The 71512-nt window shown below is 42.1% G+C and overlaps 3 protein-coding genes and 1 pseudogene across 7 annotated transcripts; 3 read left to right on the plus strand and 1 right to left on the minus strand.

Annotated features, from left to right (window-relative positions):
* Positions 1–3353: 3353 nt before the first annotated feature.
* On the plus strand, positions 3354–13056 carry LOC311150517 (3-keto-steroid reductase/17-beta-hydroxysteroid dehydrogenase 7-like; annotated as a pseudogene). The gene is made up of 8 exons: positions 3354–3358; positions 4060–4151; positions 4936–5039; positions 9616–9810; positions 10429–10527; positions 10646–10702; positions 12549–12623; positions 12922–13056. The product of its transcript is annotated as a 3-keto-steroid reductase/17-beta-hydroxysteroid dehydrogenase 7-like (transcript).
* An 8319-nt stretch (positions 13057–21375) lies between these two features.
* Positions 21376–28670, plus strand: LOC311098799 (SERPINE1 mRNA-binding protein 1-like). Its single transcript, XM_084139373.1, has 9 exons — positions 21376–21729; positions 23112–23298; positions 23498–23638; positions 23754–23822; positions 23987–24064; positions 24455–24656; positions 25169–25225; positions 25426–25626; positions 26611–28670. The coding sequence occupies exons 1-9, from the start codon at positions 21474–21476 to the stop codon at positions 26668–26670; spliced, it is 1251 nt and encodes a 416-aa protein (XP_083995499.1). The 5' UTR covers positions 21376–21473; the 3' UTR covers positions 26671–28670.
* Positions 28671–31123: 2453 nt separating this feature from the next.
* LOC311098800 (nucleotide sugar transporter SLC35D2-like) lies at positions 31124–43604 on the plus strand. Of its 2 annotated transcripts, XM_084139375.1 has the most exons (13): positions 31124–31346; positions 31785–31818; positions 31959–32045; positions 34047–34114; positions 35799–35870; positions 35971–36039; positions 37861–37963; positions 38312–38404; positions 38552–38619; positions 41972–42050; positions 42163–42245; positions 42421–42473; positions 42864–43604. In XM_084139375.1, the coding sequence occupies exons 1-13, from the start codon at positions 31150–31152 to the stop codon at positions 42872–42874; spliced, it is 1017 nt and encodes a 338-aa protein (XP_083995501.1). In that variant the 5' UTR covers positions 31124–31149; the 3' UTR covers positions 42875–43604. The 2 variants fall into 2 exon arrangements, with proteins under 2 accessions (XP_083995501.1, XP_083995500.1); XM_084139374.1 differs by having other exon boundaries at positions 42421–43226.
* A 71-nt stretch (positions 43605–43675) lies between these two features.
* Positions 43676–58892, minus strand: LOC311098797 (mesoderm induction early response protein 1-like). 3 transcript variants are annotated; one of them, XM_084139371.1, is made up of 13 exons: positions 58867–58892; positions 57938–57962; positions 54530–54669; positions 53998–54189; positions 52217–52349; positions 51230–51291; positions 51020–51092; positions 50721–50872; positions 50410–50491; positions 50054–50148; positions 49553–49599; positions 45880–46010; positions 43676–45741 (listed from the first exon to the last, which is right to left on the minus strand). In XM_084139371.1, exons 1-13 carry the CDS (start codon positions 58873–58875, stop codon positions 45383–45385), a joined length of 1500 nt encoding a protein of 499 aa, XP_083995497.1. In that variant the 5' UTR covers positions 58876–58892; the 3' UTR covers positions 43676–45382. The 3 variants fall into 3 exon arrangements, with proteins under 3 accessions (XP_083995497.1, XP_083995495.1, XP_083995496.1); XM_084139369.1 differs by having other exon boundaries at positions 49553–49680; XM_084139370.1 differs by having other exon boundaries at positions 49553–49680; positions 50054–50145; positions 58867–58882.
* Positions 58893–71512: the final 12620 nt, after the last annotated feature.

The following is a 71512-nucleotide window of genomic DNA, read 5'->3' on the forward strand; positions in this document are numbered from 1 at the left end:
ATTATTCATTGTGTCTGTAGCTCAATTGGTAGAGCATGGCGCTTGTAATGCCAAGGTAGTGGGTTCGAACCCCGGGACCACCCATACGTACAAATGTATGCACACATGACTGTAAGTCGCTTTGGATAAAAGTGTCTGCTAAATGGCATATTTATGATGAAATGTAGGAATGCTGTGTCAGAGAGTGCACACCAGGAAATGTAATGTTGTTTATAATATTAAATGATTATGTTATGAAGATAATAATGTGTAGAAAGTCTCCTTTTGGACTGTTTGCTAGGTTTTTCTTTATTCAGTTGATGTTGTGAAATGTGTTGTATTTTGTCAAAGATAATTAGTCCTTTGAGTTAAATTTGTGCCTTGAAATAGTGCAACTTCATACTTAAAACCTGCATTTATATTGTTTGTGCAAGTTTTATACTCTAATTAGACAGTAGGCCTACTTATGGTTTCAATGAATTTACTGAACCTTCTTCAATGTTCAAAACAATTTTAAAAAACAACAATAAAATGTTAAAATCAAAAAAGATGATGCAGATTGTTCCTCTTTTCCTCAGCAACTCAGTGAGCCTGAAAAAGAAAGACAAAAACAGAAGTAGGAAAAAAAACGGTAATTCACAACTTCTTATTTTCAATATTCTGTATTGACAGGATGTATTGCTACAATATTTTATCAATAAAATACAGAGTAAAAGTACAACAGAGTGCTTAGTAATGCTTAAAGGCTTCTTCTACTTTCCTCTGCCCCCTCTCTGTGCTCTCCAGAGTCCCTGGAAGTCCTGTAGTCTTCTTCCTCCAACCTATAGCAGTGGAAAGGCTAGTGGAGGTCAGCACCTCATCACTGATAGGAATCTGTAGTTTAACAGGGGCTTCAGCCAGCAGTGTGCAATCCTGAGGGGCCACAGAGCTCACTGGCAGCTCTCCAGGGGAGATGGAGGGAACCCCAGATGATGCTATCTTTGCGTTGGGGAGGTTTAACTCCTCTAAAATAATTTGCATGGCTGCTTTGTCGAGTACCTGGCCAATGATCTGGTTAGCCAGACAGATGAGGGAGTCATGTGAAGCCCAGTATGATAGTATTGAGGCTGCTTATTGAAGTGAAGATTCCACTGAGTGATGATGACAGGGAGGACAGGGAGCTATTGATGTCATATGCGGCATACTCATCATCCATGATCTTACTGGTGAGAGAGAAGATGGCGCCACGTTGGGCTCCAGATTATACATGTACCTCTGTTTTAGGGAGGTCCATGGCCGCCAGTTTCAGTTGCATTTTGAGAAGTTGGTTCCCAAGTGAAACTCATCAAGGTAAGAAACCTTCCAGTTGGTTCACCGGAGCGAGTCTCAGGTGAGATTCAGTCTGAAAGAAACGGCATGGCAACACATAAATAAAAATCTAGATAAGAGAAATGATTTTGGCATTATAAATGGGGTTATTCTCATTTATGGCATGATTTGTTTTACTATCAGATATTATCAACTGAAAAAAGTGTTGAAATATATCAAGGCTATAACAGCAAATGTAAAATGCAGTGGTATAGTTAACAGCAAACAAACACAGCCAAAAGTTTCCTGGACCAAATTGTTCCACACGTTGACGTGTTAGATATCCTCTTTCTAGGCCTACTCAAAATGTTATTTTCTAATAAATTATAATATTTTATTTTTTAGATAGAATTCAAATTCAAATGTTCTCACCTGTCATGAAATCATTCTCCATATTTGTCTTCATTGTGTTAGTGTAGAGTTATTTAGACTGTTCTTTACTTAAATGATTTCATTCCTGATTGTCACAGTCATTGTCATATAATTCTGACCAGAGCCACTGAGTGTACAAAACATTAGGAACACCTGCTCTTTCCGTGACATAGACTGACCAGGTGAATCCAGGTGAAAGCTATGATCCCTTATTGATGTCTCCTCCACTTCAATCAGTGTAGATGAAAGGGGGAGACAGGTTAAATAAGGATTTTTAAGCCTTGAGACAATTGAGACATGGATTGCGTATGTGTGCCATTCAGAGGGTGAATGGGCAAGACAAAAGATTGTGCCTTTGAACGTGGCTACTTGATGTGATAGGATAACGTCGGGCCCCTACAACGACCGCGTTATTAATGCGACACAATGTCGCAAATCACTGCCTGTCAGGGAATGAATTTGTTTGAAAAAAGTTAGTGTAAGCATTTGCAACAATGTTTCAAATGAAGAACCACTTGACGCAATATGGCGTTGTAACGTCACATTGTGGCAAGTGTAGGCCACATTTTGACAAAGTTGCTGTTAGTGGCAATACTGCCAAGTTACATTCACATGTCTCACTTGTAGTGCAGTTATAGCACTAGTAGCTTAGTTACTGTCTACTCTATCTCAAGCCGCTTCCTTATATAGCTTGTTGTCATTTAGTCTGACTAATCCATAAACTGACAATGATGCACTGACTGTCCACTGACTGTGTAATAACAGCAGACCTATGGAATTAAAATAAGCTTGTGTGTGCGGCAGCACATGTGTGTACATGACAGTGAATTTCAGAAAATGTAAACTGTGAAACATTTAAAAAGTTATCCTTTTTAGATAAAACTATACAAAATATATTCACGTCACCAAATAACTGATTAAAACACACTTGTTTTGCAGTGGTCTACAGTAGCCTCAACAGCACTCTCTGGGGTAGCACCATAGTATAGCAGAAGGACAGCTATTTTCCATCCTCTGAGTACATTGACTAAAATATAAAACATTGGCGGCTCATGGTTCTCACCCTCTTCCCTAGACCTACACAGTAATTATGACGGCTTCCGGAGGACGTCCTATCAGAGCTCTTGCAGAATGAACTGACATGTTGTCCACCCAATCAAAGGATCAGAGAATGAATTTAGTACTGAAAGCATAAGCTACAGCTAGCTAGCAGTGCAGTGCATAACATGTGGTGAGTAGTTGACTCAAAGACAGGGAAAGACAATAGTTGAAAAGTTTTAAACAAATTAATTTCTTCAGAAATTAAGGAGAGAGAGAGAGAGAGAGGGGGGGGGGAGAGCGAGAGATATTTTGTTGTATTTTTTCCACTTTCACTTACTTAGCTAGCTAATGCAGCTAGCTAATTTAGCTTACTCAAACACTCAGCTCAAACAGAGAGGAATGCTATTTATGTTAGCTAGCTGGCTAAGGCTATCCAACACTGGAACCCTTCCAAGTCAAGGTAAGCTTTCGGTTTTATTAATTTATTGCCACGGGGCCCACAGGTGTAACCGCTAAACTGCTTGCTGTACACTGTACTGCATGATTGTAGCTGGTTTACTAACGTGTTAGTTCTAGTAGCTATGTTGACTATGACGTTAGCTAATATAGTGGCAATGACGTAGGCTGTGTGTAGCGGTTATGGTATGAAGGTTTGGCTTGGAAAGGTTTTTTCGCCTAGTTACAGACAGCTGTTGTGTTGCACTGAAGTCCACAAGTGAAGGGTAAAGGTGAGAGGAGAGCACGTTGAAATACATTTTTTAAATGGAAGCAAACAGAACGAAAAGGGGATAAATCTACCTGAAAATTCTAGATCAGCTAGATGCAGGCAAAAGTGTGCAAGACGGTATTGAATGTGTCACTGTCTGTCACCTTGATTACTGCAATTTGTCTCTCGACCTGTGCACCTACATTATAAACTTTCATTCGTAGGCTAGGTTGTAGCAACCTCATGATGGGTATAGGGAAAATTCAAGTATCATGTAGTAGCCTAAACCTATCGATGTTACATTGAGCTGGGTGAATGGAATATGAATGACAGTCATCCAATGTGCTTTAATAGAAAGAAGACAATGCTCATACATTTTTTAAATAATAATAATAAACAGCACTGACCACTGACACACACATATGGTACACACACACCTGGATGTGGGCTCTGTCCGCTAGGTGGTCTGTGCTGCCACACTGTAGGAGTAATAGTAATTACCCTGTTAACCCCTCACACACACACGTATAGACACACACACACAAATGCATACGTACTTTACATCCTTTTCGATGTGACATCAATAAATTATTTTACTAATACACATTCCACAGGTACAACAGACTGGACTACCTATACCTTAATGCCGGGATCATGCCTAATCCACAGATTGACATCAAGCCTTTTTCAAGGGCCTATTTTCTAGGTAAGGTAATAGCCTTCAAGCCACACTCTACTCAAACAACACACACCATTTCATTTCTCAAGGAACCCCTGCCATTTCTAGTCAATGGTTCATATTTGCACCTTCGGTTATTTGAGGGGTTCTTGGAGTAACTTTTAATGGTCCTATGTAGCAACGGGTTCCTGGAGGAACCCTGGGGTGGAGGCGTGGCTTAGTAGGGGCTTGGCTTTAAGATAGATCTTTTTTTGGAAACCTGTTAGAGTAAATGTCTACTGTTAATCTGTTCTGTTGTATTGTCATCACATGTTAAGGTTGAACACTGACAGTTTTGTAGCTTCAATGAGGCTAACAGTGGTGTAATATGTAATCTGCATAAATATTCAAGGAACGTTTAAATTTGCAGTGTACAAAAAGCCACACATCCAATAAGCCACACTTCCAATAAGCCACGCCTCCAATCTGATAGGCTGCCGTCTCTACAATGTTTTATTAAAAAGGTTCAAAATTGAACCCCTCCCATCACAAAAAGGTTCTGGTTTGAACCTTCACACAAGGGTTCCTCGAATACCCTTTTCAGAGGGGTTCCTCAAGGAACCTTTTTGAACTGGAAAGGTTCCACCAGTGTGGCAACCCATAAGGTTCTTCCAGGCAGCTTTACTTCTCTCACAACTAGACTCCAAGTACAAATCAGTTTCCATTTGACCCCCTGAAAAAGTTTGAACATATAACCCTTCTTCAGATATTATGTCTAGTAAGTGTTTAGTATTTTCCTGTGCTCTGATGTGATGTCATCTTTGTGCTGCAGCAACGTCGTCAAAATGTTTGCCACAGCAGAGGGCCTCCTGACCCAGCAGGACCGTGTCAACAAAGGAAGTGTTCGCCACAAACCTCTTTGGACACTTTATGCTGGTACTTCATCTATCTTATTTTATCCTCTCTTACCGTAACATTTCTCAACACAGAGAGGTTTGACTCAAATGGAAACAGAGCCTGGAAATTAAAACATAAGCTGGTTAGGGCCAGATGTTTTTCCTAACCTACGTAACCTGACTAGGGCCCCTGTTACAACTAAGGCATAGGGACTGGCGTTTTCCTTGGTCAGGTCTCATGGTCACATGGTGAGGAAAAACGTAAAGGGGGGCTGAACTGATTTCGCCTCACTTTTCCACGTCCTTATTAAGAAATGATAGAAGCCATAATGAGAGTTGTCTTGAGGCTGTGGTATGATGTGGGTGTGTTATGTTCGTTGTGTGTTCCGCTTTACTCACCATAGTTGAAATATCCCATACAGCCACCTTACTTTCAACAAGGGATTGCGTGATTAATGGCTTTGCAAACGCCGGGTCACGTGCTGCTGTACTCCTAATCAATGCTTTTTTGGGTGCTGCCTACCGTACCAGGTAGCGGTCCCGTAGCGGAAACACGTTCTCTGAAGGGATGAATCAGCTTCACCATCTGCCAGTCCGACGGACGAATCTGGGTTTGGCGGATGCCAGGAGAACGCTACCTGCCCGAATTCATAGTGGCAACTGTAAAGTTTGGTGGAGGAGGAATAATGGTTCATGGTTCGATCTAGGCCACTTAGTTCCAGTGACGGTCAAATCTTAATGCTACAGCATACAATGACATTCTAGAAGATTTTGTGCTTCCAACTTTGTGGCAACAGTTTGGGGAAGGCCCTTTCCTGTGTCAGCATGACAATTCCCCCATGCACAAAGCGAGGTCCATACAGAAATGGTTTGTTGATTGGTGTGGAAAAACTTGACTGGCCTGCACAGAGCCCTGACCTCAACCCCATCGAACACATTTGGGATGAATTGGAACGCCGACTGCAAGCCAGGCCTAATCGCCCAACATCAGTGACCTCACTAATGCTCTTGTGGCTGAATGGAAGCAAGTCCCTGCAGCAATGTTCCAACATCTAGTGGAGGCTGTTATAGCAGCAAAGGGGGGACCAACTCCATATTAATGCCCATGATTTTGGAATGATACGTTCGATGAGCAGGTGTCCACATACTTTTGGTCATGTAGTGTAGCTAAATAAAATTGAAAGGATGTTTACCCCAAACGATTTCCGAGGGAATGCACACATGCGGCTATTCTGTGTTGGTTAGCAAAGAAACAGGTCCTCTTATATGCTTTATTTAGTTATTTATAAAACTTTATTTATGATACAAATGTTAGGCTATATGTTTAGATTTTCTATACATTCTAAGGCTGCATGATGCGACTCTAATGGTGAGAGGCATGAGCTCTGCTCTATTTCTTGCGCAGGCTGCACAGACTTCATCAGTCTCTCATTCACAATTTGACAAGCACTTGATAATATTCTCACCTATCAGACTATTCTCAATCTTTAATCTGGTCTTTACATATAGCCTACTAATATATGTGTGATTTAGAATGGCCCACAAAAACAATATGTGCGGTTACGTTTTTTAATATGCAAGCATAGGCAGTGCGTCCACAAGGCTAGGGGAAGCTAAGCTTTCCCTAAAGTAAATTGAATTAAATTGCCAAAATTATATAGCCTAATTAGCCTACTCCTGTTTATACATAAATAAATGAAATCATTCAAAATAGGCTACTAAAACATGATTTGGTCACAGAGGATCATTACCTTATTTTTAAAAAAATAAGTTGTGGATTGTTTTAAATCGTATTGGCAGAATTTGGTCAAGTTATTGTTTAGTTGTGACTGTCTGTGAAAAGTAGCGAAGCCAAGCCAGGCATATCACAATATCTCAAAATACAATCGAGAGAAAACATAGTTTGGAAAGACTAATCTGTGTTTCAGTTATCAAAAGTCTCAATTTATCTTATTGGCACCAGCGTAGAGCATCGGCCATATCCCCGGTGAGTGTGCACTGCGCATATTCACTATTTATCATTGTTGGGTCAGTGCTAATTAAGTTTATTTTTGGACAATAATTTCCTCCTCCAGTTTAGATGGACATCAAATTTTATTTATTTGTGTCTGACCTTCTCGTAGGCCTATTATATGGACAACGTCGTTTTTATTGATCCGTTTGTCAGTGTCAGCAGAGCAGGCTACCCTGTAATTTGTCGTATTAAAAAAGATTCTGCTAATGTCTCCAGTCATATAAAATGTAGTAGAATTGCATGAAATGTGTTTATAAAAGGCCACATTTTTCCCATGCAAAGAAAGAAGAAACGTATCTGAAATCACCTAGGTCTACGCTGAACGTTTTTTTTTGCAAACAGTGATTGAGTTATATTATCAGCCTAAATTATGACTATCCAATCTACTCATCACATTATGAATAGAGATACATAAGTCTGCAAATGCAATGATGCATGGAATGCTTTATTATAATAGTGAAAATGTGCTTCCCCAAACTTGAAACTCACGTGCAGCCCATATGTATGCCAGGTAGGCTACACAGGTTGTAAAGTGGATTCATGTGTTTAATTTTAAGAATTGACCAATGAATATAGCAGCATGAGAAAGCTGGGATCCTTTTTTAAATAGTGCCCAGTCAAAACTCGGCATTAGCGACAGGCAGTTAGCAAGTTTGGTAGGCTACTAATGACCATCAGCGGCAGCCGAGCGAAGTTTTAGAGAAGCCTAGTTACCGTGACTAAACGGTCAGGTCATGACTCGTGACCGCCGGTGTGGCGGTAATACAGTCACCGTAACAGCCCTAGATGGTACTCAAGAAATATGTTGTTTCATCATCTTTTCATGTTTTCAACCGAATCCAGTGATTGTCATGCATTTTGGGTTGACAATTAGGCTATTGTTGTTATATTTTACTGTTAAAATAGGGCTCCAGAATTTTCATCAATAGAGATTAATTTGCCTTCATCTTTATGTGCACTAATATCATAGGATAATTTATTTGAGGGTAATTCACCACCTGAGTAAGTGGAAACCCAAAACACATTAGCTAGATGTTATGATGAGTTTCTAGGGTATCAAGTGATTACGAATGTAAGAATGTACTTAGACACTTTTGATGGGGAGTTCATATTAGTATTTAATATGTACCATGGTTAGTTATAACAGAATGACAGAGCTTTGCCTTTACCATCTCCCTAACTCCAGAACAAAGATCCACTCTCTCTATATATACACTCTGTTACAAGTCTCTCCACGAACATCTGTTAATCATCATGGGCACTCCCATTCTTTGATGTTATTACTCTTTACCCCAAGTCAGTATATCCTGTCCATCAATCATGCTATCCTAAACATCAGTAATCTCCTTTGACATAACGGAATGTAGACTCCGTGGCACCAAGCCAATTATCTACTAACTCTAACCTGGTCCCCACTATACTATGACATGACATCAAAACACTTTAAAAACCTCATATCACTAGATTGCTAACTCTAAATATATGAACTGCCTTGATTAACTAGCGCTTGTATTTTGTCTCGCCACGCTAGCTATGCCCTCGTGTGGGTGCTAGCAAGCAAGCTAGGTAGTTCTAGGTATCAACAGCCAATCCAGTAGGGGCTGGAAGCTATAGTGAACTTTGATTGTTCAATAGTGCCGTGATATCGCAGAGTATTTGCATGAAGTTAAGCTTTCCCCAACTTAGATTCCGCCCTGTTCACACTCCCTTGCCCTATGGTAATATTTTAGCCCATGCTCACATCGCCTAATGGTCCCCTGCCCACTACACTTCTCTCTCATTGAAAATAAATGGCTTCCGTTCTTTCATCGCCCCCTATCAGAACCGGTTAACACGAGGCGTAACAATACATTTTACGTCCAAAAAAACGTTGCAGTTGTAGCCTACCACTCAATTTTAAAAAATGTATTTAACTAGGCAAGTCAGTTAAGAACAAATTCTTATTTACAATGACAGCCTACACCGACCAAACCCGGACGACTCTGGGCCAATTGTGCACCGCCCTATGGGACTCCCAATCACGGCTGGTTGTGATACAGCCTGGAATCGAACCAGTGGGTCTGTAGTGCCTTAGACCGCTGCGCCACTCGGGAGGTCAATGAGGCCTATGCAATCACTATGACCAATGTGCTTTTCGCGCACTCCGTATCTCAAAGCCTTGGTTGTAAAATAGTTTATATTGATATTGCGCTAAAAACTGAGAGTTGAGAAATACAAATTATAACTACAAAACAGCTGAGAACCTTTGTTCCACTGTGACAACTGGCTGTGTTTTCCCCGCAATTGGATTTTTAAATGTTAGACAATCAGAACACTTTTGTTCTTCTCCTGAGCATTTTTTACCCCGGGAAAGTAGTGGAGAATTTACTGTTTGACCAAATCATAGTTTTAGCCTCCTAAAAAATAGGACGTTTTGAGTGAGGTGAGCATGTACAATGTGCAGCTCGCACCAATGCGACCAATTAAAAATATTTACTCGCACAGCCAAGTCAAAGGGTCGCAAAATGCGACTAAATGGTCGCAGTCTGGAGCCCTGCTGTCTCTTTGGTCCAGGTTATCTGTCCCTTCAAACATTGTCATACTTTACATCTCTATGTTCCAGGTCAGGGAGCTAGACTCTATCCTTTGCCAGGCTGGTCAGACCTCCCGGGTAGTGTGGACTTCGTCCAGCAATGCCAGACGCTCGGCCTTCAGTCAAGACGATGTCCAGCACAGACTGGGGACCGAGCCCTACGCGTCCTCCAAGTGTGCCTCCGACCTCGTTAGCCTGGCCCTCAACAGACACAACAACAGCCAGGTGAGCCAAAATGTTCACTCAGTTACACATGGCAGCATTGGGCTATGAGCCACTGGAGGGTTGTGGCAGATCCATTTTGGATCCTTGCAAGAGATGTGGACTACGTGAGGTACACACTCATTCAGTTGCACATGGCTGTGTTTGTCTAAAGGATTTATCATATTCCAAATTTTGCACACGTATGCACAGCAGTGTTCTAGAATATTGGACCGTGGATTTCATACTTTTCACATTCTCAGTGCAACTCAAACAATTTCTCCAACTGTCAACACATTCAAATGAATAGAGGGGCGTACCGGAGGTTGGATGGTGGTCTCAAGAGAAGCATAGCTATGTCACAATGGGACGCCGGACTATCGCGTCTCAGCGTCTGTGGACTATGGTTTACCCTTAATCATAGGTCAGGAGCAACTGGTGGGTTGTGGTGGGTCCATTCTGGGTCCTGGCCTGGTGAGAGACTGGATTGTCTATGCTAGATCCTAATGGAGTGCTACCCTCTCTCATTGTTCATAGTGTCAAGTTGCATGACATTTTATATTTAGTAAAACTCTACCTCAAAAGTCAGTACATGTATCGGATAATCAATAATTAGACCTTTTTTTTTTACACGGTTGACAGGGGCTGTCAGTGATTTGTCCAGGGCTGGTGATGACCAATCTTACCTATGGCATCCTCCCCACCTTCTTCTGGACCCTCATCATGCCTATCACGTATCTCGTAAGTTGGTTTTACTCTTTAGTCTTCTTTGTCACTTGTTGTGGTCTTGTGATTTCATCAGAAAAACAGATTCATATAGACTTGTATTGTTACTTAACATGTTTGTCTTTATGAACAGATAAGGATCTTCACCAACACGTTCACACTGACACCGTACAATGGAGCTGGAGCATTGGTATGTCTCTCAGAAACTCATCTAAACAGTTCAGATATGTATTATTTACATCTAATATTATATATATTTATTGGCTGGTTTCCCAGACACAGATTAAAAGCTTAGTCCTGGACTAAAAAGCATACACAATACATTTTTAGTCATTTAGCAGACGCTCTTATGCAGAGCGACTTACAGTTAGTGAATACATTTTTTTTTTTTATACTGGCCCACCGTGGGAATCAAACCCACAACCATGGCGTTGCAAACGCCATGCTCTATCAACTCAGCTAAATCCCTGCCGGCCATTCCCTCCCCTACCCTGGGCCAATTGTGCGCCGCCCATGAGTCTCCCGGTCGCGGCCGGCTGCGACAGAGCCTGGATTTGAACCAGGATCTCTAGTGGCACAGTTAGCACTGCGATGCAGTGCCTCAGACCACTGCGCCACTCAGGAGAATGGAGAATCTACTTTGACAGTGCTTTTTAGCCCAGGACCAGGCTTAATCTGTGTCCAGCAAACCGGATGTATATTGTATTTTTTATGTAATGTTACCATCAATTAACTTGTTTTTACATTCTGCATCTTTGATCTATTTTGGCAATTATTAGATATTTTACAGCATAAGAATATTTAAATATGAAATTACTGTGTTTTCTTAGTATTTTACAGTTAATTACCACTGCAAACGCCACTGGATATTCATAGGATTACTGCATTATCACTCTAACTATGCTTATCTGATGGGTTTTGTGTGTTTATCTGGAAGATGCTTTTACGGTTGAAAACGTCACTCAACAGCTTGAAATGTTGCTTTAGCAGTATGCTTAAGGTCATTGTCCTGCTGGAAGGTGAACCTCCGTCCCAGTCTCAAATCTCTGGATGGTGTTCTCGGGGTGATGAGAGGTGTTGGGTTTGCACCAGACATAGCGTTTTCCTTGATGGCCAAAAAGCTAAATTTTAGTCTCATCTGACCAGAGTACCTTCTTCCATATGTTTGGGGAGTCTCCCACATGCCTTTTGGCGAACACCAAATGTGTTTGCTTATTTTTTTCTTTAAGCAATGGCTTTTTTTCTGACCACTCTTCCGTTAAAGCCCAGCTCTGTGGAGTGTACGGCTTAAAGTGGTCCTATGGACAGATACTCCAATCTCCGCTGTGGAGCTTTGCAGCTCCTTCAGGGTTATCTTTGGTCTCTTTGTTGCCTCTCTGATTAATGCCCTCCTTGCCTGGTCCATGAGTTTTGGTGGGCGGCCCTCTCTTGGCAGGTTTGTTGTGGTGCCATATTCTTTCAATTTTTTTATAATGGATTTAATGGTGCTCCGTGGGACGTTCAAAGTTTCTGATATTTTTTTATAACACAACCCTGATCTGTACTTCTCCACAACTTTGTTCCTGACCTGTTTGGAGAGCTCCATGGTCTTCATGGTGCCCCTTGCTTAGTGGTGTTGCAGACTCTGGGGCCTTTCGGAACAGGTGTATATATAGTGAGATCATGTGACAGATCATGTGACACCTAGATTGCACACAGGTGGACTTTATTTAAATAATTATGCGACTTCTGAAAGTAATTGGTTGCACCAGATGTTATTTAGGGGCTTCATAGCAAAGTGGGTGAATACATATGGACGCACCACTTCTCCGTTTATATATTTTTTAGAATTTCTTGAAACAAGTTATTTGTTTCATTTCACTTCAACAATTTGGACAATTTTTTGTATGTCCATTACATGAAATCCAAATAAAAATCAATTTAAATTACAGGTTGTAATGCAACAAAATAGGAAAAAAACGCCTAGGAGGATGAATACTTTTGCAAGGCACTTGAGTCATTTTTCATAATCTGATATGTCATCCTGTCTTTAACAGCACTCCCTGGATCCGAGAGCAAAGTACGACAGTTTGACGACATGCATGGGGAGCAACTACACGCAGCCTCGACAAGTGAGTGTGTCTTTCACGGTCCTATTTTAATCAAAGGCCCCCCCCCCCCCCAAAAAAAAAAATATATCATATTTAATAGACAGTAAGCAAACATTATAGAAAGCTTTTGGAAAGCTAGGCCCCAAGATAAACATCTGTAATATTAAAGTTGTGAACAGATTCTATATTACTGTTTCGGTCTGATAGGGTTGTTCTAGCTTTAGGTTTAAAAGGGGTTCTAAGTCAATGTTATTTGATAGAAAAAAAGTATTGTTATCTAGCCTTTTTCTCATGGCTTTGGTGTTTTCTGTTTTTTAAGATGGACATGGATGACGACATGTCAGAGGCCCTGTATGTGAAACTGCTGGAAAATGAAAAAGCTGCTCGTAAGAGATTGAAAGAGGAGGATGACAATAAACAAGCCTACAAAAAGTACCTCAACCAGACAGAGTAGTCTTTTGTACGGCTATTCTCCTTGACTGACTAGTTTAGGCCTAATCACTCAACTTTTATTCTATAACATATCACCTACAGTGCCTTCGGAAAGTACTCAGACCCCTTGACTTTTTCCACATTTTGTTACGTTACAGCCTTATTCTAAAATGGATTCAATAAAAACAATTCCTCAGCAATATACACACAATACCCCATAATGACGATGCGAAAACAGGTTTTTAGACATTTTTGCAAATGTATTACAAATTTAAAACAGAAATACCTTATTTACATAAGTATTCAGACCCTTTGCTATGAGACTCGAAATTGAGCTCAGGTGCATCCTGTTTCCATTGATCATCCTTGAGATGTTTCCACAACTTGATTGGAGTCCACCTGTGGTAAATTCAATTGATTTGGAAAGGCACACACCTGTCTGTATAAGGTTCCACAGTTGACAGTGCATGTCAGAGCAAAAACCAAGCCATGAGGTCGAATGAATTGACCGTAGCGCTCCAAGACAGGGTTGTGTTGAGGCACAGATATGGGGAAGGGTACCAAAAAATGTCTGCAGCATTGAAGGTCCCCAAGAACACCGTGGCCTCCATCATTCTTCAGTGGAAGAAGTTTGGAACCACCAAGTCTCTTCCTAGAGCTGGCCACCCTGCCAAACTGAGCAATCGGGGGAGAAGGGCCTTGGGTCAGGGAGGTGACCAAGAACCCGATGGTCACTCTGAGAGAGCTCCAGAATTCGTCTGTGGAGATGGGAGAACCTTCCAGAAGGACAACCATCTCTGCAGCACTCCACCAATCAGGCCTTTATAGTAGAGTGGCCAGACGGAAGCCACTCCTCAGTAAAAGGCACATGACAGCACGCTTGGAGTTTGCCAAAAGGCACCTAAAGACACTCAGACCATGAGAAACAAGGTTCTCTGGTCTGATGAAACCAAGATTGAAGTCTGGCATGAATGCCAAGCGTCACTTCTGGAGGAAATCTGGCACCATCCCTACGGTGAAGCATGGTGGTGGCAGCATCATGATGTGGGGATGTTTTTCAGCGGCAGGGACTGGGAGACTAGTCAGGATTGAGGCGAAGATGAACGGAGCAAAGTACAGAGAGATCCTTGATGAAAACCTGCTCCAGAGCGCTCAGGACCTCAGACTGTGGCGAAGGTTCACCTTCCAACAGGACAACGACCCTAAGCACACAGCCAAGACAACGCAGGAGTGGCTTTGGGATAAGTCTGAATGTCCTTGAGTGGCACAGCCAGAGCCCGGACTTCAACCCGATCTAACATCTCTGGAGAGACCTGAAAATAGCTGTGCAGCAACGCTCCCCATCCAACCTGACAGTGCTTGAGAGGCTCTGCAGAGAAGAATGGGAGAAACTCCCCAAATACAGGTGTGCCAATCTTGTAGCGTCATACCCAAGAAGACTCAAAGCTGTAATCACTGCCAAAGGTGCTTCAACAAAATACTGAGTAAAGGGTCTAAATACTTATGTAAATGTTCTTATGTAAATGTACTTTTTAATTTTTTATTTTTTTATAAATTAGCAAAACTTTCTAAACTGTTTTTGCTTTGTCATTATGGGGTATTGTGTGTAGATTGATGAGGGGGGAAAAAAACAATTGAATCAATTTTAGAATAAGGCTGTAACGTAACAAAATGTGGAAAGTCAAGGGGTCTGAATACTTTCCGAAGGCACTGTATATGAACAAAACTGTTTCATTCAGTGTGTTTTACTCCGTGTGAATGGAAAGAAATGGTATGCTCTGTATAAGTTGACCATAGCCATGAGGGACTAGTAGTGGTTTGAATAATGTCGCTCTATTTGAGTGAATACTCTATAGCATGGGGTGTCAAACGTCCGGCCCGCGGGCCGGATCAGGCCCGCAAACGGGTTTAATCCGGCCCGCGAGATGATTTAAAAAAAAAAAAAAAAATAATAATAATAATATTTTTGTAAAGTATAAAAATGCGCTGCAATTTTTCAATAAAATAAACTGCTGTTCCAATTGCGTCCACTGGATGGCGCAATAGCAATTGTGTTAAGCAAGCAAACTGTTTATACCGGGGCAGAGCAAGTAGGTCAAGCACGTGCAGCCAATGAGCTACTTTGTTTTGCCCGCGATATTTATTACGGCTTCTACTTTTAACATTATGTGCTTTGGCACCCTCATTGCCCCAATATGTCTCTGTCAAAAAAGAGAAAAGTGGACGCAGAGTGCAGAGTGTTCCAAGAAAAATGGTCATCCTATTTATTCACGGAATTGAATGGGAAAGCTGTATGTTTGGTGTGTTCAGAGCATGTTGCAGTGCTGAAAGAATATAACCTTCGTCGCCACTATGTGAGTCTTCATGCCGACAAATATGACAACTTTCAAGGACAGCGGAGATGAGAGAAGGTGAATGAACTGTTGGCGGGTCTGAAGAAACAGCAGTCTGTGTTTACTCACAGCCGAGACATCAGTGACGCTGCAGTGAAAGCTAGCTACCTCATTGCTAATGAAATCGCAGTGGCTTCAAAACCATTTAGTGAGGGTGAATTTGTAAAAACATGCATGATGAAGGCAGCGGAGATTGTGTGCCCTGAAAAGCGGCAGGCTTTTGCAAATATCAGCCTGACAAGAAACACAGTTGCAGACAGGATTTCCGATCTTTCAGTGGATTTGGACAGCCAGTTGAAGCAAAAAGTAAAGTCATTTATTGCGTTTTCGGTTGCAATTGATGAAAGCACGGACATTACAGATGTTGCACAACTGGCCATTTTCATCCGCGGAGTTGATGACACATTGACCGTCACCGAGGAGTTCGTGGAGTTGGTGCCGATGACAGATACAACGACAGCAGCTGATATTTTTACCGCACTCGTCGGCGCGCTGGACAGGGTCGGAGTGGACTGGTCCCGCGCTGTCAGCCTGGCTACAGATGGTGCACCCTCAATGATCGGGAAAAAAGCAGGCGTTGTGACAAAGTTCAGAGAGAAAGTGCAATCTGCAATTGGAGGACGTGATTTTTTGACTTTTCACTGTATTTTGCACCAGGAGGCTTTGTGTTGCAAGTCATTAAAGATGGATAACGTCATGAAGGTGGTCATCCAAACTGTTAATTTCATCCGATCCAGAAGCCTGAATCACCGTCAGTTTGACAGCCTTCTCAGAGAGAAAGACCACATCTATGGCCTGCCATACCACACTGAGGTAAGATGGTTAAGCCGAGGTGCTGTGCTGAGGCGTTTCTTTGATTTACGAGAAGAAATTGAACAGTTCATGGAAGAAAAGGGCAAACCAGTGTTAGAATTTCATTCCGCAGAATGGATGCAGGACCTTGCATTTATGGTGGATGTTACAGAGCACCTGAATAACTTGAACAAACAGCTGCAAGGGCGCAACAAAGTTGTCACGCAGTATTATGACAGCATACGTTCTTTCAAGTTGAAGCTGTCATTGTGGGAGACGCAACTTGCCGGTGGTGATGCAGCTAACTTCCCCTGTCTGAAAAATGTGTGCGCGACCCAACATGTGGCAGACATGAAGCGGTTCAAAGATAAAATAACGGGACTGTTACGGGAGTTTGAGCAACGCTTTCAGATTTATGTTTATATGTTTTTATGTTGATGTGCTATTGTTTTTAATTGATTTTATTTTATTTGTATATTTAACCTATTCTTGACTCTGTGGTTCTTGCACTTGTTTGGGGAACAGGATTTCATTATTTTTATCTACATTTCTGCCTGAGAAATGACACCCTGATATAGTTCTGTGATCTGTGATATACTTCTGTGAATCACTGAGGCATTGTGTGTTTGTGTGTTCTTTGTCCTCAGAACTTTCAAATAACTTGAGGTGTTTTATGATTAATAGTGATGTTGTGCTTTTGGACACTGTCCTCAGGCTCCAGCTTTATGTTTATATGTTTTTATGTTGATGTGCTATTGTTTTTAATTGATTTTATTTTATTTGTATATTTAACCTATTCTTGACTCTGTGGTTCTTGCACTTGTTTGGGGAACAGGATTTCATTATTTTTATCTACATTTCTGCCTGAGAAATGACACCCTGATATAGTTCTGTGATCTGTGATATACTTCTGTGAATCACTGAGGCATTGTGTGTTTGTGTGTTCTTTGTCCTCAGAACTTTCAAATAACTTGAGGTGTTTTATGATTAATAGTGATGTTGTGCTTTTGGACACTGTCCTCAGGCTCCAGCTTTATGTTTATATGTTTTTATGTTGATGTGCTATTGTTTTTAATTGATTTTATTTTATTTGTATATTTAACCTATTCTTGACTCTGTGGTTCTTGCACTTGTTTGGGGAACAGGATTTCATTATTTTTATCTACATTTCTGCCTGAGAAATGACACCCTGATATAGTTCTGTGATCTGTGAAACAGTTCTGTTAATCACTGAGGCATTGTGTGTTTGTGTGTTCTTTTTCTTTAGAATTTTCAAATAAACTTGACGTGTTTTATGATTAATAGTGATGTTGTGCTTGTACTATTTTGGACACACTGTCCTCAGGCTCCAGCTTTATGTTGTATGTTGATCGTATTAAAACAAAGAAAACAATCTGAAGTTGTTGTTTTTAAGTTATATATACCATGATTTTTCCGGTCCGGCCCACTTGGGAATAGATTTTCCTCCATGTGGCCCCTGAGCTAAAATGAGTTTGACACCCCTGCTCTATAGAATCAGCTGTAGGCATTGACTTTTTATCAGCCACCATTTTCAATAGCCTCCCAGTTGAGGTTTCCCATTTACAAGCACTTTATAATTTGATCTTGGTTAGTGTACGCTAGCTAGGCTACATGAGTGCAGTTCCTTGTGTGACTATGACAGGAATATGTACAGTAGGCACTCGAGAAGATTAAATCAAATATGGTTTAAAAAATATATTGAACGGAGGCTGCAACTTAAATATTGAAAGCCACTGAAAATACTGGAATACTGAAATCAAATGCTAAAATTGAAACCGATACACCTGAAATGGTTAAGGGACATTTGTTAATGTCTCAGAAAGGGACCATGCAGCCTGTACATTCCTGCTGCTAACTCAAGGAGCTAAATGTGGTAGACTGTCAAGAGCTTTTGTGAATTATCAAGCACACATAGCAATAACTGACCAGAACTAGGCAAATTATGTCAAAGCATTCCTTTGCGTTTGGTTCACAGTGCTGCCTTATGGTAAGATGAAGAGTTGTGAGCTGTTTAACTTTTTTTAAATGAAAGTTTAAAATGAAAGATTTATTTGCATTATTTATGTGTAGCTTGTTTGAATGAAAGTGTATCTATGCCACCATTCTTCAAGCTAATGTGGACTTTGGCTCAATTTCTGATGTGTTCTTATCTGCAGTGCCTTCAGAAACCTTTTCCACATTTTGTTGTTTTACAGCCTGAATTTAAAAATGATTAAATTGAGACATTGTGTCATACACAATACCCCATAATGTCAAAGCAGAATTATGTTTTTTGAAATGTTTACAAATTAATTAAAAATGAAAAGCTGGAATATCTTGAGTCAATATGTATTCAACCCCTTTGTTAAGGCAAGCCTAAATAAGTTTGGAGTAAATATTTGCTTAACAAGTCACATAATAAGTTGCATGGACTCACTCTGTGTGCAATAATAGTGTTTAAAATGATTATTTTTTTTATGACTTCCTCATCTCTGTACCCCACACATTCAGTCGAGCAGTGAATTTCTAACACAGATTCAACCACAAAGACCAGGGAGGTTTTCCAATGCCACGCAAAGAAGGGCACCTATTGGTAGATGGGTAAAAAAAAAAAAAGCAGACATTGAATATCCCTTTGAGCATGGTAAAGTTGTTAATTATACTTTGGATGGTGTATTAATACACCCAGTCACCACAAAGATACAGGCGTCCTTCCTAACTCAGTTGCCGGAGAGGAAGGAAACCGCTCAGGGATTTCACCATGAGGCCAATGGTGACTTTAAAACAGTTACAGAGTTTAATGGCTGTGATAGGAGACAACTGAGGATGGATCAGCAGCGTTGTAGTTACTCCACAATACTAACCTAATTGACAGAATGAAAAGAAGGAAGGCTGTATAGAATACAAATATTCCATAACATGCATCCTGTTTGCAACAAGGCACTAAAGTAATAGTGCAAAAAATGTGTCAAAGCAATAAACTCTTTGTCCTGCATACAAAGTGTTGTGTTTGGGGGAAATCAAATACAACACATTACTGAGTCCCACTCAACATTTTCAAGCATAATGGTGGCTGATCATGTTATGGGTATGCTTGTAATCGTTAAGGACTGGGGAGTTTTTCAGAAAATAAATGGAATGGAGCTAAGCACAGGCAAAATCCTAGAGGAAAACCTGGTTCAGTCTGCTTTCCACCAGACACTGGGAGATGAATTCACCTCTCAGCAGGACAATAACCAAAAACTCAAGGACAAATCTACACTGGAGTTGCTTACCAAGAAGACCGTGAATCTTCCTGTGTGGCTGAGTTACAGTTTTGACATAAATCTACTTGGAAATCTATGGCAAGACCTGAAAATGGTTGTCTAGCAATGATCAACAACCAATTTGACAGTGCTTGAAGAATCTTGAAACTAATAATGGCAAATGTTGCACAGTCAGGTGTGGAAAGCTCTTAGAAACTTACCCAGAAAGAATCACAGCTGTAATCGCAACCAAAAGGTGATCCTACAAAGTATTGACTCAGGAGTGTGAATACTTATGTAAATGAGATATTTCTGTATTTCATTTGAAAGAAATTTGCAAAAAAATCTAAAAACATGGCTTCTCTTTGTCCTTATGGGGTATTGTGTGTAGATGGGTGAGAGAGAAAAAAATAGATTTGATACATATTGAGTTCAGGCTGTAACACAACAAAATGTGGAATAAGTCAAGAGTATGAATACTTTTTGAAGGCACTGTCTAACCATTGCCAATTGTATTTCAGTCTAAAATCAACATTGCCAAATTAGAATGTGTTCAAATTGATATTTCATAGGTTGAATTGTTCAACAACAGGGCAGCAGCAGTTGGTCTTGTCTGTATTGCCGAGCATGTGAGCTGTGTACGCCTAGTTTACTGGTGTAACAAAGACACCACCCTGTTTTTACCTGATAGCTTTATCATGTTACACACACACAGCCTGCTGTGGTGTGGTGTAGCCTTACAAACCATGATTAGGGTTATTTGGGTGGTGTGGTTTTCCTTAGGCCCACACCAATTATCTCGAGCCAGTTATATGTGTTCATTTTGTTGTGTCACTTCATTCATAAAAGATGATGTGGTGATGGTGTCACTCACACCAACTGTAACAGTATTTTGAACAATTAGGTTAATCAATGAATAATATTCCACTGCTAAAATGGGACTCAGGTGAAATGTGAGACATACTGTACTGTAGGTCTAAAGAGAAATACAGTAGCACATGCAGTTCCAACCCGTGTAGCTCAGTTGGTAGAGCATGGCGTTTGCAACGCCAGGGTTGTGGATTCGTTTCCCACGAGGGACCAGAATGAAAAAAAAAAACAAACATGTATGCACTCACTAACTGTAAGTCGCTCTGAATAAGAGCGTCTGCTAAATGACTAAAATGTAAAATGTAATGACATGGATACTTCCAATAAGTTTATTGGTGTTAGATGCTTATAATGTCACTGATATCGTACATGGCACAAATTTAATTGACACCACTTTAGGGCATTATGAGGAGAGGCATTTGCTTGTCAAATTGCTTTGTCACAGTTGAGTCATGTGAGTGTCTTGCCCATGCATTGTTAAGACTCTGTAGTAGACTTATGTACAAACAAATAATATGATTCCTTCTACAGGGGCTAAACTATTACAAAGATATTGTATTCATAGAATAGAAAATTATAAAAGCAAAATTAACTTGGCATCCAATATGTGACCTTGTCTCCAACAGCTGTGTATGGCTGGATGGTTTAGTTCCCAAACTTCCCATTCTGATAGGTTACAGAGAAGTGACTAGTCAGATCAAATAAAATAAAATGGTATTGGTCACATACACATATTTAGCATTTATTATTATGTTCTAAACAATAAGGCAATAAAGGTTTTTATTGGTCATCAGTATATTTCTTGATACAGACCTACAGTGCATAGTCATTTATTTATTTTTGTCAATGAACGTGGCAAATATATTTCATGGCTAATGAGATTTAGGAATAATCCAACAGTCATCACCTTCTGACACGCGAGAAACTGTGCATGTGTTTACAAACAGCATATTTTGACACCCTGCTTGGCAAGACAACTACATGCCCCATATCATATGGCGCTCTACTGAATGTCCCGGATATTCCTCGCGCCGGAAGAGAAGAGGTATATTTCCCAGCCATCTTGTGGCAGTATTTAGGGAATTGTTCGCACCCAGTCTCTTAGAATCGGAGGTCAATCCCGCTGAAGGGGCGCCATCATGCCCGGACAACTGCAAGAAGGCTTCGGCTGCGTCGTAACGAATCGGTTTGACCAGCTATTGGACGATGAATCAGATCCGTTCGAGGTGTTAAAGGCTGCGGAGAATAAGAAGAAAGAGGCGGCCGCAGCTGGTATCACCAAGTCTGCAGCCCAAGCCGCCAAGCAGCCCAAGAAAGAGTCACAGAAGGACAGGAAGAATCCGCTCCTTGACAAGAAAGATGAAACTCAGGCTCCAGTACCTCCGAAGAAAGAAGGTAAGGTTCACTCTCACAAATTGGTAATGCGTTTTTTTTTTTTTTCAAAACCTGCAAAAACCTAGCCTGCTTGGTAATAACAGCATGATGAGGGTCAACATGGTTCCTGTCCTGTTGTGATGAATTTAGACGGCAACAGAACCCACTGCAAACATACACATATCCAATGCATGATTATTGGACAGGTTCATCATGCATTGGATATGCACTGTATGTCATCTACCTGTGCACTCAGGCTAACCTGTCGCAGAAATTAATTCCACCTGCAGGATGTGGATAGTTTGTAAATGATGCTCCAGTGGTAGTTGCGCAGTATAATGTGTTTGTCATGAAACAGCTCGAGCTTGGTGGGCATATATTAATTAGATAAGTAGTTATCAACTTATTTCTTAACTGAGTAAAAAGGTAGCTGGCTCGTCTAAGGATTCGCAGGGCATGCTTGCTACGCAGTTAACTAACATTATCTATTCTTCAAAACAACACTGATGCGACTAAATTGTAAAAAATCTCGAGCTTAACTTCAAGGCCCGTGCGTTATCCTGCAAGTGCATAATTAGGTACCTAGCCAACTAATGTCCCATGCTGGTTGTTGTTCCAGCATTTTGGTAGAAACTGGACAACACAAATAAAGCAGTGCAAGTTTGCCATCCTATCTATCTATCTAGTTATTGCATAGTTAGCACTGTTGTTTTCATGTAGCCTATTCAAACGGTTTATGCAGTAAAGCGTTATGACTGTCATTGACAGAGCGTGCAGGCGTTTGTCATCTTTGCAGAAGCTTTTCCATATAAATCATTTTAGCTACTTTTGCTAGCTAGCTAGCTTGCTGAATTAGTAGCTACTAGGATTTCGTCGACATGCATGCCCAGTATTTTTGTAAACAAGTGATCTGGCAAGATGTCCTCAACTACACAAGTATAAATACCATGTCTTAATGCGTTGAAAGAAGGCGTGTCTGCCTTGAGTCAAGAGTGCATGCTGTCAAGGTAATAAACATTAACAAGGCATAGCTAACACTCCACACCAATGAGATGGCTAACCAGCTACTTCTGGCATAACACATTTGCTGACAACTGACCCATATTTCATGTTAAATGCTTAGTTGAAGTTCCTCATGCAATTCGTCTTTAGTCTAGACACCGGTGCATTATAACACTCTTGGTGTTTATTATACTTTTTGGTTACAACATGATGATTTGGCTCCAACACCTTTTATCAGGCCAAAACATGTTTTAATCAAAGGGTATTATTGATTGAAAGAGTGGTGTATGTTCATGGGATTTTTTGCTGCACAGCCCTTTACATTTGTCTCTGTAGTCATCTCTGGCCAGTGCTGAGTGAGTGTCCACCTCTAAAGCCTCCATGTGTTGTTGTGGTGGCAGTTATCAGGCGAGTGGGCCGGAGGCCGGACCAGCAGGGCCAGCCTGGCACCCAGGGCGGGCAGGGGGAAGGGCGGCCCACCGGCGACAGGAGGCCGGACAACAGGAGACCCCCACGCGAGCGTCGCTTCGACAAACCCCTCGAGGACAAACCCGATGGCGGAGAGAGAGGAGAGTTCTCTGCAGACAAGTGAGTAGTTGCTGTAGGAAATAACAATAGTCAGCAATTTTAAAAATTTGTTAATGTAAAGCAAAAAAAAAGGAGTCCAAATTTTAATCACACCTATCCTTGCATGTTTTTTTAAAACTTTCAATAAAGTAGGATTCATAGTCCTGAGCTGCTCATATCTGCCCTCCTTGATACGGAGTCTGTGTGTGTCCCTCCTCAGGCCTCTAGGAGACCGGCCCCCCAGAGGGCGTGGTGGCACCCGTGGTGGGCGTGGGGGACGGGGACGGGGCATGGGCCGGGGCGACGGCTTCGACTCCCGCGGCAAACGGGACTTCGACAGACACAGTGGCGGCGACAAACCGTGAGTCATTTCTGCTCCAAGTCCTCAAAATGTTTTTTTGGGGAAGGGATTTGAGCTTCAGATGCTCTGTGACTAGTGATGGTGGCGCATTTTGGTTTCATGTTTGTCTCAACAGTCAGAAATCTGAGGAGAAGCGCGGCGGGAGTGGCACTCACAACCGGGGGAACCCCAAGGACGAAACGAGGTGGGTGTTCAAAAAATCATAACCTATTCCCTTAAATGGAGAGAGAGATCAGACTCATTACATGTATGCAAGGTCATACACAGAGGATGTCCTGGCTTTGTTGATATTGACTGGTTTCTGCTTTTGCCCCTGAGGGGATAAATAAATTGAATTTCTGTTCCCAGTGGTGATGCTGAACAGACTACTGCCCCTGAGGAAACCCCTGAGGGTGAGGAACACCCTCCTGCTGACTCTGAGAATAAGTGAGTACCCTCCTGGACTTGTCCAGTTAACCTCCCCACACACCTCAGTGCAAAACACCCCAGGACTGCTGCTCTGACTGAAACGGGACGACCAACTCCACAACCAACTTTCATTTAATCTTTATTTATACAGGTTAAATCAAATGTTTGCAGTGGAGACCTATTCTTGGAGTTAACATCACTGTACCGGTTCACTATGGTGCTCCATTCATGCTGCTTCATGCTGCTTCATTCAGTCTGATCTCAACGTTCAATTCATCACATGGTCCACAACGCAAGCAGCACTACAGTCAATCTAGAAGAAATCTAAAACAACAAACCCAATTTGGAAGCTAACAGAGAATGGCTGGTAATAGCTTGCAGTAACAGATGCGTCTCTGTCTCTTCCAGGGAGAACGAAGTAGAGGAACCTAAGGAGGAGGGCCCCAAGGAGATGACCCTGGACGAATGGAAGGCCATGCAGGACAAGGAGCGTGCCAAGGTGGAGTTCAACATCCGCAAGCCCAATGAGGGCGCCGACAGCAAGTGGAACAAGGGCTACGTGCTGCACAAGTCCAAGAGCGAAGATGTCAGCGACGAAAAGCCTAAAGATGTAAGTGACACGAACTGAGCCAAATGTTTTAAAATTGTTGCTGCTCTATTGCTGTGCAGTGCGCTGTCATGTATATTTTGATGTTTTGCCATTTTATTATTTTCTTTAACCTGTATTAGAGCAACGTATGTGTTATCTAGATTGAGGATGTGACTGAATCGATTAAATATTTTGTTTTCGTTTAAAATCTATTTGAAGTCAACATTTACAGATATACTCTACACAAGAAATATTGGTGAATGTTCAGGAAGTGTAGGATTTGCTGTACTGTCGCTTTTCAAGTTTGGAAAGAAATTCCAATTAGAAAAGTTTGATTCCTATCCACTGATCAATGCTAAAGAAGTATGCACATCTTTTTAAGGTATTGATTAATTGTTGGTCTGTATTTGCTAACAAACGGGCTGATTATAAACCAGATTGTAATGCATACCTGCTAAAAACCCTCCCCATGAGGCTATGTCATTACAAAAGTGCTTGGTCTTATTGTTGGTCCTTTCTCTTGGATGTTGCAGAGACCAGCTGTGATTGATACTCCAGAGATTGAAGCAGACATGACCCCCCTGTTCAAGGTACCCGTTTCATATATTCAACCATATACAATTCTGATAAAACAAGCCTTTATCTACACATTGGCATAGTAGTTAAATTATGTCAAACTGTAGTTAGCATTTTGGCTATTTGAGTTGTCATGGTTGCATGAGTGGACTCTGTCTAAATGTACAACTCTAGCTCTGACTAAATGTAAACATGGTCAAATCTCCTCCATCAGGGAAACCCTGATGAAATCGGGCCGGACCACCACTTCCGCAAGCCCGCCAACGACATCACGGCCCAGCTGGAAATCAACTTTGGAGACCTGTGCCGCCCTGGGCGTGGGCGCGGGGGAGCCCGTGGAGGAAGGGGAGGCCGCGGTGGAGGAGGAGGCCGATCCGACCGTCCGGCTCGGGCCGGGGGAGTTCGACCCGAAAAGGTAACGCTGTTGTAACTGACCACAAATAGTTGTAAATAATGATCACAGAAGGCTATGGTTACTAGGGCCCTATAAAATCTGTTTTTATTTTTTGCCTGATTCAGTTTTTATTTTTTCCCAAGTTCTGTTTTCCAGGTTTCTGTTTTTCCCAGTTTTTCAGTTTTCCGCTCTCAAAATCACACGTTTTTATTTTAATGTAATGTTTTATTGGATGTTCTGTCCACAACAATGCTTAAACCACATCAAGAGACCACCTTTGAGGTCTGGGAAAAATATAATAAATGTAGGTTTTTGGGTGTAGTTAAACTTAATGCATGTGAGCACCAGCAAGAGACCGTTGTTTGGTTAGTGATCTTTCTGTAGTGCTCCTGTGATTTCAGAGTTTGCAAAACAAATGGCCACTAGATTGACGCAAATAATCATATCATTCTGCCAAGTAGGCATAGGGTACTTTGTAGTTAACATTTAATTGAGACGGTTTTTGGGAAAGCCTTTTCATCTCTTCCAGAAGGTTATCATAAGCATCATCGCTAACGGCTACACAAAGTGTAGACATACGTGCACAACGCACACACAGACAGGAGCATTCCTGTGCTGTTTCAAAGTTGCAGGAAAATACGAATCACTAACGCATTTTGTTCATGTCTTATGATTAACTTGGGCAAATGTAATGCATTTCTGAATAAGTTGAATACATTTAGTTGATTTCCTACTAAATTCATTACATTTCTGAATATCGTTTTCCGTTTTAATGTCTGGATTCCGTCCACGTTCTCCGCAACGCGGCTTTTATAGGGCCCTAGGTTACTGACCACAGAAAGCTGTTTTTCACTGACCACAAAGTCAAATTATGTGCTGAAGTTGACTGTAATTATTGTTTTGAGCTGTCTCCCAACTGTAAAACATTTTCTCCCTACTGAACATGACCCAGTATTCTCTGAGCTCTTATAAATTCATTATTTTTCTCTCTGTCTTGGTCCCCAGCCGGGTGGATTGTCTGTTCCCAACGTTGACGACCCAGAGGCTTTCCCGGCCCTGGCCTAAGACTTCAGCACCGCCACTAGCCCGCCCCGTCAGCGCCTCTGGCCACTCTGAGGCTTGCATGCTTACAACTTCTTCAAGTATATGAGAGAAAAAAAAGAAAACGATTTTAACGACGAAAAGAAGACAGTCATCCATACCATTCACATCTGAGGACTGAAATTTTAACCTGTTTTGAAAGGACTGATAAAAAGACCAAAAAAAAGAGGAAAAATGACTTCTCTTGTTACACTGAAGCAAGTTATTGGTAGAAGTTTTGTATTTAGAGACATGATAGCAGGGATGTTTTCATACATTATTTGTTTTTTTTCAGAGAATATGCATATATACTTCATGGATATTTTTTTGTATTGCTGCTTGAATATATGCATTTCCAAGATAGAGGTTGAAGAGTGTGTGTGCGTGTGTGTCTATTTCCCCCGCGAGGCTCTGGCTGGCTTTCCTCAAGACTTTACCTGAATATTTTGGGGTAATCTTAGACAAGCTTTTATTTTGAAGGGGTGACTTAAGTCATGCATTACTCAGATGTTAAACTTACAATACATTTTAGTACCTTTGTACTAAATCTATGAACTGTGTTTTTAAAAGTCTAGTGACTCCTTACGCTTAATATGTTTCTGCTTGTCATGCAGTGAAAGTTGATGCCTCCGGTTTCCTTTTTGGTTTCCTTTTATTTTCCTATTGATAGCTTGGCTCTTATGTTTCTGGTGGACCAGTGGTTGGTGTGCTTTATCCCTGGTCCAGATGTTACTACCTGTGTCTTTAGGGCAGCCATGGCCCAAATGTGTTTCTAGGCTGGTCCTTGTAGGTCGTACAGGCTATACTATTAGTAACCTTAGGACCACTATGCGAATATATTGTATTTTTGTGTGTGTGTGTGAGTGATTGGGTTGAGTGTGAATGTGAACAATAGTTACTTAAACACTTGAAGGACTCCCCTGCCACGAACTTGACATTCTCCAGGAACTTGACCACAAGTTCAAAGCAGCTCAGTTTGGCCTGAGGTAGTTTTTATTTCTGAGAACATATTTGTTTCTATCTAGGTAAGATAGTGGACTGTGGACATATCTTGCACTTGGAGTATTTGATAAATGTAGTATTCATAGTCCTAGCTTTTAGAGTTTGGAAAGAACATGTTCCTATCTGCACCAGAACTCTGAAGTGAAGCGTGTTAGTTTTTTCCCCTCTTGTGATCGTATTTGCTGTTATTTTTGTGTTATTTTGTTATTACTACAGCAGCACTACTGCATAATTTGTCTGAATGAAGTGGGCCGTTCAATGTGGAGCAATCGAGTGCTACAGAATCTATGACTGCTAATCATGCTTATAGTCATCTGTGTCTTGCATTTCCAGGAAAGGTTTTATTGCCCCGTGTAGCTCAGTTGGTAGAGTATGGCGTTTGCAACGCCAGGGTTGTGGGTTCGATTCCCACGGGGGGCCAGGATGAAAAATGTATGCACTCACCAACTGTAAGTCGCTCTGGATAAGAGCGTCTGCTAAATGACTAAAATGTAAATGTAAAATGTACCGAAGTAGGTATACTTCACACATTGGGTTTGGGGAAGGGGTAAATTAAATATTTTAAGTGACTGAAAGCTTTATATTCCAATGCTCTGGAAAGACTTGCTGGTAATACAGGGACACAGGTGACTGGAGCAAACCTTTTGTAGGACTGTTTGAGCCACTTGACGGTAGACTTTTCTGCAAACATCCCTGTTCTAATAAATTGCTTAGAAGTGTTAAATGTATTCTGCCCCCGGCAGTGAGTTGTGTGAGATCATTACTGTGACTTTAAAAAAGAAAAAAGAACTGACTCTTTTAAAAAAAATTGCTTTTCTATATGCAAGCTGTGTGATTTTTTTTTTTTTGGGGGGGGTGTTATTTCAATGTGATGTCGTCAGATTGATAGGACTGCTGATGTCAGCAGATTACATTGTCAACACTGAGAAGTTGTGTTTTAGGTTATATCCAGATAAGACATTTTAAAGGCCCAGTGCAGTCAATGTGATTTTCCTGTGTTTTTATTACTTCACACTGAGGTTGGAATAATACTGTGAAGTTGTGAAAATGATGATAATGCCCTTTTAGTGTAAGAGCTGTTTCAAAAGACAACTGACATTTCTGCCTGTTTTGGTGGGATGGAGTTTTGGCCTGCCTGGTGACATCACCAGGCGGTAAATTAGTTTAGACCAATAAGAAAGAGTTCCAAACCTCTCTGCCAATAACAGCTAGTTTTCAGTTTTCCCCTCCCAGCTCAGACCACTCCCAGACAGTACTAACAAAATTCTTGCTTGAGAAATTGCTCTTTGCTAAGAAGCTATTTTTGTTTCTTTTTAACAATTTTAGTTAAACAATCACAGTAAGGTACTTAATTGTTACCCAGTAATGATTTGATATTGAGATAAAACGGCTGCATTGGACCTTTAAAATTTGATAAAGGATTCAGGTGTTATACTAATACTATTGGAAATCCACAACACACACAAGATGATGCCAACCATAGATTAAATAAATGTTCAATTTCTTATGCCAGACAGGCTTTCCTTATAACATGGGATATTGATATGAAAACCTGGTTTTAATGTCTATGATGAAAATATGGGTGTGGGCGCGTTCGAGCTGATCACTTTTGTCAAGTCGTCGACCATTGTTGGTCACCGCTTTTCAAAGTGTGTCGCATTATGGTTATAAAAATTGTCCAACTTGCGACTACATGTCAACTGCATCAACTTTACAAAAATCATGTGATCAGCCCCCCCGTGCACGTTTTGGTTTTTGCCCTAGGCCTACACAGCTAACTCAAATAATCAAAGCTTGATGATGAGTTGGTTATTTGAATCAGCTGTGTAGTGCTAGGGCAAAAACAAAAATGTGCACCCGGGGGGAGTTTGAGAAACTCTGCTCTAACCAATGAATTGTACACACATTTCCAGTTTGTGAGTGTGATATGGGGGGTATACATTTTTTTATTTATACAGACAAACATTTATAAACATTAGCAGCTATGTTGACACTGCCATGTTGATCTGAGCCTTGCTGTTGGAAAACCACTACAGTGTCGGGACTTTCGGCTGTTGCAGATGCACGTCCACCGACTTCACTCCTCGACTTTCGTCTCCAGTCGGTTGCTTTCGCCTTACCACTCAAACGCGCCCACTGTATTAATCTACATTCTGGCTATCTAGGTTTCTCAACTCCACAATTTTTACATCTAGGTGGAGTTGGGTTGCGAAGACTGTGGGCGGGTGGAGTGTACCTCCGACTACATCGAGTCACTGTCAGTCGATTTGAGATAACAGTCGGTGGTTGTATTTAAGGAAAGTTTTATAAAAAATTGTTGATTTCAGCAAACAGAAAGGCATGCAGCTACAGAGGACAAACATAGGTACACTTAACGGTTTAAGAATTTACATTTACAAGTATCAACTAACAGCTACTCAATGTTCAGTCCTCCCACAGTCATCTCTGCTCAACTCCATTGATGTGAAGTACATTTTGGAGTTGAGAACAATTTGGGTACATTCTGGCATGATACATTGTAGCAATGGGCACATTCGAGCGGATTACTTTTGACAAGTCATTGACCATTGTTGGTCACCGCCCTTCAAAGTGTGTTGCATTATGGTTGTAAAAATTGTCCGACTTGCAACCATGTCAACTGCATGAACTTTACAAAAATCATGTGATCAGAGGTCATGCAGTTGTTGATGAAGTCGCCTTCTAGTCGCTGCAGTTGCTTCTCACCAACTGCACTATGCAGCTGTAACCGGTGTGAAATGGCTAGCTAGTTAGCGGTGCGCGCTAGTAGTGTTTCAATCGGTGACGTCACTCGCTCTGAGACCTTGAAGGAGTTGTTTCCCTTTCTATGCAAGGGCTGCTGCTTTTGTGGATCGATGGGTAATGGTGCTTAGAGGGTGACTGTTGCCGATGTGTGCAGATGGTCCCTGGTTCAAGTCCAGGTAGGGGCGAGGAGAGGGATGGAAGTAACACTGTTATGCAGTTATCACCTGCATTGTGGGAGGCCCTATTTGTCAACCAATTTATTTTTATTTATTTTTTGGACCGACATGAATGTGTCCAAATACGTGACTGAAACAGGAACTAATTTTGTTCAATTCTAAAGCTACAGGGGATACAAATGAAAAGTGATATTTGAGACCTCTCTCTAACCAATGATTTGTACACACATTGTTTCCAGTTTGTGAATGTGTGATATGGGGTTATAGAAAAGTTTATTTTGACATTTATACAGACATACTTTTATAAACAATAGCAGCTATGTTAACAGTGGCATGTTGATCTGTGCCTTGCTGTTGGAAAACAACTACAGTTTCCGACTTCAGCTGTCGCAGATGCTTCTCGGTCGACTTTCGTCTACTGTCGGTTGCTCTCGCCTTACCACTCAAACGAGCCCAATGTTTATCACCCAGGCACTGGAAGACAACCCCTCTGAAATCATCATGACGTAGCATTTAGTGAATTATGGCGAAAGTTAGGAAACGTCAACATGTGCAAGTTGAAGGGAAAACCTCGGATAAAAGCTCAGTATCCAAGAATGACAGTAAAGGGATGACGAGCGGGAGATCAGACGTGTTTCTGAAGCTTTTCGCTGCCGGATTTTACGGGCTGAGCTCGTTTCTAATCGTTGTTGTGAACAAAAGCGTCCTCACCAGTTACAGGTATGCCTACAGTAGTCTATGCATGGGCAGTTCGTTGGACTTTGGACACTAATGACAGTGCTAAACACAGAGTGGGGTTGTTTGGTTACTCGGTCTCGGGGTACCAACATCAATGTAGCTGAATGTGGTGTGGCATAAAGCTGTTTTACACACACTTTAATCGTATTAAACATTATCTAAATGTTTTTGCTGACCACAGATTTATGTAGAAAAACACTGACTGCTTTGAATGTCAAACTTGTCATTGTGATTACAGCTTTTTTATTCAGGGTAAAATAAGAATGTTTTATTGCCAAATTACTGCCTTTATTCCTACATGGTATTATAAGTCTATGGGAATTTTCACTGATACTGGCCATAATAGTTATGATAGGAGCCTACTTTGTCATACTGTATGCATTTGCTGAAGTCACATCATTTAATAACTTTTGTTTGCAGATTCCCCTCATCAACATGTGTTGGGATCGGTCAAGTAAGAATGCTCTTCATGAGTTACATCAATTGAAGAGTTGCTTATAAAAGAGCCATTTTATATATATATATATATATATATATATATATATATAAATAATATAACATTTATTACAATATATATATATTTTTTTTTTTCAGATGCTGGCTACAATACTAGTACTAGGAGCTGCAAAGGCAATAGGTGTTATCAAATTTCCAGGTTTGGACAGGAGCATCCCAAACAAGGTTACACAATGATTCCTTTCTATATCCGCAGCATACTATTATAATCTATTGTACATCATCTATGTACATTTTGTTGCTAAGTTTCCAAATGCAACATAATTCAATGACACATCATTCAAGCTGAAGGGAGCTCAATTTCACAGTTTAAATGGCCCTTCTGTTGCTTTAAATTACATACAACCTAATGTACAAAACAGTAATTGGTGGAAATGAAAGTGGGCGGTACATAGCCTCAAGCTGTATTTTGTTTTCCTCACAGAGACCCTCTCAGAAACAGATAAACAATGGTTTCTCTCAGAGTGGAATGTACAGTGGGGAAAAAAGTATTTAGTCAGCCACCAAATGTGCAAGTTCTCCCACTTAAAAAGATGAGAGAGGCATGTCATTTTCATCATAGGTACACGTCAACTATGACAGACAAATTGAGAAAAAAAAATCCAGAAAATCACATTGTAGGATTTTTTATGAATTTATTTGCAAATTATGGTGGAAAATAAGTATTTGGTCACCTACAAACAAGCAAGATTTCTGGCTCTCACAGACCTGTAACTTCTTCTTTAAGAGGCTCCTCTGTCCTCCACTCGTTACCTGTATTAATGGCACCTGTTTGAACTTGTTATCAGTATAAAAGACACCTGTCCACAACCTCAAACAGTCACACTCCAAACTCCACTATGGCCAAGACCAAAGAGCTGTCAAAGGACACCAGAAACAAAATTGTAGACCTGCACCAGGCTGGGAAGACTGAATCTGCAATAGGTAAGCAGCTTGGTTTGAAGAAATCAACTGTGGGAGCAATTATTAGGAAATGGAAGACATACAAGACCACTGATAATCTCCCTCGATCTGGGGCTCCACGCAAGATCTCACCCCGTGGGGTCAAAATGATCACAAGAACGGTGAGCAAAAATCCCAGAACCACACGGGGGGACCTAGTGAATGACCTGCAGAGAGCTGGGACCAAAGTAACAAAGCCTACCATCAGTAACACACTACGCCGCCAGGGACTCAAATCCTGCAGTGCCAGACGTGTCCCCCTGCTTAAGCCAGTACATGTCCAGGCCCGTCTGAAGTTTGCTAGAGTGCATTTGGATGATCCAGAAGAGGATTGGGAGAATGTCAGATGAAACCAAAATATAACTTTTTGGTAAAAACTCAACTCGCCGTGTTTGGAGGACAAAGAATGCTGAGTTGCATCCAAAGAACACCATACCTACTGTGAAGGATGGGGGTGGAAACATCATGCTTTGGGGCTGTTTTTCTGCAAAGGGACCAGGACGACTGATCCGTGTAAAGGAAAGAATGAATGGGGCCATGTATCGTGAGATTTTTAGTGAAAACCTCCTTCCATCAGCAAGGGCATTGAAGATGAAACGTGGCTGGGTCTTTCAGCATGACAATGATCCCAAACACACCGCCCGGGCAACGAAGGAGTGGCTTCGTAAGAAGCATTTCAAGGTCCTGGAGTGGCCTAGCCAGTCTCCAGATCTCAACCCCATAGAAAATCTTTGGAGGGAGTTGAAAGTCCGTGTTGCCCAGCGACAGCCCCAAAACATCACTGCTCTAGAGGAGATCTGCATGGAGGAATGGGCCAAAATACCAGCAACAGTGTGTGAAAACCTTGTGAAGACTTACAGAAAACGTTTGACCTGTGTCATTGCCAACAAAGGGTATATAACAAAGTATTGAGAAACTTTTGTTATTGACCAAATACTTATTTTCCACCATAATTTGCAAATAAATTCATTAAAAATCCTACAATGTGATTTTCTGGATATTTTTTTCTCATTTTGTCTGTACCTATTTTTTTCTCATAGTTGATGTGTACCTATGATGAAAATTACAGGCCTCTCTCATCTTTTTAAGTGGGAGAACTTGCACAGTTGGTGGCTGACTAAATACTTTTTTGTCTTGCATCAGACAATGGAAACAGTGTTCCTGTTCCTGTTTCAACCTGATGAACTACTGTGTCTATAGTAGACTTTTATTCTGTCTTTGCAGATGTTTCCCCTACCTCTTCTGTATGTTGGGAATCAGGTATCAGGACTTCTAGGAACCAAAAGACTCAAGTATGACCTCTTTCTTCTTCATTGACCCTGATAGAATATTCACCACTTTATTTCTATGATATGAAGCATAAGAGTGATTCCTCACGAAATCAGGATAAAAAAGGCCATGATTTGGGGGATTTTTACGACATTGAATCCATAGAATAGTCCTTGTTGACATATATTTGACATTTGTATCTAAAAGCATATTTGAGAAGTAATTAATCAAAGTTGGCATACAGTATTTATTACATTTTGGCCTTACCCAGGCCTCCTGTAAGACTCCATAATGTTTCATCTGTAGGTGCTACATTTACATTACATTTTTAGTCATTTAGCAGACGCTCTTATCCAGAGTGACTAACAGTTAGTGAATGCATACATTTTTTTTATTTTTTTCATACTGGCCCCCCGTGGGAAACGAACCCACATCCCTGCCGGCCAAACCCTCCCCTACCTTCGACGACGCTGGACCAATTGTGCACCGCCCATGGATCTCCCGGTTGCGGCCGGCTGCGACAGAGCCTGGACTCGAACCGGGATCTCTAGTGGCACAGCTAGCACTGCGATGCAGTGCCTTAGACCACTACGCCACTCGGTTTCATATTAAGCTTTTTCCACTTGCTCTATTTAATGAGTAGTATTTTTGATTTCAATAGCATTTTTTTACATTAATTTACGAATATAAAAATATAAACATGAATATTGAAAAAACAGTTTTGGATTTGGCATATTTTTCAATATATTGTTGAACATAATAAACTCTATGGGCATATCACAGTTCCAGAGTGGGATCTCTGCTAGTTTTAAAGTTGTGGCCCATTTTATACAGAGAAATTGTCATAGTAGGCAATGTAACCAATCACAGCCCTCCTTTTACTTGTATCATTGCACATCCTGCAAATCACCAGCAGAGGATGACCGTTTTGAATCCATTTTCACATTCACTCTGTGGGTAATGCTTACAAATTGGATCATATGAAGAAAAAAAAAATGTATGCACTCGGGTCTTCGCCAGGTTCCGCTCACATAGGCTACACAAAGCGGAATAGCGAGAGATAACCGTTTTAGAGCGCTGGAGGTGGGATGAATAGAGCAGCCATTTGTGCATAGTGGCTCCCAGCATAATCTCGACAGACCGACCGAATGAGAGAGGCGTAGCCCCGACAGCCTAGTTTAAGCCTGTTTCAGTGGTCGGTCGCCCCATATTGAGGCTCGTTGCCATAAACTAGCCTACCAAAATTGTACAATGCACCAAAGAGATTTAATAGCCTAATGATAAAGTACGCCCTGGGCACTCACTAACTGTAAGTCGCTCTGGATAAGAGCGTCTGCTAAATGACTAAAATGTTTTTTTTAAATGTAAATAACTCTAAAAGTAGCTCTGGAACTTTGATATGCCATATTACAGAGCAGGTGCCAATGTTTGCTTTGTAGCACCTACATATTAGTGTCTTAAAGGAGGCCTGGGTAAGACCAAAATGTAATAAATATGCCAACTTTGATCAATTATTTCTCAATTATGCCGTTAGATACAAATGTCAAATATATCATATGTCAACAATACTTCCTCCAAATGACCATTCTATGGATTTAAATGAGTGAAAATCCCAATAATCATGGTCTTTTTCTGTCCTGGTTTCATGAGGAATCACTCATAAAGAACACAGTGGTATGATTGTATATATCCTTTTTTCCCTTCCAGTCTACCCATGTTTACGGTTTTAAGAAGATTCTCTATTTTGTTAACCATGTTGGCTGAGGGAATCCTACTGAAGTAAGTTCTCTTCAAATATTAGAAACCCAATATTTGAAATTTCAAAATAAGATTACATTAGATTTTTCATTGGGTGAATAACGTGTTTCATTCCCCACAGAAAGACATTCTCTGGGCCTATCAAGGCAACAGTGTTTGCCATGATCTTTGGAGCCTTTGTAGCTGCAAGGTAATAATTTTACTTGCTTGCTTGCTTGCTCATAGGGTGTCTAGGCCAGGTTGCTTTAAGCAGATGTCTCGCCCGGCAGGTTCAGTTTGTTACCATTGCAAAGTCTAGTACAGTGAGGGAAAAAAGTATTTGATCCCCTGCTGATTTTGTATGTTTGCCCACTGACAAAGATATGATCAGTCTATAATTTTAATGGTAGGTTTATTTGAACAGTGAGAGACAGAATAACAACAACAAAATCCAGAAAAACGCATGTCAAAAATGTTATAAATTGATTTGCATTTTAATGAGGGAAATAAGTATTTGACCCCTCTGCAAAATATGACTTAGTACTTGGTGGCAAAACCCTTGTTGGCAATCACAGAGGTCAGATGTTTCTTGTAGTTGGCCACCAGGTTTGCACACATCTCAGGAGGGATTTTGTCCCACTCCTCTTTGCAGATCTTCTCCAAGTCATTAAGGTTTCGAGCCTGACGTTTGGCAACTCGAACCTTCAGCTCCCTCCACAGATTTTCTATGGGATTAAGGTCTGGAGACTGGCTAGGCCACTCCAGGACCTTAATATGCTTCTTCTTGAGCCACTCCTTTGTTGCCTTGGCCGTGTGTTTTGGGTCATTGTCATGCTGGAATACCCATCCACGACCCATTTTCAATGTCCTGGCTGAGGGAAGGAGGTTCTCACCCAAGATTTGACGGTACATGGCCCTGTCCATCGTCCCTTTGATGCGGTGAAGTTGTCCTGTCCCCTTAGCAGAAAAACACCCCCAAAGCATAATGTTTCCACCTCCATGTTTGACGGTGGGGATGGTGTTCTTGGGGTCATAGGCAGCATTCCTCCTCCAAACACGGCGAGTTGAGTTGATGCCAAAGAGCTCAATTTTGGTCTCATCTGACCACAACACTTTCACCCAGTTCTCCTCTGAATCATTCAGATGTTCATTGGCAAACTTCAGACGGCCCTGTATATGTGCTTTCTTGAGCAGGGGGACCTTGCGGGCGCTGCAGGATTTCAGTCCTTCACGGCGTGCTACCAATGTGCTACCAATTTTCTTCTTGGTGACTATGGTCCCAGCTGCCTTGAGATCATTGACAAGATCCTCCCGTGTAGTTCTGGGCTGATTCCTCACCGTTTTCATGATCATTGCAACTCCACGAGGTGAGATCTTGCATGGAGCCCCAGGCCGAGGGAGATTGACCGTTCTTTTGTGTTTCTTCCATTTGCGAATAATCGCACCAACTGTTGTCACCTTCTCACCAAGCTGCTTGGCGATGGTCTTGTAGCCCATTCCAGCCTTGTGTAGGTCTACAATCTTGTCCCTGACATCCTTGGAGAGCTCTTTGGTCTTGGCCATGGTGGAGAGTTTGGAATCTGATTGATTGATTGCTTCTGTGGACAGGTGTCTTTTATACAGGTAACAAGATGAGATTAGGAGCACTCCCTTTAAGAGTGTGCTCCTAATCTCAGCTCGTTACCTGTATAAAAGACACCTGGGAGCCAGAAATCTTTCTGATTGAAAGGGGGTCAAATACTTAGTTCCCTCATTAAAATGCAAATCAATTTATAACATTTTTGACATGCGTTTTTCTGGATTTTGTTGTTGTTATTCTGTCTCTCACTGTTCAAATAAACCTACCATTAAAATTATAGACTGATCATTTCTTTGTCAGTGGGCAAACGTACAAAATCAGCAGGGGATCAAATACTTTTTTCCCTCACTGTATATAGTTAAACTGTTGAAAAGGGAATTGGCCCCATTAGTGTGGAAATACATGACAAAAAAAAAACATCTCTCACTTGGTAAAAATCTCTGTCTGTTACAGCACTGATTTGGCCTTTGATCTTCAAGGTTATTTTTTCATAATGCTCAACAATGTTCTGACTGCAGCCAATGGGGCCTATGTGAAGCAGAAACTTGACTCCAAGGTAAGTGGATATGTGCCAACAGTTTTTTCCTGTGTATTTGTATTACAGCATAATAAAAGACAGGGAGAGGCCACCTCACTATATATTTACAATACAGTACAGGTACTCATGTTACATGATGTTTTATGTTATGTGTGCACCCGATTGAGACAATGCATGACTTCTGTACTGTATATCTATAAACAATGTGGTCCAGTGTGTCCACACACATATTGATATAAAAACAGACTTGGACAACACATTCCGTATCGATTTGATACCCTCAGCCCCTTTGGGTCTCACCATTGAAGTATTGCCATTGTGTGTTGTGTTAATGTTTTTTCCCTACCTGTATCTATGTATTCATAGGAGCTCGGCAAATATGGGCTGTTGTACTACAACGCTTTATTTATGATCATCCCTACAGTGGCATATGCACATTTCGCCGGGGATCTACAAATGGTAAGAGGTCGTTGTGGGTGTTTGTGTGCGTTGCACACCATGTTTGTGCATAACTGTTATGTGCTGTGAAAAACATCTACTGGCTATTGTTGTCACCATTTAACTGAACCCACGTTTGTGGTGTTGCTTCTCCTGTTTCTATCCAAGGCATTGGAGTTTGAAGGGTGGTCGGACATGCTGTTTTTGTTCCAGTTTGTGCTTTCCTGTGTTCTGGGGTGAGGGTATTGATATTTTCATCATATCATGTTTCATATACTGTAGACAAATGTGCTGAGAATGTTAGTATCTTTGACAATGTATACCTGGTATAAGATTTCACTCCGATAATGAATAATGGTCTGGGACAAGTGATTCGTTGTACAATCGTTTTAATATTGTGCAATGTATTCCTTGCATAAGCATTTACAGTACCAGTCAAAAGTTTGGACACCTACTCATTCCGGGGTTTTTCTTTATTTTTACTATTTTCTACATTGTAGAATAATAGTGAAGACTTCAAAACTATGATATAACACATATGGAATCATGTAGTAACCAAAAAAGTGTTAAACAAATAAAAATATATTTTATATTTGAGATTCTTCAAAGTAGCCACCTTTTGCCTTGATGACAGCTTTGCACACTCTTGGCATTCTCTCAACCAGCTTTATGAGGTAGTCAACTGGAATGCATTTTCAATTAACAGGTGTGCCTTGTTATTATTTTTTTTTATTTTTATTTTTTTTGTCATTTAGCAGACGCTCTTATCCAGAGCGACTTACAGGAGCAATTAGGGTTAAGTGCCTTGCTCAAGGGCACATCGACAGATTTTTCACCTAGTCGGCTCGGGGATTAGAACCAGCGACCTTTCGGTTACTGGCACAACGCTCTTACCCACTAAGCTACCTGCCGTTATAAGTTAATTTGTGGAATTTCTTTCCTTCTTAATGCGTTTGAGCCAATCAGTTGTGTTGTGACAAGGTAGGGGTGGTATACAGAAGATAGTCCTATTTGGTAAAAGACCAAGTTCATATTATGGCAAGAACAGCTCAAATAAGCAAAGAGAAACGACAGTCCATTATTACTTTAAGATATGAAGGTCAGTCGATCCGGAAAATGTCAAGAACTTTGAAAGTTTCTTCAAGTGGAGTCGCAAAAACCATCAAGCGCTATGATGAAACTGCCTCATGAGGACCGCCACAGGAAAGGAAGACCCAGAGAAACCTCTGCTGCAGAGGATAAATTCATTAGAGTTAACTGCACCTCAGATTGCAGCCCAAATAAATGTTTAACAGAGTTCAAGTAACAGACACATCTCAACATCAACTGTTCAGAGGAGACTGCGTGAATCAGGCCTTCATGGTCGAATTGCTGCAAAGAAACCTACTACTAAAGGACACCAATAAGAAGAAGAGACTTGCTTGGGCCAAGAAACATTAGACCGTTGGAAATCTGTCCTTTGGTCTGATGAGTCCAAATTTGAGATTTTTGGTTCCAACCGCTGTGTCTTTGTGAGACGCAGAGTAGATAAGATCTGGTGCAACCAATTACCTTCAGAAGTCACATAATTAGTTAAATAAAGTCCACCTGTGTGCAATCTAAGTGTCACATGATCTGTCACATGATCTCAGTATATATACACCTGTTCTGAAAGGCCCCAGAGTCTGCAACACCACTAAGCAAGGGGCACCACCAAGCAAGCGGCACCATGAAGACCAAGGAGCTCTCCAAACAGATCAGGGACAAAGTTGTGGAGCAGTACAGATAAGGGTTGGGTTATAAAAAAATATCCGAAACTTTGAACATCCCACGGAGCACCATTAAATCCATTATTAAGAAATTGAAAGAATATGGCACCACAACAAACTTGCCAAGAGAGGGCCGCCCACCAAAACTCACAGACCAGGCAAGGAGGGCATTAATCAGAGAGGCAACAAAGAGACCAAAGATAACCCTGAAGGAGCTGCAAAGCTCCACAGCGGAGATTGGAGTATCTGTCCATAGGACCACATTAAGCCGTACACTCCACAGAGCTGGGCTTTACGGAACAGTGGCCAGAAAAAAATAAGCAAACACGTTTGGTGTTCGCCAAAAGCCATGTGGGAGACTCCCCAAACATATGGAAGAAGGCTAAAATTGAGCTTTCTGGCCATCAAGGAGAACGCTATGTCTGGCGCAAACCCAACACCTCTCATCACCCCGAGAACACCATCCCAACAGTGAAGCATGGTGGTGGCAACATCATGCTGTGGGGATGTTTTTCATCAGCAGGGACTGGGTAACTGGTCAGAATTGAAGGAATGATGGATGGCGCTAAATAAAGGGAAATTCTTGAGGGAAACCTGTTTCAGTCTTCCAGAGATTTGAGTCTGGGACGGAGGTTCACCTTCCAACAGGACAATGACCCTAAGCATACTGCTAAAGCAACAATTGAGTGGTTTATGGGGAAACATTTAAATGTCTTGGAATGGCCTAGTCAAAGCCCAGACCTCAATCCAATTGAGAATCTGTGGTATGACTTAAAGATTGCTGTACACCAGCGGAACCCATCCAACTTGAAGGAGCTGGAGCAGTTTTGCCTTGAAGAATGGGCAAAAATCCCAGTGGCTAGATATGCCAAGCTTATAGAGACCTACCCCAAGAGATTGCAGCTGTAATTGCTGCAAAAGGTGGCTCTACAAAGTATTGACTTTGTTTCACATGAAAAAATATTTTGCATATTCAAAGTGGTAGGCATGTTGTGTGAATCAAATTATACAAACCCCCCAAAAATCAATTTTAATTCCAGGTTGAAAGGCAACAAAATAGGAAAAATGCCAAGGGGGGTGAATACTTTTGCAAGCCACTGTATTTAGAATTCAAGGCACACTTAACCAGCATGGCTACCACAGCATTCTGCAGCGATACGCCATCCCATCTGGTTTGCGCTTAGTGGGACTATCATTTGTTTTTCAACAGGACAATGACCCAAAACACCTCCAGGCTGTGTAAGGGCTATTTGACCAAGAAGGAGAGTGATGGAGTGCATCAGATGACCTGGCCTCCACAGTCCCCCGACCTCAACCCAATTGAGATGGTTTGGGATGAATTGGACCGCAGAGTGAAGGAAAAGCAGCCAACAAGTGCTCAGCATATGTGGGAACACCTTCAAGACTGTTGGAAAAGCATTCCTCATGAAGTTGGTTGAGAGAATGCCAAGAGTGTGCAAAGCTGTCATCAAGGCAAAGTGGCTTCTTTGAAGAATCTCAAATATAACATATTTTGATTTGTTAAACACTTTTTTGGTTACTACATGATTCCATATGTTTTATTTCAGAGTTTTGATCTCTTCACTATTATTCTACAATGCAGAAAATAGTAAAAATAAAGAAAAACTCTCGAATGAGTAGGTGTGTCCAAACCTTTGACTGGTACTGTAGGTGGACAATTTGGTTGTCATAGAAGAGTTTCTAGAAGCCTCACAACAACATTGTCAACCACAATTAGTGTCAACATTTCTTCTGAATCAAATGTAGTCAAATGATTGTTTAATAAGATATCATATATGGATGATTAATTCCTAACATCTTTTGTTCTCTGTTTTGGCAGCTTTGTTTTAATGTACTCCATTGTGCTTTGCACTCAGCACAACTCGGCATTGACCACCACCATAGTGGGCTGTATTAAAGTAAGCCATCACTAAGTCGTTTTTATCATTGCAACCCAAACACTTACAGCATTTACATTGTTATACACTGTCGTGACTAAAGTATTGACCGCTGTTTTACTTCCTTCCACAGAATATTTTAGTCACGTACCTTGGAATGGTCTTTGGCGGAGACTATATTTTCACCTGGGCCAACTTCATTGGATTAAACATCAGGTAAATGAATATTCTTCATTCACCTTAATTCTGAAAGTACGGACATTCTCTTTTCTACTTCCGACTATTTCTACGCCCTATTTACTGAAGTGTGCTGGGGTTTTTCCTTATGTCATTGACTGAAGAGATGCCGTGAGAGTTTAATTTGAGCATCCTTCTCTTATTGTCTCCCTAGCATTGCTGGCAGTCTGGTGTACTCCTACATCACGTTCACAGATGAACAATCAAGTAAGCAAAGTGAAAAGATTAGCCAGGAAAATGAGATTACAAATCCTACGTGCCATTGTGTGAGAGTTGGTGAAAACAAATGAGATTTTTATTGTTTTTCATTTCTAACAGATTTGTTTTATTTTCCTCTCCAAATGGTACTGTTATGTAAAGTATGTTCAATAAAAACAGCTGCTCAACTTTCCCATTGGCTGATACTTGGCATCGCAAAAAACAGGCAGTAAAAAGGACTGTGTGCTTGAAATCCTAGATTTGGTCCATAGTTAATGCTATTTTATATTATTCTTATTCTATTTATATAGCCATAGTAATATTAATATATTTTATGTTTCTACTCATTTCACTTTATGGACAATACATTTCTGAAATGTTTACTTGTCATTTCAACAGAAAAGCCGTAAATGTGGGTGCCACTGGAAGGTTGGAGGTGGAGATGGACTCTTTGTAAGACATGTACTGTATGTGTATGTAAAACATTTTGAGGACTTGGGTGTTTCGATCCATGAACATTTATTTACCTTTGGCCACTATTTCAGGATTTTCTAATAATCATATCTAATAATTATACTATCATGAGACTGAATCAAGTGTTCTAGACGATTTGTGCCTAATCAAGTAAATACAGTAACTATGGCCGGAATTCAATAAAAGACACGTTGTAGCACTGTAAACATATTTTCCGCTTGAGCCAACATCTGCAGCTTTTACCATGAATGAGATCTCCACAAACATCTGGGAAATTGACTTTTAATTGTCGGTTCTGCAATGCACTTGTCGACAATGCGCCTCTGATTCTCGGCCTGTTTATTCACATTGCCATTGAATTATTTGATTATGCAATGAGCCATTTTATACTTTTGTTTATTCAAAAAAGTTTTACATGTACAAAAAAAAGTGTTATATTTTGTGAACCTAATTTCTAAGCAAAGCGCTTTACATTTTTTACTAGTATGTTCAACATTGTCAACCTCGGAAATGTAAGTTGCTATGTTGGTTACATGCATATTTCAAATGTTGAAATATGGCTAGGTTTCATTTCCTGTCACACTGATGAAAAATGTATGAAAACTCCCCCACTTTTACCTTGTCCAAATCATAATTAAAATCAATTTTCCTACCCTCTAAAATCATTAGATTTTATCATTGATAAAGTGCCTAATTTGCAGTTAGGGCACAGTAAAAACATGAAATAAAACAACAGGTCACCAGTCTGAATACATTTATTAAATATAGCCACCGTTATTCCATTCACAGCCAGTCTTGGTATACACTTCACTTTAATTCATGTTGTCATTGAGGAAAACTTACAGCACATTTGTTAAAGAAAAAAAAAGAAAAATACTTGAATCAACAATTTGAGGCTAACACTTTAAACAAAAAACAGCTTTTTTAAAACCATTTGTGAATGTAGACCAAAGCAGGGGTAGCCTACAAAGTAAAATGTTGAGAACGTCAAAAAGGCTGTAACAAAATCAAGTTCTCAAAACAATGTCTTGTTATTAAGAAGCCTCCACTGGAACTAAATGGAGGTTCTTCACATTGAAGCTTACAGTCAAGGTCTTTAATTACAATTCGTAATAATAAGAGCTTGCTTAGAGGCCATCATGAAACTTTGCAGGTAATGGCAAGTGAGAAAATAAACGTTACTGGTACCCAGTCTCCAATTTCAAAAGGCGTCACTGCACCGCATCTCTCTCTTTTACATGGAGTCATTATCAAACATATTTTTGCTGCAAATACATTTCCAAATGCACTAGGTGAAAAAATGGGACTGGGAAATGCTGAGAAATAGGAATGACTACTTAGAACAGCTCTGCTCGGAGCAACAAGGAGAGAAGTCTTACAAGAAAGCTTACGAGAAAGACCATAAAATACAGACAGATTAAAAGACATGATTATCAAAAAGTGTAACAACTGTACAACATAAGAAAATCTATTCAAACTTCACACGTAAAATCACTGAAGTACTTACTGTCTAAAAACAACAGACAAACAAAACAATAGGAAAGCCTGACAATTTTTTATATATACAGCGTTCTACAGGACATCACTGATGTCAGACGCTTTACACAAACAAACCTCGGGGGACAGACACTCCCATTGGTTCATTTCTTGCAATTAAACAACATTTCCATGGTTACGGCATATGGGGGATCATGTTTCAAATAAGCAATGATGTCATTCAGCAGTGTTGCTTTAACCACTATCAACAAAGAAAGAAAAAGGATGAAAGTGCAACTTAGTGTGACGGCAACAGCGCCAATCTGCCTGCTTATCTATCTATTGCCCTGTCGAAGACCTAGAACCCTCTACATACAACACCACCCCTTCGATTTCCTGGTTTCAAATGGCTAGGACAGCAAATACCCATCAATCATAACACATTTATTTGTAAAAAATATAAATATCTTTCACGTAAAAAAATATCACAACTGATTTTTATTCTAATACAAATCGGAAAAAAGCATTTAGCGTACAAATTCTCGAGATCGGTCTCTCCAAAAAAGGGAATGAGGAGAATAAGTAGAAGAATCAGTATGAAGTATTATGTGGTAGTAGTAATAGTAGGTAGGGGGAAGGGAGAGGTTCAGGAACTGTGGTACTTTGGATGTGTGGAGCGAGGCAGGGCTGTATGCTGTGCCCCTTTACAATCAGGCCGCTGCCCTCCCTCCGTTTGCTGGTGTGGCCCAGCCGGGTTTGGTTGGTTGGTATGGGTCGTATTCATTAGGCACAAAACGGACGAAAACAGACGGAAGGAAACAGGGATTGGACTTGTCCAATAACAAACGCTAGTTTTCGTTTTCCGTTGCTAAATGTTTTGCTTCAGTGTGCACTAATTAATACGACCATGGTTTTTTAAGGTTTGGTTCTTTGCCCTTTGCCCTCTGAGAAGGGGTCGTCATCTATCATCAGTCCTCCTGCTGGAGGGTCGTCGATGTTCTGGAGGGTTCCGGCTCGCTCTGTTCCGGTGGCTCCGCCTCCATCCGGCACCTCTTGGCCGGCCTGTCATAGAGGAGCGCGTCTTCTTCATCGTAGTGACCGTCGCCACAGTGTGGCTCCAGGGAGCCGTTCCTGTTGTGGCTGGGCACGGCGGCCGCTACCTCGCAGCCGTTGGAGTCATTGTCCGAGGCGGTGGGAACAGGGAAAGCGTCCAGACAGGGGTGGTTGACAGTGGGCCCGTTGGACTGGGTGGGTTCTGCTTTGACTTCATTCGCCACCGTGGACGATTGGGAACCTTCTCCCGAGCCCGAGTTTTGACTCACTACACCTGTTGGAGGAAAGATAAGAGAGTGAGCTGCTGATGTCATGAATTATGTAGGGTCTTCACAAGAATTCACATGATATGTTCTGAGTATATTTATCCCTTCCTCCCTTACTCAATCCCTCAATTTGTGTGTTCCCTTACCGTTGTGGCTGCTGCTGCCGTCCTCCCTCTCGGAGTGGCTGGTGCTACTGTTTGAGGTGGTGGGAGGGGGCGAGGCCGCCCGGCTGGAAGTGGCACTCTCCGTCTCGTCTAGCAGCCGGTCCATGTAGTCCCTGAGACACACGGGGTAAACAACCAACCACACAGTCAGCACCAACTAGAGCCTACCAGCCTGGTCCTTATACTAATCACGCCACATTTATACCCTTTTCACACTACTGAACCGAGCCGAGCCATACTGGGCTGGCCTGGTTACGCAGCCACCCTAGTTGCTGGAACAGTGCTGGATAGGACCATGTGAAAAACATCCAAGCCAGCATAGTACATATCAGCTCGGCATTATATAGTGTTAAAAGGATATTTGATTCACACCCCTAGAACAGTGACAACAGTAGGTATGGTTCACAAAACAAAGGTGATCACACATTTTGAATGTGTATTAGTGACATGGAATATCCATTCATGACAAGTTAAATTTCATTGAATATGGGTCTTTCTCTAAACTAGGGTACCAGTGAGGATTTCACACCAACTTTTTTAGCCTGAATTTAAAATGGATTAAATAAATATTTTTTGGTCACTGGCCTACACACAATACCCCATGTCAAAGAGGAATTCTATTTTTTGAAAAATAACAAACTGAAATGTCTTGAGTCAATAAGTATTCAACCCTTTTGTTATGGCAAGCCTAAATAAGTTCAGGAGTAAAAATGTGCTTAAAAGGTCATGTAATAAGTTGCATGGAGTCACTGTGTGCAATAACAGTGTTTAACATGATTTTTTTATGACTACCTCATCTCTGTATCCCACACATACAATTATCTGTAAGGTCCCTCAGTACAGCAGTGAATTTCAAACACAGATTCAACCACAAAGACCAGGGAGGTTTTTACAATGCCTCGCTAAGAAGGGCAACTATTGGTAGATGGGTAAAGATGAAAAAAAAAAACAGACATTGAATATCCCTGTGAGCATGGTGAAGTTATTAATTACACTTTGGATGGTGTTTCAATACACCCAGTCACTACAAACTCAGTTGCCGGAGAGGAAGGAAACCCGCTCAGGGATTTCACCATGAGGCCAATGGTGACTTTAAAACAGTTAGAGTTTAATGGCTGTGATAGGAGACAACTGAGGATGTATCAACAACATTGTAGTTACTCCACAATACTAACCTAAATGACAAGAGTGAAAAGAAGGAAGCCTGTACATCCTTGAAACTGCATTTTTTCATTGTTCCCCTCTAATCAGAGACTGATTTAGACCTGGGACACCAGGTGTCTGCAATTAATTATCAGGAAACTAGCAGGCTCCACATAGGGTAAGAGTTGAATACCCCTGCTGTACAGAATACAAATATTCCAAACCATGCATCCTGTTCGCAACAAGGCACTAAAGTAATACTGCAAAAAATTTGGCAAAGCATTTCACTTTTTGTCCTGAATACAAAGTGTTATGTTTGGGGCAAATCCAACAACACACATTACTGAGTACCACTCTCCATATTTTCAAGCATAGTGGTGGCTGCATCATGTTATGGTTATGCTTGTAATCATTAAGGACTGGGGAGTTTTTCAGGATAAAAAAAGAAACGGAATGGAGCTAAGCACAGGCAAAATCCTAGAGGAAAACCTGGTTCAGTCTGCTTTCCACCAGACACTGGGAGATGAATTCACCTTTCAGCAGGACAATAACCTAAAACACAAGGCCAAATCTACACTGGAGTTGCTTACCATGAAGACAGTGAATGTTCCTGAGTGGGCAAGTTACAGTTTTGACTTAAGTCTACTTGAAAATCTATGGCAAGACCTGAAAATTGTAGTCTAGCAATGATCAACAACCAATTTGAAAAGAATAATGGACAAATGTTGCACAATCCAGGTGTGGAAAGCTCTTAGAGACTTACCCAGAAAGACTCACAGCTGTAATTGCTGCCAAAGGTGCTTCTACTAAGTATTGACTCAGGGGTGTAAATACTTATGTAAATGAGATATCTGTATTTCATTTTCAATACATTTGCAAATATTTCTAAAAACACGTTTTTACTTTGTCATTATGGGGTACTTTGTGTAGATGGGTGAGAAAATCAATTTAATCAATTTTGAGTTCAGGCTGTAACAACAACAGGCACTGTAAGGGGGAACATATCTATTTTAAATACTATTCAACAAATTGATTTAAAACTTATGTCTAACTCTTTCTCATAGTTGGTGTCTTGACGGATTTGTCCAAAATCATGTGACAAAACAGTTTTCTGTCCTTGCATTTATGGCAGTGTAAGTTGTCGTTATATCATATATTAAGCATTAATCGGTTAAATTAGACATTGAACTTGAACCCTGTAAGAATCCTGGATCTAGCTGTCGGACAGTTTTTTGTATAGAGATCTCAGAAATCCAGTGTAACTACGTAACATTTCATGTCTCCTCATGTTACGGGGTGAAAATAGTTTATCGGCACACAAATCCCCCAAAATGTACGCGATTGCAAAATGGAATGCTTTTAACCGAAAGAGTCACCTAAAACCTAAATCGATACGGTTATTAACGTGGTTCTTCAATAATTATGCATAATTATTGTTGGATGCGCATTTGGTGTCGAGCTGGTAATTTTTTTTTACATCATCTGATTCAGGAAGGAATTTTCTGAATGACAGTCAAGTGACGAACAGCTGTTGTGATAGCACACGCGATGCAACAACACAGCCCAAGTGCTGGAAAAAAGGTGTTCGCAAGGAATATCAAGAATATTTGTCTCATTCGTTACGCCGGTGATGACAGCTGTGCCTGGATCCACGTTGGATCTAATATCCCTAGCGAATTGATGTTCATCATCTGTTGTTGTCTGCTTGATTTACAGCCGGGTCTCGTTGGATTGAACAGAGAAAGCATCAAGGTAATGAGGTCATGTTTTCCCTTATTTTTTTTTGTGCCTCGGATTAGACACCGAGTCTACTGTGCGCAATTGTGTAAAATAGACTATTACACAACACCCAACGCTATTCCTATGAATTATTCTGGATATAATGACAAATTACATAGCCTAGCAGTGGACTTCTTCACAATATGATCTGGTACTTAAATAACATGACAAATACATTTTGGATTCCATGTTACACCTGCAATTTTAAACAATACAAGTGGCTTGAGTAGCCTACTTGAACTCAGAAATTCAAGTACTGGAATAGGCCTACCTTGACAATCTGATATTTCCTCAATTTGGTGCCTCTATTAGGCAATATATGTACAATTGTATAAAATTGAGGTCCTTGAAATTTACAATGAAGTGCTTGAAAAAGTCCTTGAATTTTGACTTGCCAATGTCTGTATGAACCCTTCTTAAAGGATGTATAGTCCTAGGCCTATGTTGTATAGGTGGAGTTATGGCCCAATTTGCATATATTCCTCTAAGTACACTGCATAATTTTTTTTACATTTTTTATTTCAAACCATTTTAAAATGTTGATCCTAATGTCACACATTGGCCCCATTATTTATAGAAAAAACCCATATACTATTTTCCGTTATACATGTTTAAAATACATCTCAAATCAGGTAAGTACAAATCTATAATATATTGAACTGTATAACACATTTGTCGACGTATTCAAATATTCAAAAGATTTGTGAAAGCATCGTCTGGTGAAAAGACTTACGTGACACCGGGGTGAAGGTTGTATTTCCTTTTCCCCAGCCTGGTTTGCTGTGCAAAGAAATCATAACGCTCAGACTTCTTCCACATGTAATAAAAGGCCACACATTCTCCTACTGACCTAGTTCTCACCTGAAAAATGTAATATCAGCAGACAACGAGATAGCCATTATTACCATTGCCTTCCAGAGTTGGACTCAATTCAATTTCAACCCCCCAATCAAGACAGATGAGTCGAAATGCAATTTGTGAATAAAAAAAAAAAAAAAAGAATTATGCAAAAGTTGGAGTAGCTTTTCAATTCATGAACTGATTTTCGATTCCTCACGAAAGTTGAAGGAGGTTCAAATGGAATTGACCCCAACCCTGATTGCTTTAAAACACATCACATGCAACTCTCAAATCAACATGAAGATGAGCATTATTCTTAATGTGAATATACTTTTCAATCAAATACTGTATCAAATATAATAGGATCTCTCTTAAGATAATAAACATAGCTTACCTTGTTGGCTTGTATTGAATTAAAGTCTTTCCCATAAGCTTTTAGTCCTTGCTCAAAATATCGACATTCTTCTTCTGTCCACACAGACAGCTCTTCTGTGACAGAAGGGAAAGGGTTGAGTATCATGACAACTGCTGCATTCAAATAAAATATCATAAAAACTATGAAAATGTGACAGGTCCCAGGCGTGGGACGCTATGAACAAGACACAAACAAAAGCCAGGACCCAAGTAACCCCTTTATCATCAAAATACCTCAATAAGACATACATGCCTGGTGAGATAATGACGAGAAAATATGCCAGCTATTTGAGTGAAATCAAGAGAAAGTTAAAACCATTTCACTGCAGGTCTTACCTCTAGCTGCCTTCACATTAAACTTCAGTCTTCTTAAAGCTTCCTCTGTGTCAAATTCACACTTGACCAACTCATAAAGCGCCTGTGGAAAGACAACATTGAGGTTGTAAAGAAGACGGTTACAGACGAAAGTGCATACTAGTCTTTTATGATCGTATTCAGTAGGTGGCATAAAGTTTAGGAACAGTGAAATGTGAACTCTTAAACTTTTCCAATAAACACAGTTTTCTGTTGTGAAACGTTTTTCTACGGTGTGCCCTACTGAACACAACCCTGGATGCCAGTCGGCTCGACTGTGGGGGTCTTCATACCTGCTCATTGTCTTTGACATGGGATCCCTCAGGGATGGCATCCACTCCCTTCTCCTCTCCTGTTCGTTTTGACGCCTCCGTCAAAAACTCCACAACCTTGCACTCGGGAAGGAACTCAGGGTCCCATAAAAGCTGGTCATCATTTTCATATGCTGGAACGAGTGAACGAAAGAGAGATAGAGAGGGGGAGAAAGAGAGAGAAGGAAAAAACTCATTTTATTTCCTATTTACCTCTGTGATTGGAAGATATTTCACTTGAACTTAATTAGTGCATTGCAATTGCAAACAGAACACCTTACCTTTCTCATTGTCATTATATTTACAAAGGCCAGAGGGCGTTTCAGCCTGATACATGGAACCAACCATGATTTCCTGTCCAGGTCAAACACAAACATTGTTTAGTTTCCCAAATCAAAAGTGTGCTTCAAATGAATAACATGTCTCTTTAAAAGGTTAGAACTACCATATCTAACTAATGATTAAACAATAATAAAAACCAATATATTGACCTTTTTCCAATCATCAGAAGGGACATAATCTTCGTCTTCTGACTCTTCCTCTGCATCATTACCTGAAACAAGATTTGGCATTTTGACTCTTTTCACTAGCTAGGTTTCCATCCAAATTGGCGACAGAATTTCATGTGAATATTCTATAATGCGAATAAACATGTGCCTTTTCCCACCAGAGATGTATCTCCATCAAATGTATTTGTTGCAGATAGAATTATGTTCATGATGATGTAGTGCACATCATTAAAAATACAAGTTAAATGGGTTTCCATCTTATTTTCAACTCTGCTGATGGTTTTGTCACAAAAAATGTTGCATTATATAGCAAATGTGCCAACTCTGGTCTTGGCACGTGTGCTCTAGCCAACAGCTTGCAATTACAGTGTGGATACAGCCTACCTTATTATGGCCAAAAGAGCGAGATTTGTATTTGTCAAACGGCAGCCAAGCATCAATCATCATTTCACCAGAATAAGACCCTCAATATTTATTGGAAAGGCGCATCAAGCTCATCACCTTGCACTTTTACCACCCAGTGAAGTTCATCATAACTTATTTCAACTGTAGCCTAATAAACTCCATGCTTTCCCGAGTCGTAGTGAGAGGACCACACAACATATCATTGCGTGACTCCAAGTTTACTTTCGATACGATGGTTATTATATCAATATTTGTGCATGAAGGCGTTTCCACCTAAATTTGTGTTTAAATTTAACTGACACAAAAAGATCCCACCTTGACTAGCGTATTTTGTTTTGTCAACATTTGGAAAGTTTCGCGACAAATGTGCAGTTTCCATCAGGCCAGTGGTGACTTTTTATCCAAATGTACTTTATTCGCATAAAAAGGTTGGATGGAAGCCTGGTTACTGACACATATTAGTTCTCATTTTGAACCACTGGGTTAAAATGCATATAACAAGATCTCACACACTATCCAATATTTAAAAAAACACGACTCGGTGAGGGAAGCAAAGATGCATACTTTCGAAGTACTTGCGCTTCTGTGATCCACGTATCAGCTCTGCCGTGCAGTGGGATTTGACGGAGCGCGTGCGACCCTCGCTGGACGACTGGTTCTCGTTCCCCAGTCCTGACGAGATCTTCACCCTCTCGGTCTGAACACACACACACACACACACACAACCCAAGGTGTTACACACAGATTAGTCCCCAATGGTGCATTAGTCAAAAAAGCCCCTGTGAAACAACAAAATTGCCATTCATTCATGAAAACAGTGGAATCAGCATCAAAGCTGCCTAGATGTATCTATTATATAATAATATGCCATTTAGCAGTCATGCATGCATTCATTTCAAATACTACTATCAGCAGATTTGTAACTATTTGACTGATTTCCCTGTAAATCAGTCAAATCTTTTAAATTGTTGCATGTTGCGTTTATATTTTTTTTGTATTCTGTAATTACACTGAACAAAAATATAAACGCAACATGCAACAATTTAAAAGATTTGACTGACTTACAGTTCATATCAGGAAATCAGTCAATTGAAATAAATGCATTAGTCCCTAATCTATGGATTTCACAACTGGGAATACAGATATGCATCTGTTGGTCACAGATACCTTAAAAAAAGTTAGGGGTGTGGATCAGAAAACCAGTTAGTATCTGGTGTGCTGCATATTTGCCTCATGCAGCATGACAAATCTCCTTTGCATAGAGTTGATCAGGCTGTTGATTGTGGCCTGTGGACTGTTGTCTCACTCCTCTTCAATGGCTGTGCGAAGTTGCTGGATATTGGCGGGAACAGGAACACGGTGTCCTATACGTCAATCCAGAGCATCCCAAACATGCTTAATGGGTGACATGTCTGGTGAGTATGCAGGCCATGGAAGAACTGGGCCATTTTCAGCTTCCAGGAATTGTGTACAGATCCTTGCGACATGGGGCTGTGCATTATCACGCTGAAACATGAGGTGGTGGCGGCGGATGAATGGCACAACAATGGGCCTCAGAATCTCGTCCCGGTATCTCTGTGCATTCAAATTTCCATCGATAAAATGCAATTGTGTTTGTTGTCCGTAGCTTTTGCCTGCCCATACCATAACCCCGCCGCCACCACGAGGCTCTCTGTTCACAACGTTGACTGCTTGCCCACACGACACCATAAATGTGGTCTGCGGTTGTGAGGCCGGTTGGACGTACTGCCAAATTCTCTAAAACGACGTTGCAGGCGGCTTATGGTAGAGAAATGAACATAGAATTATCTGGCAACAGCTCTGGTGGACATTCCTGCAGTCAGCATGCCAATTGCACGCGCCCTCAAAACTTGAGACATCTGTGGCCTTGTGTTGTGTGACAAAACTCCACATTTCAATGTGGCCTTTTATTTTCTGGAGCACAAGGTGCACCTGTGTAATTATCATGCTGTTTAATCAGCTTCTTGATATGCCACACCTGTCAGGTCGATGGATTATCTTGGCAAAGGAGAAATGTTCATTAACAAAGACGTAACCAAAGTTGTGCATCAAATTAGAGAGAAATACACTTTTTGTGCATTTGGATTTCTGGGATCTTTTATTTCAGCTCATGAAACATGGGACCAACACTTTACATGTTGCGTTTATATTTTTGTTCAGTGTATTATACATTTCTGACTAAATATGTCAACTTTGTTGGCTACAGAATATGTAGTGGTGATTTATAACAATCAAATTAGTGCAATAAGGTGCAAACAAGCATTCCTTCTTTATGAGTGTGTTGATTGATATCCCTGTTATTTCAGGAGAGTCATGGCGCCCACCTTATTCCTCTTCAGCTCGCCAGTGCTTCTGCTGCTTTCATCATTGTCCAGCTCCTCTTCCTCCTCCTCTTCCTCATCCTCCAACTCTTCATCCTCTAGGTCTTCCTCGTCTTCTTCTTCCTCTCCATCTGCAGGCGAACCACCGCCGTATCCGTACATACTCAACAACTCATGAATGGGCATCTCTCCCTCCTATGGCACAAATGGAACAACAACAATAACTTTTGTTGCACACTGGATTACACTTAAAACAGACTAGCTAGCTTCACATTATCAATATCTGAATGTTGCCTTTACAATAATAGGGGTCAAATACTCAATATCTATAACTAAAAGGTTACTGTTCCCAGGGTCGTATTCATTAGAGCATTCACTGTAGCAAAACGTTCTGCAACGTTTAAAACAAGTGTTTCTTATTGGACAAGATCGAGTAGTCCCTCCCTGTTTCAGTCTTTCTTCTTCCGATCAGTGCCTAATGAATAGGATCCTGGATAACTTTCAATCCACAAGAAGAAATGATGTTGAGACGCACCCGTGCAAGGTCGTCAATCTCATTGCTGAAGTTGGTCTCTCCCTCGAGCATCTCCTCCTCTTCCAGTGTGCGTTCGTCGTCAAAGTCGTGGACGAGCATATCTGCTGAAGGATCAAACTCATGGTCGTCTGCTGAACCTCCTAAGGAAAAACACAACGGGAAACATTGAGGAGATACTCAATAAAGTGGTATTTCATTTATAACAAACAATATTATGACATAAGCTAGGTTTCCATCCAATTGGTGACAGATTTTCAGGCGAATATTCGAAAAGCAGCATAAAGAAAATATGCAAATTTTCCCACCAGTGGTGCGTTTCCACCAAATTGATTTGTTGCGTAAAAAAATCTAAAGTTCAATGTGTTTCCATCGCATTTTCAACTCTACCAATAGTTTAGTCACCAAAACTGTTGCATTAAATAGCAAAATGTGCCTACTCTGGTCTTGGCATGTGTGCTCTAGCCAACAGCTCACAGATACAGTGCGGGTAGGCTGTGCGGGTAGGGTAGTCTACACAATGAGATTATTATAGAATATTTTTAATTGTCAAACGGCAGTTAAGCATCGATCATCATGTCACCAGAATAAGACCATCGATATTTATTGGAAAGGAGCATCAAGCTCATCGGCGTGCACTTTCACCACCCTGTGAAGTTCATCATAACTTACAGTGCATTCGGAAAGTATTCAGACCCCTTCCCCTTTTCCACATTTTGTTACGTTACAGCCTTATTCTAAAATTGAATAAATAAAAATGTTCCTCATCAATCTACACACAATACCCCATAATGACAAAGCGAAAACAGTTTTTTATTTTAGCAAATGTATAGAACAAAAAAATATATGTAGACACCTTCTAAGTATTCAGACCCTTTGCTATGAGACTCGAAATTGAGCTCAGGTGCATCCTGTTTCCATTGATCATCCTTGAGATGGTTCTACAACTTGGAGTCCACCTGTGGTAAATTAAATTGATTGGACATGATTTGGAAAGGCATACACCTGTCTATATAAAGGTCCCAGAGTTCACAGTGCATGTCAGAGCAAAAACCAAGCCATGAGGTAGAAGGAATTGTCCTTGGAGCACCAGGACAGGACTGTGTCGAGGCACAGATCTGGGGAAGGGTACCCAAAAATGTCTGCAGCATTGAAGGTCCCCAAGAACTCAGTGGCCTCCATCATTCTTAAATGGAAGAAGTTTGGAACCACCAAGACTCTTCCTACAGCTGGCCGCCCGGCCAAATTGAGCAATCGGGGGAGAAGGGCCTTGGTCAGGGAGGTGACCAAGAACCCGATGGTCACTGACAGAGCTCCAGAGTTCCTCCATGGAGATGGGAGAAACTTCCAGAAGGACAACCATCTCTGCAGCACTCCATCAATCAGGCCTTTATGGTAGAGTGGCCAGACGGAAGCCACTCCTCAGTAAAAGGCACATGACAGCCCGCTTGGAGTTGCCAAAAGGCACCTAAAGGACTTTCAGACCATGAGAAACAAGATTCTCTGGTCTGATGAAACCAAGATTGAACTCTTTGGCCTGAATGCCAAGCGTCCCATCTGGAGGAAACCTGGCACCATCCCTATGGTGAAGTCTGGTGGTGGCAGCATCATGATGTGGGGATGTTGTTCAGTGGCAGGGACTGGGAGACTAGTCAGGATCGAGGGAAAGATGAACGAAGTACAGAGAGATCCTTGATGAAAACCTGCTCCAGAGCGCTCAGGACCTCAGACTGGGGCGAAGGTTCACTTTCCAACAGGACAACGACCTTAAGCACACAGCAAAGACAACGCAGGAGTGGCTTCGGGACAAGTCTCTGAATGTCCTTGAGTGGCCCAGCCAGAGCCCGGACTTGAACCCGATCGAACATCTCTGGAGAGACCTGAAAATAGCTGTGCAGCAACGCTCCTCATCCAACCTGACAGAGCTTGAGAGGATCTGCAGAGAAGAACGGGAGAAACTCCCCAAATACAGGTGTGCCAAGCTTTTAGCGTCATACCCAAGAAGACTCAAGGCTGTAATCTCTGCCAAAGGTGCTTCAACAAAGTACTGAGTAAAGGGTCTGAATACTTATGTAAATGCAATATCCGTTTTTTATTTTTAGTAAATTTGCACACATTTCTAAAAGCCTGTTTTTGCTTTGTCATTATGGGGTATTGTGTGTAGATAGATGAGGAAAAAAACTACTTAATCCATTTTAGAATAAGGCTGTAACGTAACAAAATGTGGAAAAGGTCAAGGGGTCTGAATACTTTCCAAATGCATTGTAGCCTAATAAATTGTGTTTGCTTTCCCGAGTCGTAGTGGGAGGACCACACACCAAGTTTCCACCACCATTTATCGCATAATACATTTTAATGACACAAAAAGATCCCAACATGTCGAACGAACAAATTATTTGTCGGCATTTATAAAAATGGTACCGAAACTTCCTGGTTTTATCAGGCCTTCCTTCCAGCATTGGGGAACATCTCGCACCGCCCCCGTGCGCCACATCTATTTCTATGGGCACAAGCACTGTTCATGACACAAACCGCAGGGCTCTCCAGAGGGAGGGGTGGTCTGCCCAACGCATCACCAGGGGCACACTGCCTGCCCTCCAGGACACCTACAGCACCCGATGTCACAGGAAGGCCAAAAACGTAATCAAGGACATCAACCACCCGAGCCACGGCCTGTTCACCCCGCTATCATCCAGAGGCGAGGTCAGTACAGGTGCATCAAAGCTGGGACCGAGAGACTGAAAAACAGCTTCTATCTCAAGTCCATCAGACTGTTACATAGCCATCACTAGCCAGCTACCACCCGGTTACTCAACCCTGCACACTAGCCGGCTACCACCCGGTTACTCAACCCTGCACCTTAGAGGCTGCTGCCCTATGTACATAGACATGGAATCACTGGTCACTTTAATAATGGAACACTAGTAATAATGTTTACATACTGCTTTACTCATTTCACATGTATATACTGTATTCTAGTCAATGCCACTCCGACATTGCTTGTCCTAATATTTGTATATTTCTTAATTCAATTATTTTACTTTTAGATTTGTGTGTATTGTTGTGATACTACTGCACTGTTGGGGCTAGAAAAAACACAAGCATTTCGCTACACCTTCAATAACATCTGCTAAAAATGTGTATGTGACCAAGAAAATTTGATTTGAAACTGTTCACACCCCTCTTGTTGGCGAGCCCCACCGTTTGGGAACCACTGATCCATCGCAGCTGTCATTATTTATTTTTTATATGGTATTACTTTACTCGCATAAAAACAGTGGATCGAAACGTGGTTAGTGTGGTGTGTTCAGCCCAATTTTACTTCGCATTTGTCAATGATTTAATGAGGGATTAAAATTACACATATCAATGAGCATAAACCTTTCTCTCAGTTGTAACAACAATATTTACCTGGGCTCGTACTCCCAACGGAGGGCTAAAACACAAAACAAAATACTCAAGATTAGTCACAACCAGATAGATACACAAGTACGGTTGATGACAATACATGTAGCTGTAACTTTGCTATAACTTGACGGTTCAGAGATACTGTCAGTGAATTATTATGTTTTCTGGATGAGGCCAATATAGACAAACTAGGCCTGAACAAAAACATAAATAGGAACTACCTACAATGCAGCAAACTGATCATCAGTCTGGGTAGTGGATGGAAGTGGAAGTCAAACTAAAAGCGCGCCTGAAACTTATGCCTGACTCCTTGTTGGCTAACGCGAAGGTAAAAATAGACATTACTGTAGCTAACGTTAGCTGGTTCTAGCAAGGAGAGAACTCTTATCAGGCCATAATTGAAACAAGTCAATCATCAATTTCAGGAGAGCGCTAAAGTAGTTATTGATAAACAAATGGGTTGTTCTCACAATCTAGACACTTAGCTGTGAATGATTAGCTATCTAGCTATTTGCTAGCCCCTGCCTCAGCTAACTTTAGCTAGCTAAATTAGTTATTCACATAGTTAGCCAACTAGGTTCGCTTTCAATATGCAGAATACCACCAGGTCCCAAAAAATGGAATAGTACTGTAAAATATTCAATTGTATCTTTTGGAGTGGGTAACGTTAACGCTAGTAGTCCGCCAACCTTTCCCAACCGTAGCTAGCTACTAGCGAGCTTAGCATAGCTACGAAGCTAGCCACCATCGCTAAACTGAAGTTTGAAAAATACAATTTATGGAAACGAGACAAGTGTAATATTTATCTCTTCGCCGTATTTTAGGACATATTTTTTTATTCTCATTTGGGACCTGTGCACCCGACAGAATCAACTCTTTAAACCTAAAAACATTTTTATTCTCCCGAATATTTATTGGAGTTTCCTTCCTACCTCCGCCATGTTTGAAATCCTGTGGGGTCAGCAATTTCCCGGATTGACTTGCCCCGCCCATACAATTCTTGTCCCATACAACTCGATCATGGCTAGAAAGGGTACAGCTTTTGTCAAATTTACGTCAAAAGTTAATTTTTGGGGCATTTGAGTTCACCCTAAACCTCTTCATAACCTAACATAGTTATTATAACCTGCTTCGTTAATTATCCTAACCTGCTGCGTAGGTTCTCCTATCTAGTCAAAACCCTACAACTCTGAGGGCTACATCAGAGAGGAAGAGGACAAGAGAAGCCAACTTGGAGGAAGATCTGTCTCCCTCCAGCTGGTGGCGTTGTTTCGTCCACCAATCAAGTCGTTTTTGTATGGAGGTCAATGAGAGTGTCGAATTTGGTCAACAAAAAAATGAAAGGTTGGGCCTCCCGAGTGGCGCAGTGGTCTAAGACACTGCATCGCAGTACTAGCTGTGCAACTAGAGATTCTGGTTAGATCCATGGGGCGGGGCACAATTGGCCCAGCGTCGTCCAGGTTAGGGGAGGGTTTGGCCGGTAGGGGTATTCTTGTCCCATCGCGCACTAGCGACTCCTGTGGCGGGCGGGCCGGGCGTAGTGCACGCTGACACGGTTGCCAGGTGTACAGTGTTTCCTCCGACACATTGGTGCGGCTGGCTTCCGGGTTAAGCGGGCATTGTGTCAAGAAGCAGTGCGGCTCGACTGGGTTGTGTTTCGGAGGACGCACGCCTCTCGACCTTCGCCTCTCTCGAGTCCGTACGGGAGTTGCAGCGATGGGACAAGACTGGACCTACCAATTAGATACCACGAAAAAGTGGTTAAAAAAAACATGAAAGGCTGATTTGCTATGTGAGGTTTATTTTATCAATATAAGTTCCATAATGCTTACATTTTTATGAGTGTACTGATATAAGTAGGACACGTGACACCCCGGCAACTTTGAGAAACACTATATTGAGAAAAACAACTATATTGGAGTTGTCTAGTAGCATAGCTTTCCATTGAATACAGGCGGTTGACATCAACAACACTCATCAAATATTCAAAAAATGACTACAATTAAGCAATAAGGCCCGAGGATGTGTGGCATTTGGCTAAGGGCTGTTCTTTAGCACAACGCAATGCAGAGTGCCTGGACACAGTGCCTGGATATACCACGGCTGTCAGCCAATCAGCATTCAGGGCTCAAACCACCCAGTTTATACAGTGAGGGAAAAAGTATTTGATCCCCTGCTGATTTTGTACGTTTGCCCACTGACAAAGAAATGATCAGTCTATCATTTTAATGGTAGGTTTATTTGAACAGTGAGAGACAGAATAACAAAACAAAAATCCAGAAAAACAGGACAACTTCATCGCATCAAAGGGACGATGGACGGGGCCATGTACCGTCAAATCTTAGGTGAGAACCTTCTTCCCTCAGCCAGGGCATTGAAAATGGGTCGTGGATGGGTATTCCAGCATGACAATGACCCAAAACACACGGCCAAGGCAACAAAGGAGTGGCTCAAGAAGAAGCACATTAAGGTCCTGGAGTGGCCTAGCCAGTCTCCAGACCTTAATCCCATAGAAAATCTGTGGAGGGAGCTGAAGGTTCGAGTTGCCAAACGTCAGCCTCAAAACCTTAATGACTTGGAGAAGATCTGCAAAGAGGAGTGGGACAAAATCCCTCCTGAGATGTGTGCAAACCTGGTGGCCAACTACAAGAAACGTCTGACCTCTGTGATTGCCAACAAGGGTTTTGCCACCAAGTACTAAGTCATGTTTTGCAGAGGGGTCAAATACATATTTCCCTCATTATAACATTTTTGAGATGTGTTTTTCTGGATTTTTTTGTTGTTATTCTGTCTCTCACTATTCAAATAAACCTACCATTAAAATTATAGACTGATCATGTCTTAGTCAGTGGGCAAATGTACAAAATCAGCAAGGGATCAAATACTTTTTTCCCTCACTGTAATAAGGGATAATCGACAAGGGGCTATGCATTATATGGTAAATAAGGAACTACGTGGAAGGTGTGTTCCACTACATGCTAGCGGAGTGGAACTGACCTTCCATGGAGTTGCATTCTTTTCCAGAGAATGCATAGAGCCCCGAGTTGATTATCCCTTTTATACTATGGCTATATTTTAACCCACTAGAAATGTGTTAGTTTTCCGGTAAATGTGTTCAACATCCACTGAAGTAGCTAGGAAATTTACTAGATAATTACAGTAGTTGCCATGGTAACCAAACAAACAGACTTGCTAGTTTAGCTAACCAAACCATCAGTCCTAGCTTGCCATTATGAAAATCAAATTCAATAATGCCAATAATGTTTTCAATTCGACTTTTGCTTTCAAAAGCAGCTCAAACATAGAACATTTTAAGAATGAACTATAGCCATTGAATTCTACCGAGCAAATATACTGTGCGTTATTTAAGCAATAAGGCCAGAGGGGGTGTGGGATATGGCCAATATACCACGACTAAGGGCTGTTCTTATGCACGACGCAACGCAGAGTGCCTAGACACAGCCCTTAGCCATGGTATATTGGCCATATATCACAAACCCCAGAGGTGCCTTATTGCTATTATAAACTGTTTACCAACGTAATTAGAGCAGTAAAAATAACTGTTTTGTCATACCCGTGGTATACGGTCTGATATACCACAGCTGTCAGCCAATCAGCATTCAGGGCTCAAACCACCCAGTTTATAATTAAGCTATAATGCCCGAGGAGGTGTGGTATTTAGCCAATATACCATGGCTAAGGGCTGTTCTTATGCACAACGCAATGCGGAGTGCCTTGATACAGCCCTTAGCTGTGGGATATTGGCCATATATCACAAACCCCAGAGGTGCCTTATTGCTATTATAAACTGGTTACCAATGTAATTCGAGCAGTAAAAATAAATGTTTTGTCATACCCGTGGTATACAGTCTGATATACCACAGCTGTTAGCCAATCAGCATTCAGGGCTCGAACCACCCTGTTTATAAAGGGAAATAAAGCAAGCTCTAGAATGCCTTTCATGCCAATCAGAAACAAGTATTCAACAATGCCATGGTATGATGAGATGTACCCACCAATCCAAAGAAAGGATAGGCGGGAGCTCAACTACTCCCATTGTTAGGGCGGAGAGTATCTTGTCAGTATATCCATTATCTTTGGCTATATTCAACCAGTATTATCTGGTTTCCCCTAGATAACACAGCCACAAAGTCAAAATAGTAAAATCATAAAAATTCATGAATTTATTTTTGTTGCTTTTTGGTCTTAATTTAAGGTTAGGGTTAGGCATAAGGTTTTGCCTGACGACTCAAACTGAATTATTCCACAGCTCTATCGTTCGCTACATACTTCAGTCTGACTGACATCATTGAAGTTGTTTGTGGTGACGTCAAAATGAGGGATGTTGTACAAAACAGTCATCAGCGATTGGGTCAGCTTTATCCATCAGAGTATCAAAAAGTCAATGATTAATTTTCAAAACGCCTCTTTACCCACGTGTTCTGGCTCTGGCCCAACCCATCAGTTTCTGGGCCCAATCAGACGGTCTAGAATGGATTTCCATTCTAGAAATCGTTAGGAAGGTACTCAGATCCAGACTCATTGCGGAGAAGAAATAGACATCCATGGGCGTGGCGTAGCGTTTGGCCGGAGCAAGGAGTTTGGGTAGCCAGGCAACATAAGGTTAGCGGTGTGGTTAAAGTGGCCCTGCAGTCTCCTTTTCACCTCATTTAACACCTGATTTACTTAAATGCCTACACCAGTAGACATCCACTTTTTGGAGCTAAAAGACGATGGCTAGAGCTTACCCATGATGTTGCACATGGTTTTAGTCAAGGTGTGATATATTTGGGCTTAAAGTGAAAAATCCGAACTGCCCACTTCGTGCAAATCCGTGTGAATGCGGTGTCTTTTCCTATGTGACATACAAATTCTTTTCAGCCTATGTTTCATTTCAGGCCTGGGTTTTGAACGTTACCACCCACTAGCATGGCATTGTTTATTAATCAGAAACAGCTTTAAAGTTATTCCTCTTTATGACTGAGATGAGCCAAACAGCCGCATGTCCGCCTGAGCCATGAAGCAAATAAAAATAGGGGGTGTAAACTTTTTGCACCTCCATTTTTTAAAACCAGAACATTACCATAATCCATTGGATAATTTGTCAATTTTCACTTATTTCTGAGCTAGTCTGTATATGCGTTTTCTACATGGTGCAACGTTTGGTAGGATGCTGGCAGGCTTTGGCTGCGATACAGCAAAGCCAAGTCAGCCCCTGCTCATGGTTCTCACAGGGGAAGTGAAATGATAGGCTACAATGACTTTGCTCATGATCATGCACGCCGCAAATGACATGTAAGTATACATTCCTTGAATTTTCTGGATACATACTTGTGGTTGGCAACAGTTTGATATAGAGGATGTCTTAATAAAGACAATCAAAAGTTAAGTCTTTGAAACTTTGTTTGTAAGAGTGTTTCATTTGCTAGACTATATGTTAAAGGTGCAACAATATTGATTATTGAATTATCATTGATCTAGTTCAGTCTTATCAATCACAAACATATTTAATGATGATCTCTTAACTAGCTTGATGACTGTGGGCTTTTTTGCTTACTTTTTGATCTAAATATAGACAGCTAGAAGGGCCAGGGGTCATATTAGATTGTGTAGATGTCAGAACGCTGAGTGTGGATGTGGTGCAGGGAATCAAGCGCAGGCACAAAGGTGTTCGTCAACAGTCTTTAGTAGTCAAAATGAACTCCAAACAGGAGAAATAGCCAACCCAACCGGGAGGCAAGAGCGACTAAACGCACACACACAACAGTGCGTAAAACAAGAAAAGGCGCACGCAGTGCGGACTCTCAATAAACACAGTATGAGAGAAAAACCCCATCAACATGAAAACAGCTGACAAAAACAATCACACATAACACCTGACCCAACATACGAAACTTAAATAGGGAACACAATCAAACACTAACAAGGGACAGGTGTTACAAACAGACAAAACCAAACAAACATGAAACATCGAACGGTGGCAGCTAGTCCTCCGGGGACGACGACCGCCGAAGCCTGCCCGAACAAGGAGGAGGGGCAGCCTCGGCCGAAACCGTGACAGTACCCCCCCCTTGACGCGCGGCTCCAGCCGTGCGCCGACCCCGGCCTCGGGGACGACCAGGACGACGCGGAGCAGGGCGCGTAGGATTACCCCGATGGAACTCGGTCAGCAGGGACTGGTCTAATATGTCCCTCCTCGGCACCCAGCACCGCTCCTCCGGGCCGTACCCCTCCCACTCCACGAGATATTGAAGACCCCCCATCCGGCGTCTCGAATCAAGGATGGACCTCACAGTGTACGCCGGAGCCCCCTCGATGTCCAACGGGGGCGGAGGAGTCTCCTCTATCTCATACTCCTGGAGTGGACCAGCTACCACCGGCCTGAGGAGAGACACATGGAACGAGGGGTTAATATTCCTATAATCAATAGGCAGTTCTAACCTGTAACACACCTCATTCAACCTCCTCAGGACTTTGAATGGCCCCACAAACCGCCGACCCAGCTTCCGGCAGGGCAGGCGGAGGGGCAGGTTTCTGGTCGAGAGCCAGACTCGATCTCCAGGTGCGTACACCGGCCCCTCACTGCGGTGGAGATCGGCGCTCGTTTTCTGCCGACGGATGGCCCGCTGCAGATGTACGTGGGCAGCGTTCCATGTCTCCTCCGAGCGCCGCACCCACTCATCCACCGCAGGGACCTCGATCTGGCTCTCGTGCCAAGGTGCCAGAACCGGCTGGTACCCTAACACACACTGGAAAGGGGTTAGTTGGGTGGAGGAGTGGCGGAGAGAGTTCTGTGCCATCTCGGCCCAAGGAACGTATCTCGCCCACTCCTCCGGCCGGCCCTGGCAATAAGACCTCAGAAACCTACCCACATCCTGGTTAACACGTTCAACCTGCCCATTACTCTCCGGATGGTAACCCGAGGTAAGGCTTACCGAAACCCCCAACTGTTCCATAAACGCTCTCCACACTCTGGAGGTGAACTGGGGGCCTCGATCAGACACTATATCCTCGGGTACCCCGTAATGCCGGAAGACATGGGTAAACAGAGCCTCAGCGGTCTGTAGGGCAGTGGGTAGACCCGGCATGGGAAGGAGACGACAGGCCTTCGAGAACCGATCCACAACGACCAGGATGGTAGTATTCCCCTGTGAGGGGGGAAGGTCGGTAACAAAATCCACCGAGAGGTGGGACCAGGGTCGTTGTGGAACGGGCAGGGGTTGTAGCTTACCCCTGGGCAAATGTCTGGGTGCCTTACACTGGGCACACACCGAACAGGAGGAGACATAAATCCTCACATCCCTGGCTAATGTTGGCCACCAGTACTTAGTGCTAAGGCAGTGAACTGTCCGGCCGATACCTGGATGTCCAGAGGAGGGGGACGTATGAGCCCAATAAATGAGGCGATCGCGTACCTCGAGCGGAACGTACGTCCGACCCACTGGACACTGTGGAGGACTTGGGTCGGTGCGTAACGCCCGCTCGATCTCGGCATCAACCTCCCATACCACCGGTGCAACCAGACAAGACTCTGGTAGTATGGGAGTGGGCTCAACGGACCTCTCCTCCGAGTCATACCGCCGAGACAGGGCATCTGCCTTCCCGTTCTGGGACCCAGGGATGTAAGTAATTTTAAACACAAACCGGGCTAGAAACATAGTCCAGCGGGCCTGGCGAGGATTCAGTCTCCTAGCTGCCCGGATGTATTCCAGGTTACGGTGGTCAGTTAGAATGAGGAAAGGGTGTTGAGCCCCCTCAAGCCAATGCCGCCACACCTTTAGGGCCTGTACCACGGCTAACAGCTCCCTGTCTCCTACGTCATAATTCCGCTCCGCCGGACTGAGCTTTTTAGAATAAAAGGCACAGGGACGGAGTTTAGGTGGTGTGCCAGACCGTTGGGAGAGAACGGCCCCTATACCGGCCTCTGACGCGTCTACCTCTACCTGGAAAGGTAAAGAGGGATCCGGATGCGCCAACACCGGCGCCGAGGTAAACAGGTCCTTCAGTTTCCCAAAAGCCCTGTCCGCCTCAGCTGACCACCGCAAGCGCACCGGACCCCCCTTCAACAGAGACGTTATGGGAGCTGCCACCTGTCCAAAACCCCGGATAAACCTCCTGTAATAATTCGCAAAACCCAATAACTGTTGCACCTCCTTCACAGTGGTTGGGGTCTGCCAATTACGCACAGCTGACACCCGGTCCACCTCCATCTTCACCCCTGACGCAGACAACTGATAACCCAGAAAGGAGACCGACTTCTGAAAGAACAGACATTTCTCTGCCTTGACATATAGGTCATGCTCCAACAGCCTCCTCAATACTCGGCGCACCAGGGCTACATGCTCTGCTCGGGTAGGACTGTACACCAGAATATCGTCTATGTACACGACTACTCCCTGTCCCTGCATGTCCCGGAAAATCTCATCGACGAAGGATTGGAAGACTGAGGGAGCATTCATTAACCCATATGGCATGACGAGATACTCGTAATGTCCGGAGGTCGTGCTAAACGCTGTCTTCCATTCATCGCCCTCTCTAATGCGCACTAAGTTGCGCTCCTGAGATCCAATTTTGTGAAGAACTGAGCACCGTGTAATGACTCCGTCATAGTCGCAATCAGAGGAAGTGGATAGCTGTACTTCACCGTAATCTGATTGAGACCGCGGTAATCAATACACGGGCGCAGACCTCCATCCTTTTTCTTCACAAAAAAGAAACTCGAGGAAGCGGGTGAAGTGGAGGGCCGTATGTATCCCTGTCTCAGAGACTCAGCGATGTAAGTTTCCATTGCCTTCCTCTCCTCTTGAGACAAGGGATACACATGGCTCCGCGGGAGAGCTGCTCCTGACTGGAGATCTATCGCACAATCCCCCAGTCTATGAGGGGGCAGCTGCGCCGCCCTAGTTTTACTAAACACCAGTTTCAAATCCTCATACTCGGGGGGAATATGCAGTGCTGGCATTAGATTCGGACTTTCCACCGAGGTCGCCCCTATGGAAACACCCAGACACCGCCCCTCACACTGGGCAGACCACCCTTTAAGAGCTTTCTCTCGCCACGAAATAGTAGGGTCATGGGTCATCAACCAGGGAAGCCCCAGCACCACCGGATACGCAGGAGAGTCAATCAGATAGAGCTGAATCGTTTCCTCATGACCCTTCTGCGCCATCATCTTAAGGGGTGCCGTGACCTCCCTAATCAACCCAGATCCTAACGGACGGCTATCTAGGGCATGAACAGGGAAAGGCTTATCAACAGGAAGGAGAGGAATCCCTAACTCTACACAGAACTGGCGATCTACAAAATTCCCAGCTGCGCCTGAATCTACTAGCGCCTTATGCTGGGAACGAGGTGCAACCTGTGGAAAACAAACAGGCAAGGTTAGGTGAACGACAGAAAGCTCTGGGTAAGTAGGGCGCCTACTCACCTGGGGGGACCCCCCAATGCGTGGCCTGCCTTCTCCTCCACCGGGGGACCCTCCCCAACACCTAGCCGCGGTGTGCCCTCCACGGCCACAGTTAGTGCAGGGAACGGCCCCCCTCGGGTTCCTATTCCTCCGTTCTCTAGCGCCAGCACCCCCGAGCTCCATAGGGCTCGGCTCGGAGGTGCTGGAGGGTGAAATGGGCGAACCCCACCCGGGACGTCCACGGGTGGCGAGCAGGGTGTCCAGCCGAATGGACATGTCGACAAGTTGGTCAAACGACAACGAGGTGTCCCTGCACGCCAACTCTCTCTGGACGTCCTCCCGGAGGCTGCAACGGAAGTGGTCTATGAGGGCCCGCTCATTCCACCCTGCATCTGCCGCTAGAGTCCGGAATTCCAGAGCAAAGTCCTGGGCGCTCCTCATCCCCTGTCGGAGGTAGAACAGACGCTCCCCCGCCGCCTTCCCTTCTGGTGGATGGTCAAACACGGCACGGAAGCGGCGGGAGAACTCCGCATAGGTAGTGGTAGCGGCGTCCATTCTCCTCCATTCGGCGTTGGCCCACTCCAACGCCTTGCCGGTGAGACAGGAGATGAGGGCGGAGACGCTCTCGTGTCCCGAGGGCGCCGGGTGTACGGTGGCGAGGTAGAGCTCCACTTGCAGCAGGAACCCTTGACACCCGGCAGCGGAGCCGTCGTACGCCCTCGGGAGCGAGAGCCGAATCCCACTGGTTTCCGGAAGTTGGACAGGAGGACTGACCGATGGGGATGGTCCGGTAGGTGGGGCCGTGGGTACCCCGCTGTTCTCCCATCGGTGGAGAGTGTTCATCACCCGCTCCAGGGCATGACCGATCTGTTTGATCCGGTCCTCCTGCCCACGAAGACGGTCCTCCATGCTCTCTGTTGGCGCGGTTGCTCCTGCTGATTCCATGGGTGATGTGTGATTCTGTCAGAACGCTGAGTGTGGATGTGGTGCAGGGAATCAAGCGCAGGCACAAAGGTGTTCGTCAACAGTCTTTAGTAGTCAAAATGAACTCCAAACAGGAGAAATAGCCAACCCAACCGGGAGGCAAGAGCGACTAAACGCACACACACAACAGTGCGTAAAACAAGAAAAGGCGCACGCAGTGCGGACTCTCAATAAACACAGTATGAGAGAAAAACCCCATCAACATGAAAACAGCTGACAAAAACAATCACACATAACACCTGACCCAACATACGAAACTTAAATAGGGAACACAATCAAACACTAACAAGGGACAGGTGTTACAAACAGACAAAACCAAACAAACATGAAACATCGAACGGTGGCAGCTAGTCCTCCGGGGACGACGACCGCCGAAGCCTGCCCGAACAAGGAGGAGGGGCAGCCTCGGCCGAAACCGTGACAGTAGAAATGCATGAAAGGAGCTTTAGATGCCCCAAAAATGAATAAATAAATAAAATATAAACAGACCAAGTTATGTCCCCCCCACTTCTAAAACCCAATTTGCGCCCCTGGATGGCGAAGTCAAATATAGGCCTGTGATTTCCATCTGTGGCAAAGTTTTCCCTAAATCAATGCAATCAATGCAAATCCAGCTCCAGAACCAGCCATAGGGGCAGCTGGCTAATCTTTTGAATATTGTGTAGTAAAAAAAATAAACAGCAACAGATAACATTAGCTAGCTAAGATGGCTAGCTAGCTAGATAAGGTTAGCCTGCTAGCTAGCTACACTGACAGCTGCCCTACTCCACGTGTAAATTCCCACACCCAATTCGTGAATATGTATAAGTAGCCTTCGGGGGAGGGATTCTTGCTGGGGAATTTTGTTACGAACACATTGTAACCAGTTGCTGAAGTGTCAGATAAAGGCAAAACACCCTCCAAAATGAATGATGATGTCACCAGGCAGGCCAAAACTCCATCCCACCAAAACAGGCAGACATTTCAGGTGGTCTTTTCAAACAGCTCTTACACTAAAATGGCATTATCATAATTTTCTAAATTTTACAGTATTATTCCAATCTCATAGTGTTTAAATATATATAACGCTTCAGCGATACAGATTGAATACAGTCCTTAATCTTGATTTACAATCTTCTTCTGAGAGAGTATCAGACAAATAGTTACAGATGTTGGTGTAATTTGGCTACCACTATCCATTACCAAAAATAACAGACAATCATTTGATGTTATAGAGCACCACAGTGGAGGTGTCATAATACCCATAAAACCTAGCCGTCAAACAGGGAAATGGTTCCAATCGTTTTTACACCGTTCATTTTTCCCATAGGGAATTTTAGAAACACTTAAAACAAGGGCTGTGTTTCGTGTAGGCTTACCCTGGCATGACGTTTTGATAACCATGTAAATCTCTTTCGGACAAGGTAACTTTTACTTTTTACTGACGAGATATCGTGAGATGCAAAAATGCTTTCAGGCCCTTTCTTGGAAATGTTGACATTGTGATGAGAAAATTGCCACAAATACCACTATGTTGCTATGTGGAAGGCCATTGCCTTATTCATCTGTGTTATGATGGCCAGATATCTATATCTGTATCAGTCGATGCTCCTCAGAGGAGGAAGGGGAGGACCATCCTCTCTAGTGAATTTCCTAAAATAATTAATAGTTAAACATTAAAAAAGTTATCCTTTTTAGATAAAACTATACAAAATATATTCAAGTCACCAAATAATTGATTAAAACACAATGTTTTGCAGTGAAGGTCAACAGTAGCCTCAACAGCACTCTCTGGGGTAGCAGTTTCCATCCTCCTCTGGGTATATTGACTTTAATACAAAACCTAAGAGGCTCATGGTTCTCATCTCCTTCCATACTTACACAGTAATTATGACGACTTCTGGAGGACGTCCTCCAACCTATCAGAGCTCTTGCAGCATGAACTGACATATTGTCCACCCAATCAAAGGATCAGAGAATGAATCTAGTACTGAAAGCATAAGCTACAGCTAGCTAGCACTGCAGTGCATAACACGTGGTGAGTAGTTGACTCAAAGAGAGAGAAAGACAATAGTTGAACAGTTTTGAACAAATGTGTTTCTTCAAAAATGAAGGAGAAGCAAGAGAGAGAGAGATAGCTATATTTTGTTGTATTTCTTTCACTTACTTAGCTAGCTAGCGAATGCAGCTAGCTAGTTTAGCCTACTTAAACACCTGGCCCAAACAGAGAGGGATGCTATGTTAACTAGCTGGCTAAGGCTATCCAACGCTGGAGCTCTTGGAAGTCAAGGTAAGCTTTTGGTTTTATTAATTTATTGCCACGTGGCCCGCCGGTGTAACTGCTAAACTGCTTGCTGTACACTGTACTGCATGATTGTAGCGGGTTTACTAATGCGTTAGTTCTAGTAGCTATGTTGACTATGACGTTAGCTAATATGGTGACAACGATGTAGGCTGTGTGTAGCGTTTAACGGTTATGGTATGAAGGTTTGGCTTGGAAAGGTTTTTTCGCCTGGTCACAGACAGCTGTTGTGTTGTGCACTGAAGTCCACAAGCGAAGGGAAAAGGTGAGAGGAGGAGAGCGCATAGATGCGAGAAGGAATTATACAATGAGCAAAGTGATCATGCTGTTTGTATGTGGCTGCTATGAAAGTGAACTGTGTGCGGCGTGATCGGGGGTGTATTCATACCACCGATTCTGTTGAAAAACGTAAATGGAAGCAAACGGAACGAAACAGGGATAAACATACCAACATTTGTCCAAAAGAAACTCTCGTTTGCAAGGGTTTGGACTAATGATTACACCCTAGATCATTCATAGGCTAGGTTATAGAAACCTCATTATGGGTATAGGGAAAAAGTAGTAGCCTAAACCTATCGATGTCACATTGAGCTGGGTGAATGGAATAAGAATGACAGTCATCCAATATGCTGTAATAGAAATAAGGCCATGCTCAAATGGTCTTTCCTAATCTTAAATGGCACCGATCGCCACTTATCTGTATCTACAGTGAGGGAAAAAAGTATTTGATCCCCTGCTGATTTTGTACGTTTGCCCACTGACAAAGAAATGATCAGTCTATAATTTTAATGGTAGATGTATTTGAACAGTGAGAGACAGAATAAATAAATAAAAATCCAGAAAAACGCATGTCAAAAATGTTATAAATTGATTTGCATTTTAATGAGGGAAATAAGTATTTGACCCC

Source organism: Coregonus lavaretus (assembly GCF_964263955.1).
Source record: "Coregonus lavaretus genome assembly, chromosome: 23".
In the NCBI taxonomy this organism is placed as follows: Eukaryota; Metazoa; Chordata; class Actinopteri; order Salmoniformes; family Salmonidae; genus Coregonus; species Coregonus lavaretus.

Bases quoted from the DNA above. Each gene is read 5' to 3' on its own strand.
- LOC311098797 (XM_084139369.1), bottom strand. The intron at 54,190-54,529 runs GTGCGTCTCAAC...TTTGTGCCATAG, and splicing joins AGATTGACGACCTTGCACGG to GAGGGAGAGATGCCCATTCA. The intron at 51,093-51,229 runs GTCAATATATTG...TGACCTGGACAG, and splicing joins CTTCTGATGATTGGAAAAAG to GAAATCATGGTTGGTTCCAT.
- LOC311098799 (XM_084139373.1), top strand. From the start codon at position 21,474: ATGCCCGGACAACTGCAAGAAGGCTTCGGCTGCGTCGTAACGAATCGG. The intron at 23,299-23,497 runs GTGAGTAGTTGC...GTCCCTCCTCAG, and splicing joins GGAGAGTTCTCTGCAGACAA to GCCTCTAGGAGACCGGCCCC. The intron at 25,226-25,425 runs GTACCCGTTTCA...CTCCTCCATCAG, and splicing joins ACATGACCCCCCTGTTCAAG to GGAAACCCTGATGAAATCGG.
- LOC311098800 (XM_084139374.1), top strand. From the start codon at position 31,150: ATGGCGAAAGTTAGGAAACGTCAACATGTGCAAGTTGAAGGGAAAACC. The intron at 37,964-38,311 runs GTAAGTGGATAT...ATGTATTCATAG, and splicing joins AGCAGAAACTTGACTCCAAG to GAGCTCGGCAAATATGGGCT. The intron at 42,051-42,162 runs GTAAGCCATCAC...TTCCTTCCACAG, and splicing joins CCATAGTGGGCTGTATTAAA to AATATTTTAGTCACGTACCT.